At 36.2% G+C, this 72,089-nt stretch overlaps 2 protein-coding genes across 3 annotated transcripts; one reads left to right on the forward strand and one right to left on the reverse strand.

Annotated features, from left to right (window-relative positions):
* Window positions 1-32,673: 32,673 nt before the first annotated feature.
* On the reverse strand, window positions 32,674-36,173 carry LOC127128612 (microtubule-destabilizing protein 60). Its single transcript, XM_051057978.1, has 8 exons — window positions 35,289-36,173; window positions 34,252-34,288; window positions 34,063-34,161; window positions 33,851-33,970; window positions 33,575-33,673; window positions 33,292-33,351; window positions 33,108-33,202; window positions 32,674-33,022 (listed from the first exon to the last, which is right to left on the reverse strand). The coding sequence occupies exons 1-8, from the start codon at window positions 35,993-35,995 to the stop codon at window positions 32,911-32,913; spliced, it is 1,329 nt and encodes a 442-aa protein (XP_050913935.1). The 5' UTR covers window positions 35,996-36,173; the 3' UTR covers window positions 32,674-32,910.
* Window positions 36,174-60,786: 24,613 nt separating this feature from the next.
* LOC127128613 (UDP-glucose 6-dehydrogenase 1) lies at window positions 60,787-63,926 on the forward strand. 2 transcript variants are annotated; one of them, XM_051057980.1, is made up of 3 exons: window positions 60,874-60,951; window positions 61,397-61,528; window positions 62,219-63,926. In XM_051057980.1, exon 3 carries the CDS (start codon window positions 62,237-62,239, stop codon window positions 63,677-63,679), a length of 1,443 nt encoding a protein of 480 aa, XP_050913937.1. In that variant the 5' UTR covers window positions 60,874-60,951; window positions 61,397-61,528; window positions 62,219-62,236; the 3' UTR covers window positions 63,680-63,926. The 2 variants fall into 2 exon arrangements, with proteins under 2 accessions (XP_050913936.1, XP_050913937.1); XM_051057979.1 differs by lacking the exon at window positions 61,397-61,528 and having other exon boundaries at window positions 60,787-60,951.
* Window positions 63,927-72,089: the final 8,163 nt, after the last annotated feature.

Raw genomic sequence — 72,089 nt, forward strand, 5'->3', positions numbered from 1 at the left:
TGTATCGATTCAATCAACATGAAGACCAATACCCTTGGGAGTCACAAAACCCTAATTCACAGCTCAATCCTCAGATGGCCCATGATCAATCAGTACAACCCTAGGCTTGCATTTTCTGACTTCCTCATCTTCTGATCAAGACTTGGGAAGATAGCTTGCACTATGTAACCACATGTTATGCAATATGAAATGCCTAATGTCTTAAAATGAAATGCAAATATGTTAATGCTAGTCCCAAGAGAGGAGGGCAAATTTTGAGGTGTTACAGGCACAAAAATAAACAAACACAAGCATTGCCTCTTAAGGAGGGCTTCAGACAGGTGTCTGCCCACATAACAGGACAGGTCTTCCAGACTACATGAAGTCAGAGAGTTATACCTCAGTGGTTAAGCAACCAAGCAAAGCAAAGTTCAAAGTGAACTTAAAGCAACTAATGTACATGTGGAAACATCAGACAAATCAGTACAAAGTTCAGACAACCAAACAAACAGTCAATAAGCAACAAACAATCCCAATGTACACAATGTGTAAACCAAAAGTCAAACTCAAATGAGTTAACATCAACCTACAAAACACACAAAGGTTAGTAATCAAAGGCAAATATCAATGCTCAAATGATGGAGCATCAACAACTATGGAACTTGGAGGTTCAACCTGAAATCAAAGCTCAAATGTGAGAGGCAAACCACTAGGTCAAAGCCTAGGGTCAAAGATGGAGAAAAAATTCAAAACAGAAGCTGAAAATTAACATGAACCAACTTCAAACACATCTTGAAACAATCCAAAAGGTCTCACATCAATATCAATTACCAAATCCATTTCATGATCAATTGAAGTTCAAGGCAATTTTAAAGCTCAAGTGTGACCAACCAGAATGAAAAATCTCAATTAAATCAGAAATGATCCAAATAAATCCAACAAAATTCATGCTCATTCACAACATTCATAACATGCATCACACAAAAAATCAGGACAATTGGATATCATTTGGCATGTTAAACACATCATTCAAGTTGAACAAGCAAAGGTGTGACACAAATTGTCACACCAACTTAGCACAAGCATAAAACAGAGATGACAATTGATAAAAATACCAAAGCAACACCAAAATGTCAAGCAATGAGTCTAGTTTCATCATGCAAATTTTTAGAATCATTGGATCAAAGACCAGCATTTCACAAATGAATAAGCAAGGCAAGGTACAAAATGGATACATGCTCACATACCCTAGCACAAAATGAAGTCCAGCCAAGCACAATTTTGGAATTAATGATCAAAAAATAATAGACAGAAAAAGAAACACAATGCAAAAAACCTGGTAATTTTTGGAGCAATATTCAATTAGTTATGATTTTTTAAAGATTGAAATAAAATGAAATGAATATGTGACAATTAAAATGAATTAAGTGAAATATTAATTTGAAATTTTGAATTAAAGCGCCAGGCTGCTAAACGCGGCGTTTCATTTATTTGTTGGTAAGTCAATGCGCGGTCAAGGCAAGGTATGGACCAATCAGATGCGTGCATGGCTAAACGCATAAGCCAATCGCGTTTAAGCCCTAAAACACTTTCAGCAACGGATTTGCGTGGCAATTGAATCAAACAAAGCGTTGCCTAAAGCCTGCATTTCATCTTCTTCAACGCACAGCTCATGAACAGTTGAAGTTCATCAATCATCAAGAACATTTTTTTCCAGAATTCAAGATTAAGCATATCATCATGTTGCATATTCATCATAGATCACAAATCAACGCATGGCTAAGCTTAAATCATCATGTTAAGATCAAATCGAGCAAAACTAATTTCATGCATGGAACTTTAAATCAACCTAACTCAGTGAATATTGCATGGAATTTCATGGTTCAAAGCTCAGATTAACCAGCATAAAGAGATCTACAACATCATCATAACATAATTGAGAATTAAGAGAATCGATTTTGTAACCTCTTGAAGTGCAGATCTGGATTTGTGTTGATTCAAGCCTTGCAATGCTCCAATGTTCCTCTATGAAGCTTGTGAAGTTGATTGGATGAAAGCTTGAGGTTCAATTGCTCGTGATTCAACCAGAATTTGGATTCACCATTGTTGAGTTCAAGCTTGCATATGCTTCAAACAGGCACGAATTGCTATGGATCTATGTTCAATCTTGCTCAATGATGCTTCCAGATGATGATTCAACCAAAGGAAATGCAATTTGTTTGAAGAAATTGAAAGAAAATTTGAGAGAAAAAGTGTGAAAATTTTTGATCTAGATCTGAAATTCTGAATTCTCCCCCTGAAAAACAGTTAGGGTTTGGCTTTTATACCTCCCCCTAATCATGCTTAATTATGCTTAAACCAATTTGCAAATGGAATTAGTGAGTTATGGAGTGTTTTGGCAAATTTGGTTCTTCACCCTATGCATGAAATGCATGGTGAATAGTGCACGAAAATCTGATTCATTTCCACTTAAAATTTGATTTTAGAGCCAATGGTAATGAGAAAAAGATCAAACCATGCACCAATTTTGAATTTCAAAATTTCCCTCCAAAAATCAAGTGAAATGGCAAATGTTCATATGATGATAATGCATGTCATGTAATGCAAGATTTGGAAACTAGAGATCAAAATAAGAGCAATGCAAAAAGAGCCATCCAATTTGGAGTTTTTGTTGAGAAGTTATGACCATTTGAATCTTCAAGTACACTTTGCCATGTTTTGATCATATCTCCTTAACCCCACATGAGAAATCCATAATCTTGGACTTTTTGGAAATGGGAGAGAAAGATCCACAACTTTCATGTTCAACAAAATTTCATTTGAAGCTTTCTTGATGATGTGATTTGAAGTTGAAGCCAGGCTAAAACCTTTCCATTTTTGGCAAATTCAAATTATAGGTCACTTTCTATTTTTGGAAAGTTTTGACCTGACTTTAAATTCTTCAATGTTGATGTTTGAAATGTCAAATGAGACTTGTTTGAACATGAATGAAGTATTTCTAGCCACTTCCCACCTCCAAATCCACTATTGACTTGGCAGTTGACTTTTTATGGTTGACAGATGACTTGAACATTCACTGATGATTCTGAGCCTCAACCACTTGATGAAATGGCACCAAAATGAAACCCTAGCTTATACAATCTCAATAAAATCATATGAGGACCTCCATCTCAATAAAGACCTCATCTCCTTGAAAATCCCTGACTGGTATAATTCAACTGATTAGGGTTGACTAGAGGTCAAAACCCTAATCCCAAGGAACCTGATCAGAAATAATGAATCATGATGATGATGATGTACCATCTCAACCAAGATAATACCCAACCTCCTTGAGGAACCAAGAAACCCTAATTGAAGCACAAACCTCAGATGATTAGTGATCAATTCATGAGACCCTCAGGCTTGAATCTTTTATCCCCTCTATCTTCTGATAAAGACCTAGGAGGATGACTTGCTCATTGTTTCCACATGATATGCAATATGCAAATGGCTAATGTCCTAAAAATGAAATGCAATATGCTAAGCTAGTCCCAAGAGAGGAGGGAAAATTTTGAGGTGTTACAAGTGTGTCATTCTTTATGCCCGCACTACGTGTCGATGCTTCAGAACAAAAGCCCAAGATCTTTTGTCCGGTCAGTCAGTGGAGAGGGTTCCATCTTTCTGAACCCCCACGCTTCGTCATGAGCTCACCCTGTCCAGGGTTAAGAGCTATGAGGTCTTATCCTCATTACCCTTTTGATCTGCTCACCCTGACGTTCAATGTCAGTGGTTAAGAGCCTATTTGATTACCTTTCCATGGCTTGTTTGTCGAGGTTGATATGACCCCTCTTGACTAAAGCCCTACCCATGTATGTTTGAGCCCCCCTTGTTGGTGTGTTTACTTTATGCTATATGTTTTTGTGTGGTGCGATCGTCTCCCCATAGGACTACTAGGCTTCGTATAGTCTCTCGTTTGCATGTCAATTAAGGTAGCACGGTTCCTTCGTCTAGGACTTCCTTTTTGCATGAGCATTCCTAAAACACAAACAAACTCTTTGATTTTATTTTCTTAAGAACACGTTAACTCCTTCTACTACAGGTGAGTAAGTCTCCAAAGGTCGAGCATCCGGTAGATTGCGTAGTAACGTCGTTCATCTAAAAAACACAAAACAAACAAAAATAGGTTAGCCGAGCTACGGTGCTCTGATTCTCAATCCTTCTTGAGATACGTATGCAGCAGGGTAGGGCCTGTGCGAGCAATAACTCTTTCTTTTCCCTACTTTGATTTTCTCTCTTTCGCATCGCATATAGGACTTTTATACACACACTTTAGACATAAATAACAAGCGTGGATCCTGTGGAGTACCACGGACGTGAAGGGGTGCGATAACCTTCCCTTCACGTAACCGACCCCCTTACTCAGTTTTCTTTGGTTTGAGACTTTGTTTTATCCGTTCCCTCTTGGTTATGCAGTACTACCTTTCCCTCCTCTTGGGATAAAAGTACATAGCTGGCGACTCTACTCTTTTTTCGCGCCACCTCCTTTTCGCGTTTGTACTTGGATTCGGGAAATCCGGGGAGCGACACCATTTTAGATACCATTTTCCTAAGGTTCGATCTCTTCGATCCATAGGTAGAATTACTTTCCAAACGTAATCATCTACTGCGAAGGTTTTTGTTTTAACCTTTATGTTGTATACCTTGGCCACACGTTCTTTCTGCCATATCAATGCTTCCATCGCGGTTAATCTCTCTTCGTCTAAATCAGCCAATTCGTCAAACATCAGCTTCCAATATTGCTCTGACTGAATATCATTATGGCGTTGCATCCTGACTAACTGTAAAAAAAATCTACTGGTAACACGGCATCGTGCCCAAATATCAGTCGAAAAGGCGTCGAATTTGTTGCTTCTTTTGGGGACGTTCGACAAGCCCATAAGATTTGGTCCAAAGTCTTGTGCCAATATTTTGGCTTTTTGGCAACATGTTTTCTGATTAGAGTTATTATCACCTTGTTGGTTGCTTCGACTTGGCCATTTGCTTGTGCATAATAAGGTGTGGAAGTGACCAACCTGAAACCTGTTTCGACAGCGAATTCCTGCATCTTTTGCCCCATAAAAACCAAACCTTGATCTGTGGTAATGGTTTATGGGATGTCGAATCTATATATGATGTGCTTTTGAATGAATTCGATCACGACCTCCTAATCTACTTTTACCAAAGGGACAACCTCAATCCACTTTGTAAAGTAGTCTATCCCCACCAGGATAAACTTTTGTTGCTTCGACGAGGCCGTTCAAATCTCACCAATGACATCTAACACCCATCCCCTAAAGAGCAGTGACTTGATAACCGCAACAGCTCACTTGCTGGTACATGTTGAACACTCGCATGCATCTGGAATTCTTGGCATCCTTTGGCGAACTCGATACAATCCTTCAACATATTGGGCCAATAAACGCCTTGTCAAAACAATAGCCATTTCATCTTGTGGCCAACTTGGTGTGCACCAGAGGCTCCACTGTGCACTTCAGATATAGCCAAGTATGCTTTTGTACTTCCCAAACACTTAAGTAATACTCCTTCTGGAGTTTTCTTCAACAATTCATTTACCAACAGTACATAGCTCAGGGCCCTGTACTTGATTTTCCTATTAGTATTTCCGATTGGATTATATAAGTACTCCAAAATTGGTTTTCTCCAATCTGATGGTGATAAATTGCCAACAGTGAAAACTTCGTGTCTCTAGAAATTTTCAAACTCGAAATCTTCGAGGCGCTCGTCGTCGAAACCTTCATAGCAGCTGATATTGTTGTCGATGATGTCTTCCCACTTTGCCTCTTGGATGTTTGCCCTTAGTGGTGATACGTCCGACACCATCTTCTCTCGAACCTCAATAATTTCCTGGAGTCTTGACTTCGACATTTTATACCCAGAGGCGATCTGGGCTAGATCGTTAGCTTCTTGGTTCTCATTTCTTGGCACGTGCGTAATATCGGCGATCTCGAAGTACTCCAATAATTGTGTTGCCATCACTAAATACTTCAACAAATTTTCTTTAATGCACTGGTATTCTCGTGTGACTTGCTTAATTAACAACTATGAATCTCCTCTCACCTCTATTCTACTGACTCCTAATTCTTTCAGGATTTTAAGACCAGTTATTAGGGCCTCGTACTCAGCTTCATTGTTGGAACATTTTTCGTCGATTCTACACTTGAATCTTGTCAGAATATCTTATGGGGATAATATCAACACCCCAATTCTTGTTCTGTCTTTGTGGCTCGACCCATCGAAATATAACTGCCAAGGGTTTGTGTCAACCATGTTTAGTGAAGGTTCGATCATAGCATGATCCACTATAAAATCTGCTACGATTTGGCCCTTCATAGCCTTTAAAGGTTTATATGTCAAAGAAAACTTTGTTAAAGTTAATGCCCATTTTTCAATTCAACTATGCAGAATAGGTTTAGACAACATATGTTTAATAACATCATAGTAAGACGTAACATAAACATCAATTGGTTTTATATATTGCTTTAATTTCATACATGCGAAGTACAGGCATAGGCACCATTTTTCAATCATACTATACCTAGTTTCAGCATCTGTCAACATTCGACTAGGGTAATATATATGTCTTTCGACACCACTAATATCCTCTTGAGCTAACATACTCCCTATGGTCGTATCCGATGCAGCAATATATAAACTCATATTTTTACTCCTACTAGGGGGCAATAAAATTGGAGGCTTTATAAGGTATCCCTTGATGGCGTCGAAAGCCTCTTGCTGCTCCGGTCCTTAGTGAAAATCACTTTCCTTCTTGATTCTGAGTAGTGGCGAAAACACCTTCGTCCTGCCACTTAGATTAGATATGAACCTCCTCAAGAAGTTTATCTTACCCAACAAATATTGGAGTTATTTCTTTGTCGACAGAGGCTTGAGATCCAAGATCGCTTTTGTCTTGTTTTGATTGATCTCGATGCCTTGTTTGTGTACCATGAAACCTAAGAAGTCTCCTGCATGTACACCAAAAGCACATTTTAATGGATTCATTTTCAATCCATATTTTCTCATTCTATCAAACGAGTGTCGAAGGTGATAAAGATGATCTCCTTGTGATGTCGATTTTATCACAATGTCATCAATATATACCTGCATAAAATTTTCATTGAAGTCATGAAATATGGCATTCATAGCTCTTTGATAGGTTGCTCCTACGATTTTTAGGCCAAACGGCATCACAACCCATTTGTATGTCCCCAAAGCACCAGGGCATCGAAATGTTGTCTTGGGGACATCATCTTCGGCTATAAGAATTTGATTGTAGCCAGAATAGCCATCAAGCATGCTAAAATATTCAAAACCTGCGGCCAAATTGACCAACATTTCTACCACGGGCATCGAATATTCATCCTTTGGTGTGGCATTATTTAAATCTCTAAAATCTATACAGATCCTAAGATTTCCATTTTTCTTAATGACAGACACTATATTAGCTAACCATTCAACGTACCTCGCAGTCCTGATGAAACGACTTTTGAGGAGTCTTTCGATCTCCTGCTTAATCTTCAAGGTGATCTCTGATGCAATTCGTCGGGGGTGTTGCTTCACCGGCCTTTTCCCAGGTTAGATAGGCAGTTGATGCTCCACCACGCTTCGATTTAAACTGGGCATTTTGTTATAGTCCCGGGCAAAACAATATCTGTATTCTATTAATACTTCAATCAGCTTCGCTTTTATTTTTGACCCAACCTTGGTACTTATGTATGTTGGTCTTTTTGTGACCCCGTCTCCTAGATCGATTTCTTCGAGGGGCTCTTGTGCTTGCATCTTCTGCAACTCATTTGATGGGTTCTTCTCGAACCCCAAAGGCTCATTATCATAGATGCAATCAAGCCTTCAGCTTTCTGAAGCTGTTATTTGATCTTGTCGACCATCTTCCACTTCTTTAGCCTCACAGGCTAAGTCTTGAAGCCTTTCCTTTTCTAGAGTCGACTTTCTCTTGTTTTCAGCCAGATAGGCCGAAATTTGAGCCAAACTTTCTGACTCAGCAGTCATCTTCATCGACTGCAGGCCACCCCATAGTGGAATCACTGTCTCTGGCTCCGTCTCTTCCTCAACATCCCATATGAATCCATGATCGGGATCTAGGTTCAACACTCGAACAGTGTTGAATGAAGTATAGGAACCTGATTCGTCATCACAGGGCGCGATGTTCGCCAAATGTTGGTCGAAGGATATCTTCGAGCCCCTAACATCATTATTCGGTAATAACTTTGGTCGGCCTTAATGTTTTCCATGATGTCGTCTTTACGCCATATTATAAGTCTTTGGTGTACCGTTGAAGGTACCGCTCATATCCCATGGATCAATTCTCGAGCCAAGAGTAAATTGAAGTTAGCTTTGGAATCTATTACCATAAACAGTGTTGAGTGTGTTGTTGTGCCCATAGCTAGATCGACCTGAACAACACCCATCATCTTGCTGGTTTTACCTTCGTAGTTTGATAGAACCATGTTGTGTTGTTGGAGATCATCGTCGCATTCCCCATTTTCTTAAATAGAGTATAAGGCATTAGATTGACGGTTGCGCCCCTATCAATAAATACCTTGTTTACTGGCACTCTATCAACCTCCTTCCTTATGAATAAAGGCTTTAGATGATACATCATCCCTGAGTTGGGTCTTTCGAACGTGGCCTTTTGTTCCTCAACTACACCATTATTCATGATGTAGTAGCACAGTGGTTTCCCTCCAACCATTTCTTCTGGAATAAAGTCTTCCTCCATTTCGGAGACTTCAGATACCATGTCGTATTCCTCCAGAAATAATGATATAATGCTGCAGTTTACAACGAAGTCATCACCATAAATGTCATCATCGGCTTCGTCGTACATGTCTTCATCGAACTCCTCGTCGAACTGGGGGGAGTAGTCAAGCTCTCTTTCCTCTGGCTGAGGGGAGTACTCAGGTTCTTCCTCCTTTGATTTACCCATGTCCCCTGACTATTTTTCAACTTCAGATGAACACTTCATACTTTGGGAAGTTACTATTTCTTTCTTCCCTGTCGGATCGACAGTCATGTCCATTGTTTGATTAGCTACCATTTTTCCTTGTCCTACCCTCACTGCCTTTGGGATTTGCCTCTTTTGTCCAGAGGTTTCAAATGTGGAGTCGTGACATTCTTCCCAACTTTTTTGTTCCATTGGTAACGCCTCCATTATTATCTAGTCATTGGGTTCTTCCCTTTGTAGTTGGGAGAAACCACATAGCCCCTTGTCTCGACCTTCTTCTTCGGAGACGCTGTTTCTTTTTCCAACACTCTCCACTTTGGTTTCTTGCCCCCTTTCTGGCTTACTGACTTTACCCACTTCTCTTGTGGAACATCCGTCGGCAGAATGAAAGTCTTTAGTTGAGGATGTTGAAACTGCCTCTTGTATTCTTCATTCCGTCGTGGTGCTCCATGTTTTTCGAACATGAATCGTGGGATGACAGGTTTCTCCTCTTTCAATGCTTTGTTGCCAGACTCCAATTTTTCAGCGGGCTTCTCATCGAACACCGTGCTGCACTTTGGACATAGCAGTGCTTTTGATCCACTGACCCTGCACTTCCCTTGGAAGTCTGATAAGCTTTCGCCTAGTTGGGGATAGGCCGACTCCAATCCATTTTCGGCCTTGTTATCGAAACCATCAGTAGTTTCAATCATCATCACTTCAAAAGACTCAGATAGGACACCACATCGGAAGACTCTATGAGACCATCAATAGTCTCGACCATCATACATTCGAGAGGCTCCAAATACAAAGCTTCTTCCACCTTTAGAAGGTCGGAGTCCACCTACATCTTTGGCCTTTCGCCAAAATGACGCCTTTCTTCTTTCAAATCCTTTTGCACCAAATCCCTGAAAAGAACACACTAATGAGTTTTATGACCAAGAAAATTATGAAATTTACAGAATCCCCTTTTCTTCTTTTGTTCTAGAGGGGGGTCCTTTAAACCTTGAGGGACGATGATTTGACCATCTTTAACTAGTAGATCAAAGATTTCGTTGCACTTAGACACGTCGAATGTGTAAGTCTTAGCTACGTGTTTATCTGTTTTCTCAGCTTCGGTGGGGTTTTTCCCATTCGAGGGCTTTAAAACTTTACACATGTATGGAGGTCCGGGCTTAAGTTCCGCCATGTTGACCTCGCTTCTGTCGATCAACTCTTCATCGTCGGAAGAGCATCCTTTGACTGCGATATAGGATATTTTTTCTTTCTTATGATATCGACCAATTTTAGTCTTCTCAGCTTTCAGGCGTTCAATGCGTTGAACTCTGTTAGCCAATTGTGTCGTATCTTTGAGATACTGCGTATCCAATTTTTTCCTTATAGAATAATCTAAACCCTCGGCTGCTATCTCAACTAACTCGTGCTTAGGGACTTGAGTGAAGCATCGCGCTTTCAACAGTCTAAACCTATTTAAGTATTGATCAACCGACTCAACAATCTTTCATTTGATGCTGGCTAGTTCTTTTAGGCTAATCTTTGACTGCCCCATGTAAAACTGTTCATGGAACAATCTCTCCAATTGCGTTCACGTTTGGATCAATTGTGGAGGTAGCATTGTGAACCATGTGAACGCATTTTTTGTAAGAGAACTTGGGAAGTATTTTAACTTCAAATCCTCATTATTCACTATGTGATCAATGCATTTTGATGCATATTCTTCTATAATTGTACTTAGGCATTTACGTAGTTTATTTTACTATTTTATTATGTTTTTAGATTTAAGTTTATTTTTTACTTTATTTTATTTTCGTACTTTATTTTCAGCATAAACAATTATTTAATACTTTGTCACTATGCAGATCATAACTTGAGCTATAGAAGTCGGATTAACGCATTCTAATATGCGTTGTAAATCTAATAAGAAAAGCTAAAAGTTTCATGTTGAAGTCAAACGCATATTCAGAGTGATGAATTGCCAAATAATTCGTTGAAGTTCCAGACTTAATTAAAATAGTTAGTTTGGGCCGATTTTTGTAATTTTCGGGTCGGATCCCATAAGAGCCCGAATTTCCCTTTTATTATATTAGGTCTTTCACTGCTACATGAATCCTATTCTGAATTTTGATGATACAATATTTCTTAGAAGATTTCATGGAGAGCTAATTCTCAAAGAGTTGATCTGTTGTATTCGAATTCCACTTTGAGGTTTTTATTAATTTCAGTTTAATTTCAATTTCTTTTCGATTCTTCCTATAAACTTGTTTGCTTAATTCGATTATTTTCGTTTGCTTAATTTGATTGTTTCTTATAGGATAGAGTAGATTAAATTTGATTGTTTGTATGATCCTTAATTATAATCACGTTAGCGTAGCTTTTTCGTTATCGTGTTTGATTAAGTCGCATTTGCTTAATTCGCGTCTGCTTAAATCCGTTTGCTTAATTTGGAAATTAGGAACATACACCATATAATACCAATTTGCGCTTGTCAATGGGTATTGTAATCGAATGGGATTGAATCCGCTAGGGAATTGAAATTATAAGAATCAATGATAAGTCGAAAATCGATACAATAGATTAGTTTATTTATCAATTTTTCTTTTACCTTTAATCATCTTTGATTTAAGTTTTGAACCTTAAAAAAACCTCTTCTTTTCATTTGTTTTCATACTTGGTTAATTTGCCAATAGTCCTTGTGATACGATAATCGAGGTGTCGCTTTCCGTTTACTATATATTATTACTCGTTTTTGACCCATGTGCGACAACAGATCACTATGTCACCAGCCTTGGCTTGATACCTGGCAACGTGTTCGATGGTGGACTCCTTAGTATCCCCAACAAACTTGGTGAATTTTGGGACTTTCCACCCCCTACGCAGTTCTGTCTGTAAGGTAAAGTTTGGCAAAGCTGAAGAGTATGTCGGTCTCTGTAGGCCTGGGCTTATTCCATTTAGCCCTATGATACGTTCGACGATAGCCTCTAGGTTTTGTTCCAAAGTTTTTGCCTCATGTCGAATATGCCTGGCCACATGGTCGGGATCCTGGTTTTTGTTGACCAAAACCACGGGAGGCCTTCGAGCCACCCTAGGAATCTGTTCGAACTCCTAATATTCTTGTTCGACCGTGTCGCCCGTCATTTCCTCTTGTCGAACTGGGGTTTTCGATCGAGGAGGAGGTGTGGGATTCTGACGAACTGACGCCCTAGGAGCCCCTAAAAAGTCTATTTTTCTTGTCATTTGAGTTTCCAGTTGTTGGTAACTCTGTGTTGAATCTTGGATCAAAGGCCTCAGTATGGTTCCCATTTGTTGAGTTAGCATATGGACCATTTCATGATTACTTTCGTCCATCTGATGTCTCATAACGGCGACAGAACTCAACATGAAAGTTAGGACCGATTGAGACGACAGTCCAAAACCTGGGGGTCGACCAAATTGGGTTGCCAAAGGTCCTAACCCCTGGTAACATGGGAATGGCGATGATGATGCTTCGCCAAAATTCGAACTGAGATTATGCATACTTTCCATAAACTCATTCGGCATTCCGAACGTCATGTGCATAGGGACTGTAAAACCGGACATGCATTGTCCAGAAGTTCCCATTGTTGTTGGCGTCAGTGTTTGGAGTTGACGCGGTGTTAAAATTGGCCCCGCATACGCAGTCGAAACCACCGGTACAACGTTGGAACCAACATCAGTCGTCTATGACACAACTGTGTCTCCCGCCGAAGACGTATCTTCGTGTGGTCGAGGTGACACCATTTTTCCACTGTGTAGTTGCATACATTGAACACCTCGCGTCCCACCAGGTGTGCCAATTTATTTTTAGCCAACAATCTCTAGCCTTCCTATCCGAGGTTTACTTGCAGGACCGGCTACAAAGTCCTAGACTTCGTGTTGAGTATATGACTATTTCGTTGGTAAAGTGTTTGAAATATTTAAAGGTAGTAAATGTAACGTTTTGCAAGTTAGAAATGCAGTAAAGTAATGCAATAAAGGACAAAAGTCTGATGGAAATGAAAGAATAAACAAATACAATTTGGTAAGTTATATGACTTGTAAATATAAGTGGAAGCAAAAGTACATTTTTGTATGGAGATGACTCTTTTCTCGTAAACTCCTTGGTACTTCGAGTATACTCCTACTGCAATGCTAAAAATGCCACCTCTAAAATGATTATTACAATTTGTTTAAATACTACTAGAAAATAACCGTTTGCAGGTTACGACCCATTTACGAGATGACACGTGTTGGAGCACCTCCCACACGTCTTCAGGTAACTTCCCACGTTCAGATACCCATGATTTATTTCCATCATGGTGTGTTGGTCTCCGACTTCGCCAGGTTTCCTTCTATGTTGACCCCATGCTCTGGTTTTTTCCTCGTCGATCTAGTCCTCCGACAATCCTTGTGGTCGACCAAGCTTTCCACTCTTTTGGACGAAATTTGCCAACTAACAGATGGATTGCAAGTACAGAAAAAAAAATTCTCTTATACGGAACAGATAACTTTTCAGAAATTTGAAAAGATAGGTTGTTCTCCAAGAATCCATTGTCGAACTCTTGATTTGTCTATACAAATTATTTTAATATTCTGTATAAAAAATATAAATATATAAATAAAACAACTTTGTCCCCTCAGTTTTTAATAGAAACCGAGAGGTATGTGGCGTTTGGGTCGGAACATATTTTATTGTTTTTTTTATTTAAAAAGAAACACATTTTACCTAGATTTTGAATAATAACCGAGGTAAATTCTTTACCATCATTAAACAAATCTTTGTCGTCAATTTAATGAGTATCATTGCTCAAGACATTGTCATTGGTGATCCTCGTAAAAACTAAAACCATCATTATAAAAGCATCATGAATGTTTAAATTTGATAGTAGTGAATCCACAAGATACCTAAGCATTGTTGTGAAACCCTCTATGTTTAATCAAAGTGTCATGAGATCTTACAAAGTAAAAGTATCAATGTGATAGATTGAAAGAGCAGAAAAAATTTGGTTTATTTAATATGTGGTTGGTGAGAGTACTGTATATACTTTCTCAAAGATTTATGTGATGGATTGCATGTGCAGAAAAAAAAATTGGTTCAAGGTTTGTGTTCTTACATAATCTCTTAACTGAATATTCATTTTAATTATCTAACTTTTTTTTTGTTTTATATCAGAAGCAAATGAATGCAAGATCCATAGAGAATATATTATATTCAACATTTGATCTTCCTCAAGATCAATGAAACGATGATCCCCAATATTTACTCTTTTCTAAGATATCCAGCATTTGTTCTTCACTGATAGCGATGATGAAGAAGTTTGTAAACAAATTAATTTATTAATATTCCGTGTAAACAATGTAATGATTATATATATATATATATATATATATAATATATATATATATATATATATATATATATATATATACTATATATAATATATATATATATTAATATATATATATATATAATATATATATAGATTATATATATATATATATATATATATATATTATATCTATATATATATATAATTATATATATATATCTATATATATATATTAATATATATTATATATATATTAATATATATATATAATATATATATATATATATATAATATATATATCTATTATATATCATATATATATATCCCCTCGATTTTGTTATGAAACCGAGAGGTATATGGTTCTAGTTTGGAAAATGTAAAAAATATATTGATGGGATTCTAACCCATGAACATTTAAACTAACCCCTCAGTTATTTTTAAACCAAAGAGTAAAGTTCTCACTTTTCATGTCACCTTTCGTTACTTCGGCATTGTAGCCGAGGTGAGATTCATTTCGCGTCTGATATTACATGTGTTATTTATAGTAGTGATGATATGCATATGAGCATCTTCCTCTATATCCATTATCACAAAGTATGTGGTTAAGTAGAGGTGCTCGACCTTAATGGGCACATCCTCTAAAACCCCTAAGGCAGGTTTAACCATCATATCACCAAGTTATAAGGAAATATTGGTAGACTTCATGTCACCTAAGTCCAACTTTTTGCACACAATCAAGGGCATTAAGATGATGATAACCCCAAGGTTACCTAAGGTCGTATAAAATCTCAAAACACATATTTTACATGGAATCACAAAACTCCCTGGATCTTTTAACTTTGGTGGTAGTTTGCTTTGGATTAAGGCATTACCCTCAATAGTTAGTGCTACAGACTCATCTTCTTATATATTTCGTTTCTTTGAAAGGATTTATTTCGAGAGTTTGGCATAGGTGGTAATCTGGGATAAGACCTTAGAAAAAGGGAAGTCAACGTAGAGCTTTTTTAGCAACTCTATAAATTTCCTAAATTGTTCCTCTACCTTTGTTTTAGCAAGCCTTTCCAGAAATAGGATATGAGTTTTTTAAGGAAGAGTAGAAACATGTGGTGCTTCCTATTCCCACTCTTCAACAACCTCCTTTTCAGGTGGTGTTAGATTAGCTTCCTTTACTTTTACACTCTTCTCCATTATACTCTCTCTTAGCTTATCCTCCTCGCCAAAACCCTGCACTAACTTACCACTCATAGTCACAACTGCATTCATTTGTCCCATTGCATTCTGCTCAGGATGTCTCGGAAAGAATCTGGGAGGGACAGACAACAAGGCTTATGCTTATGCAACCTGGTAGACTTAAGTCTACAACATTTTATTATAGGTGATAATGGATTCTAATTTGGTGGATAGTTACATAAATAACTCATTAGTATGGAGATTTTGGTTCATAAACTCATCATTTTGGTGAGTTTGGCTTGCCACAAAATTCTCCATCATTGATTCTAGGTTGGATTTCTTAGGGGGGACAATTATTCCTTGTTAGAAACCGACAGACTTGTGGCATGTTATGGTTGGTTATTTTTGTTGGAAACTTTTGGGTGATCTCTCCATCCTTAGTTATATGTATTGGAATACGGGTTACCATAATTGATATTGTGTTGGATAAACCATCCGGCGAGGGTCATTTAACAATCACCATCGGTGTGCCTATTTATTTCGCAGGCCTTACAGTAGAGAATCGCTGGGGAAACAAATGTTACGGGTGTAAGTGGAGTAGGCGGAGGTTGGATGATGCTCAAATTATCAATTTTATAGTAAAGAGCATCTTCATTGGCATTCATGTGATCAAACAAACCCACTTTATAGATTACACCCGTTATAGGGGTTGTTTTTGCAACCATTTCCCAGACGTTTCCCTGTGAATGGTGGCTCTTCGCCATATCCTCTATGAGGTTCTAATCCATATTCCCAGGGTTGTTCATTAGGGTGTCATCGGCAGCCGCATCAAAGTTCATCCTTGTTGGGTAAAGGAGACCATTGTATAATGTTTGAACAATTAGCCACTTATCAAGCCCTTGGAACAGGAATAACCTCAACAAATATTCGATACCCTCCCAAGCATCAAATAAGGACTCCTCTTCCTCTTTTCTAAAATTATTAATTTCACTCCTTACTTGGGTTGTTTTGCTCAGCTAAAAATACCGGGCGAGAAACACTTATTTTAACTGAGCCCAAGTAGTTATGGAGTTAGCGGGAAAGGATTGTAGCCATGCTCGGGCTCTATCTCTCAAAGAGAAATAGAATAAACTAAGTCGAATGGAATTTTGATCAACACCGATGGATTTTAAAGTGCAACAAAATTCAATAAATATTAACATGCGAAGGTTGAGATTTTCTGTCGATAACCCCGAAAATTGGTGTTGTTGAACCATGCCCACAAGGTAGGGCTTAATCTCGAAGTTATTTGCCGCAATGGAAGAATGGAAAATACTACAGTGCAGTTCCTCATCGATGGGAACCGCGTAGTCTTTGAGAGGTTTGATATCGACTACCTCTTCGACCATTTCTCACTATCTTAGAATTCAGCGTCTCTCGTGTAAGAGACACTCGATTTTGTTTACAGGCACAATTAAATTGCTAGTAGAACGGGTTCTTCCCATACAATGGTAGCGAGAGAAATATAGCAAGAAAAACAAAAAATAATGCTCTAGTCTATATGGTGAGAAAATAGAACTTCAATATCAAACAAAGTTGGTCCCCGGCAACGACGGAAAACACTTGACACGCGGAAAGTGCACGACTATGTTGAAGTAATATAAGAAAAGTTTTCCAACCTTAGAGACCAATTATCTGAATTCCAAATTCTAATTTACTGATGCATAACTAAAACGATAAAAAATTGGGATGTGAATGATTTTTACTTTTGTAAATAAAATAATTAAAACAAGTGAATTTTAGGACTCTGATTCATGCCTCTAATCCCTCTACAAATCCTAACTTTTTGCGGGAATAAAGATAGTTTCGTAGAAAAGGGAAAAAAGTATACAACACCCACTTTCATCAGTGTGTTGCGGGAATAAAGTAACTTTTACAAATCCTAATTTTAAAACCCTTAACAACACAACCTCTGTGTCGTTATAAACTTTGATGCAACACATTCATGTCCTAAAAAACATAATGATCGATTATCCAATTCGAATGATCGAAATGTCATTGTTTTACCATACAAACGCCGGATTCTGAAGCAGAATGAACATTGACCATTCATATGAAAACACAATCATTCACACTAATTGAATCGATGAAATAAATGGCATATCAAATATATTGTCGTTGCATCCGAATTATTCATATCTTATATGAAATTGATTGATCACTTGTGTGTAACTTATGGACGACCGATCTATCGTTGTTTCACCATACAGAATTTGGATTCCAAAGCATAATCCACATCGATTCATCCAAATCATACACAACATGATGCTAAAATTTAATTTCTTATTATTATTTAATTTATTATGTGATTTAATCGAATTAATACACAAATTAGAAAATTAAACAACTATTTGATCATGGTTTTGTAAGTGGCCCTGATACCACTGAAGGAAAATCACGATACAAGGCGCAGCAGAAAATAGAATTTTCCCTTTAGTTGACCCTTATGAATGATGCATGATGAATAATCAAACAATTACCTCTTATGGTGATTAACAACTTTGTTGCAAATCCGAATGAATGATCACAATCGATGAACGATGATCAACGCCTCTACCCAGTTCGCACAAATAAAGTGTCTTCTATCTCAGTGCTAGCTTCTACGAATGAAGATTTTGAGAGAGAGAGAGAGAGGAGAGAGAGAGAGAGAGAGAGAGAGAGATTACGGCAAAGTTTCAAAAACCTAATTTCATCAACTATTTTAGCTTCTACACAATAACACTATTTACAGAACCACCTGTGTGGGCAATAAACTGAAAAATCTCAATTTAAATGCACCATATAATAATAATATTATTTTATTATAATAACTACTATTATAATAAACATATTATTATTATTATATTTAATAACTATTATAACAATTATTATTATTATTATTATTATTATTATATCGTACGGTGTTCCATATTTCACTTAAGTACACTGTATCTTACGGTGTTTCTTATTTATTTTATCTCTCATAGTGACATTGTAGGTTCTCGTGACGTTGACAATTATATTAAATCAGACATATTTGTGATTGATGATTGATATTGTTAAGTTATCCTTGTTGTTTTATACACCATAACATTTACGAATGTATTCTCACCACCGTTTATTCTCACCACCGTTTGAGAAATTTACCCTGATTACTTTATAAATTGCATGTTGGGGTTTAGGGTGTTATATAGTTGGTATCGGGAATATCGGTTCATTCGGCCTAGGTTGTGAACTTGTTTGTACTCTAGTGTGCGACATGCGTGTGAAATATTGTCGATGCTAGCCAGCAGGACTGAGTTTGAAACAAGTGGGGAATGATCCGTTGAGGTTAGCATGGCAAGGGGGTTAGAGAACCAGAGGAGAGAGTATTATCGAGAGTTACGTCCTTTAGGTAATTTTTAAGGGCGTAAATTCTTTAAGTGGGGAGAGTTGTAACACCCTAATTTTTTATTTTATTATTTTAATTGAGTTTAAAATGATTTAATTTATTTTATTTGAGTGTTAGAGTGTTTTATTTGATTTAATTAAGTATTTTTTGGAATTATTGGAGTGTTGGTAGAATTATTATAATTTTTAGTTATTTACAAATAATAAAAATAATAGATAAATGTGAGTAATTGGTTTTGAGGAGAAAAGTAGAAATAAAAATTAACGAGGGAGGGGGAATTGGCGAGAAATTAGGGGAATAAAGAGAATTAATCAAATAAATTAGATTTTTATTTAAATAGGGAAGTTGGGAGATATTTGAGTAAGTACGTGTTTTTGTGGAAAAGAGGCAGAATATAGAGAAACCTAAAAGAAACTTTTGGAAGGAATAGAGAGGAAACCCCATAGACAAAGCTTCATCGTTGTTGAAAATTCGAGGTAGGAAAAATTGTTCATGTATGGGTGCTTAAGCAGATGGATAGTGATGGTTCCTTACCCTTCTTCCTTCTTCCCTTTCTTTTTTCTTTTTGATGATGTTTGAGGTCGGTGAAGGTTTGAGCAAAACATTTCTAAGGCAATTAATATGATTTGATTCTCTTTTATATTATGTTGATTGTACTTTTGAATTTATGAGATAATGTGTTGATGTCTTGCGATAAGGCGAATGTTAACTTTGATTTGATAATCTGTGTTGATGCCTTTTGATAAGGCAATATTGATTGAATGAATGATGGTTACGTCTTATGATAAGATGGGAATTAAATTGATAAATTATATTGTTGCCTTGTGATAAAGCGAAGGTTTAATTGAGATTTTGTTGAGACTATATGATAAGGCGATAATTGAATTAATTTGGTTGTTACCTTGTGATAATGAAGATGAGAAACACAAGAAAGGGGGGTTTGAATTGTTTTTGGAAAATAAGCGCTTTTTCAGAAAAAGACCACACAAGGAATTTATACTGGTTCGCTTATAACACAAAGCTACTCCAGTCCACCCGGCCAAGGTGATTTCGCCTTCAACAAGGACTTAATCCACTAATCTTGAAAGATTATTACAACCAACGTCTAAGAGAAAGATCTCCTAGTCCTCTCAAGTATACAGACTGCGCAGAGTCACTTGAGGAATTAAAACAATTTGAAGTAAATACAGAATTTGTAATCTAGAGAGCTTCTGGGATAAAGCAAGTATTACAACAGTAAGAGCAATTAGAATGTTTCACGTTCTGAGCAAAAGCTCGTGAAAGATTGAGAGAGAGAGAGAGAGAGAGAGAATATTTTTGGAGTGTTCATGTGTGTCTCTCAATGCAGTTTGCTGTCCTTTATATAGAGGTGAAAGGACCGTTGACTTTGATGGCAGATATTTTTGTCTTGATTAGAAATTAATGCCATAACTTCTGTTGTTTCTTGCCAAAACAACTTTGTCTCCCTGAATAACTTCTTTCCAATAATAGTTTCTTTCCATTTGAAGTTGAAGTTGCCGTTACTCTTTCTGGATAAGGAAATCCATTATCAGAGTTTGCGTTACTCTGTTAGACTGAGATCTTGAGATGTGGCTTCAGAGTTTCTGATAGTCCTCATCTTTTAGATTTCCAGTGTTGACTTCAGATGATCTTAAGATTTCTGGAGTTCTGATGTACCGTTGCTTAGAGTCAGAACTTCTAGAGCGCGCTTCTTCTTCAGATGCTTCTGATATTCTGATATGCTGTCTTGTTCAGAGTCAGAATTTCTAGAGCGCGTTTCTACTTCAGATGCTTCTGATCTTCTGATAATTTGTATCTGATTTGATTCTGAATCTGATGACGCAATCAGATTCCTTTCTTCTTGTTTAGAGTCCTGCACACTTAGAAACTTTTCGTTAGAGTGCCATTTTTGGTTTCATCCTTTGTTATCATCAAAATCCTGGAATCTGTTGTAGAACAATTTTTGTTCTTACAATCTCCCCCTTTTTGATGATGACAAAACAAACTCAAATGACAGATGAAACATTGAAAAAAATAGAGTTTATCAGATCAGATAGAAATGAGCTCCCCCTGAGATAGGCTAGGGAGTTCAGAAGTTCTTACCAGAGCTTCCAAGCAATGAAGTTTCTCGATACCTTCTGCAATTTCTTAAGTCCAGTGTTAGATGAATTTATTTTTAGAGAATAGTATGTTTGCAGAGTGCTTAAGGTTTTAGGCAATTTTTCATCAGAGCTATTTGATTTCTCCCCCTTTTTGTCAGAATCAAAAAGACTTAAACAAAATAATAAGCAGGAAAAAAGATATATATATATATATAATATATAATATATATATATATATATATATATATTATATATATAATATATATATATATATAATAAGAAACAGAACATCAGAGATAATGACAAGAAACGAAACATCAGAAACAAGGATAAGCAAAGCAACAAGCAAAGAATCCTAAGTGCCTAAGGGTTGGGAGGAGGAGGCATTCTCTGAAGCAGTTTGTGCAACAGGTTCTGAATGTTGGCGTTGACAGTGTCCTGTTGATCCAATCTGGCCCGAACTTCCTTCTGCTCTTTCTGAAGCTCCTCAAGGGTTCTGAGAACCAGAGGGGTAAAAGTGGAGGACTCCCCCTGAGTCAGAGCAGTCTGTTCTTCAGCGGCTTTAGCTTCAGCTTCAGCAGCAGCCTTTGCTTCAGCTTCAGCAGCAGCAGCAGCATCAGCTAGAGCTTTGGCTTCAGCTTCCTGTACCCTTTGAAGTTCTTCTTGTCTTGCTCTTTCTTCTTCTTCCCTTCTGGCCTTTTCTTCAACCTCTCTAGTCAAGCGCTCCTGTAGTCTTGCCTCAGTGTCTCTGATGAAGTCGTTTCTGACTTGCTCAGAGATGTGCTTCAGTTTAAAGGCCTCAGAAGTCATCCAGCCAATGACTCTGTTCCAGTGTGTCCTAACAGAGTCAGGATCATCACTGATACCATAGTTGATGGTCAGAGACTTGACTTTTTCAACTGATGCTCCTGCAAATAGCATAATTGCTTCCTCTAGGGTTGGCAGGGAATGTTCTGGTTTAGATGGTTGAGGTGGAGAGTTTGGAGGGCTTAGGTTGAGAGTTTGAGGTTCAGCGGAAGTGTTTGGAGGGATAATGTCAGAGGTGTTGAGGTCAGAGGGTTGAACTTCAGATGGAGTGACGGTTGGTTGTTTTGTGGATGGTGAGGTTATTTCAGGCTCAGGTGGAGGTTGTTGTGGTTGTTGTGAATCACGGTTTAGAATCTGAAGTTGGGCTAGTGTGGGAGAAGCGGGGTCAGAGGGTTCGGTGTCAGAGGAAATGTCAAAGTAGGGAGGTGATTCTGGGGCTGAGGATGAGGAAGTGGTTTGATTTAATTGTTCAGCTTCGGATAGGGGTAAGGAGGTATTGGCAAGGTTGAATTTGGGTAAGGGTTGAGAGGTTCTGGTGGTGGAAGGAGGAGTTTCAGAGGTGGTGTAGATGGGTGTAGGTAGAGGAGTAGAAGAAGCAAATTGCTGTACAGAGGGAGCAGTAGAGGCAGACTTACCAGAAGACTCTTGCAGAGATGCTGGAGGTCTTGATTCAGAGGATTCCCCTAGCTTTGCTCTCTTCACCTTTGATGCCTTCTTAGATGGCCCTCTTTTAAACCTCACGAAGTCTGGAGCTGAATCTGGCAGATCGCTCAGTCTGAATTCTGATATGTCCAATCCTTCATCCTTCAGACGTTGGAGATAGTGGAGAATTGCCTCTTTGGGTTCATCCTTGTAGAACTTACATAGACCATTTGGCATATCCCTCTGATCTTTCAAGGCTTCCCAAGAAGTGTCCAGAGTGGGTTTAACGTGAATCTTCTCCAGAATCCCCATGCTCTTCAGATTCCTGGAATTCAGAGGCCTTCCAGTTTCTATAGCCAAGTCTTCCATGAGTTTGTGTTTAATCAGATGGTCCACAAGACCATTTTCAATCAGCACGTCTGAGAGGAGTCTTCCCAGAGGAATGTAGGTTCTGGGTTTCATGTTGTTCCTGGTTTCCCGTACAGAATCTCTGAGATATTTGAAGAGGAGTGCAGGGAGGCACAGCTTCAGACCCTTATGGATACAATACAGAATGCATTTCTGATCTGTATTGATGTAATCTGATGAGTTAGATGTTGGGCGATGATGAATAGTTCCCAGAATGATTTTGAGCCACACCCGGAGATTCTGATGAAGTTTCTTGTTCTTTGATGGGTTGCCTTCTGTGTTGAGTTTGAAGATAGTGGGGTTGATTTCATGAGCAATGTATTTTGCCCTAGGATTGACGTTGTAAATCCTTCTTCCTCCAGCTTTTTCCATGTTTAGCAAGACAGCTATAGACTTTTCAGTAATCACAATTTTTACCCCCAATACGTAGGAGACTATGAAGTGGTCGTCAGCGTCAGCAAACCTCCAGAATTCCTTAATGAGGTTTGGGTAAACAGGGCCATAGAGTCGTTGAAAGTAGTTTTCCCAACCTTGTTGACGGAGTTCTTCAGTTAGGTCTACTCCATTCCTCTTCATGTTGTTGAAATCAACCAGTGATTCACACAAAACATCCAGTTTCTTGAAAGGAGTTGCAAGATTGATATGAGCCTCACGGTCAAGAATATGAGGCTCCTTGTATACTGGTGTTATAGTTACGCCTGTAACTGTTGGAGTAGGAATGCTTGTGCTTTGAGCTGCGTTGCTAGAGTCCATTTGTTGAGAGTAGTTGAACACGGATTGTTGTTGAGAATCCATTGTTGATGAAGAACGAGATAAAGATGAACTGCTTGCAGAAATGCCTGAGAGAGCTGGTTTGAGAAAGTGAGTGAGAGTGAAGTGTGTGCACAATGTGAGAGAAGTGTTTAAATACTTAAACGAAACGCATGCAAAACGACACAAAAAACAGAGTTTAGCACAAAAACCAAGTTAGCACGTTTAGAGGGAGAAATGATTATGGCTCATTAATGAATGTCTAATCCCAACAGTATGCACACTGCTCGAGGAGATCTCAAACGTCTGCCCTTTGAATTTTTCTGGACAGCTGTCTAGAAGTTCCAAGGTTAGACGCAATTCACTCCACGTGTTGATGTATCTGGTCTTCAGGAATACCAAAGGATTGGTTCCTGGAGATTTCTAACTCAGATGGCTTCTAACTGGGTAGAAGTATCAGAGTCAGAGACAGAATCTCATTTGTTTATGTCAGAGTCTCATTTTACATCTTCAGAGGCACAATTTATTCAGGGCAATTTTGAATGTTCAGATTTTCTAAGATAAAAAGAAATCTATCTTCAACTAAAGGCTTAGTAAAGATATCTGCCCATTGATGATCTGTATCAATGAACTTCAATGTTACTATCCCTTTCTGAATATAGTCTCTGATAAAATGATGTTTTATTTCGATGTGCTTGGCTCTGGAGTGTAGAATGGGATTCTTACTTAAACAAATGGCATCAGTATTATCACAAAAGATAGGAATGTTACTCTCGAAAATTTGCAGATCTTCTAACTGATTCTTCATCTAGAGCATCTGAGTTGTGCACAGTGATGCTGAGATGTATTCAGCTTCTGCAGTTGATAGAGCGATAGTTGACTGTCTTTTGCTGGCCCAGGATATCAGATTGTTTCCTAGGAGTTGACAATTTCCAGATGTGCTTTTTCGTTCCAATCTATCTCCTGCGTAATCTGCATCATAGTAACCCGAAAGTCTATACTCTGATGTTTTCTCATACATCAGGCCCAGGTTAGGAGTTCCTTTCAGATATTTGAAAATTCTCTTAACTGCTGTTAAGTGAGTTTCTCTAGGATCTGATTGGAATCTGGCACAAAGACAGACACTAAAGAGAATATCAGGTCGAGTAGCAGTCAGATAGAGAAGGGAGCCTACCATACCACGATAGAGCTTCTGACAAACCTTTTTGCTGACTTCTTCCTTTTCAAGAATGCATGTTGGATGCATGGGAGTCTTTGCAGAGTTGCATTCAGCCATGTCAAATTTCTTCAGAACATCTTTTATGTATTTGCTTTGATGAATGTACGTGACTTCTGAAGTTTGGTTAATTTGAATTCCTAGAAAGAACTTGCGACTGGAGCAAAGGTTTCATTGTAGTCAATACCTTCTTGTTGACTGTAACCTTTAGCTACCAGTCGAGCTTTGTTTCTGACGACTTCTCCTTTCTCGTTCAGCTTGTTTCTGAATACCCATCTGGTTCCGATAACGTGAGTGCCTCTGGGCTTGGGAACAAGATCCCAGACATCATTCTTTGTGAATTGATCTAACTCTTCTTGCATGGCTGAAACCCAGTCGTTATCTTGAAGTGCTTCATCACAGGACGTAGGCTCGATCAGAGATACTAGTCCCAGAGGAGTTTCTTCAGAGGTCTTGAAGGTAGATCTGGTTCTGACAGGTTCGTCTTTGTTGCCCAGAATCAATTCTTCAGATATGTTGAGGCGACTTTTAGCTTTCTTTAGGATTAATGGAGGATTAATTTCCTCAGAGTTCTGAGTGGTAGTTGCTTCTGGAGCTTTGTCAGATCCTACAAGAGTGATTTCTAAATCTGCAAAATTTTCAACTAGCTTTGACTTTTCAGGGTCAAGCTTATCGTCAAATCTGACATGAATTGATTCTTCCACAATTTTTGGTTTCTATATTGTATACTTTGTACCCTTTAGAGCGTTCTGAGTATCCTAACATAATACCTTTCTGTGCTTTGGAATCAAACTTGTTCAGATGTTCTTTAGTGTTTAAAATAAAGCAAGAACATCCAAATGGATGAAAATATGAAATGTTTGGTTTACTTCCTTTACACAGTTCATAGGGAGTCTTTTCCAGAATAGGTCTTATGGAGATTCTATTCTGAATGTAACACGCTGTATTTACAACTTCGGCCCAAAAGTGCTTAGCCACATTAGTTTCGTTGATCATAGTTCTGGCCATCTCTTGGAGTGTCCTATTCTTCCTCTCTACAACTCCATTTTGTTGTGGAGTTCTAGGGCAGGAGAAATCATGGGATATTCCATTAGAGTCAAATAATTCCTCAAAGGATTTATTTTTGAATTCCCCACCATGATCACTTCTGACTCTGATAATTTTAGAGTCAAATTCTTTTTGCACTTTGGAGCAGAAACTAGTGAATACAGAGTGAGACTCACTCTTGTGTTTAAGGAATTTCACCCATGTCCAGCGACTGAAATCATCAACAATGACTAGTCCGTACTTCTTTCCATTGACTGATGCTGTTTTCACAGGACCAAATAAATCTATGTGAAGAAGTTCCAGAGGCTTAGAGGTAGTAACAATAGTTTTCTTTTTGAAAGAGGTTTTTGAAAATTTTCCTTTCTGACATGCTTCACATAGAGCATCTGAAGAGAACTTCAGTTTAGGTAGGCCTCTGACTAACTCGAGTTTATTTAGCTGAGATAGTTTCCTCATGCTAATGTGGCCCAAGCGTCTATGCCATACCCATTGCTCTTCATGAACAGACATCAGACATTTCACATTTTGTTCTTTTAAATCAGAAAGATTAATTTTATAAATATTGTTTTTCCTCTTGCCTGTGAATAGGACAGAACCATTGTTTTGATTTATGGATTTACATGTTTTTTGATTAAAGATCACATCATAACCGTTATCACTTAATTGACTTATGGATAACAAATTATGCATTAATCCTTCTACGTAAAGGACATCAGATATAGAGGGAAGAGTACCATTACCAATAGTTCCGGAGCCTATGATCCTTCCTTTCTGATCTCCTCCGAAGCCTACGAATCCAGCGTCTTTAAGTTCCAGGCTTTGGAACATAGACTTTCTTCCCGTCATGTGTCGCGAGCATCCAGAGTCCAGGTACCATGACTGGTGTTTGAACTTTGCTGCATAGGATATCTGCAACATAAACAATCTTATCTTTTGGTACCCAGAGTCTCTTGGGTCCTTTCTGATTAGTTTTCCCAAAGTTTTTTTTATCACTTTGGGTTTTCTAGCATTTTCAAATTTTTGTTCTTGTGTGTGTGTATAGTGATATGAAAATGGAGATTTAAGTTGGTCACTAGTAGAAGTTTTATCTTCCTTAGGATCATACCCAATTCCTTTTCTATTGTTCTGACTGACTCCATAAATCATGGATGCCATTACACTCCTTCCTATCCCATTTTTCAGAAACTTTTGAAAGGCTTTTTTGTATTTATAAATTATTGTATTTGAAGTTTGTGGAGCTTGAGATAACGCTTCTTCCAGTTTTAAACAATTTTTCTTTGCTGCATCTCTTTGTAATGTTAAAGATCTGTTTTCATCTGTTAGTTCTAGAATTGTCATCTCAAGTTTGCCACATTCTTCAAATTTTTCTTCAAGACAGCCTTTTATTGCTTTAAACTTTTGTTTTAGTTTCTGATATGAGCTAAGAGTTTCAGACAAGCATGATTCTAGATCAGATCGAGAGAGTTCAGAAAATACCTCTTCAGATTCTTCATCTGAACTGTCATTGGATGTGGTAGCCATGAATGCTACATTGGCCTGTTCATCAGAGTCAGATTCTGATGAGTCAGACTCGCTATCATCTTAGGTAGCCATTAATCCCTTTTTGGTTCTGAGGGAATTTTTCTTGAAGCTCTCTTTTCTGGAACTGACTTTCTTTAACTTTGGGCATTCGTTCCTGTAGTGACATGTTTCTTTACATTCATAACAAGTGACATCTTTGTTAGTTTTACCTTTAGACGTTGATTCTGATCGATCCCCTCTGGGTCTTGGTCTCCTGAAGTTATTGTTCCTCTTTTTCCAGAGTTGTTTAACTCTTCTGGTTAGGAGGGACAATTCTTCTTCATCATCAGAATCTTCCTGTTCAGAGTCATCAGCATCTTCTGTTTCGGCCTGGAATGCTTTGGTTCTGTCAGATTTGCGTCTTTCAGATCTGGACTTTAATGCTACAAACTTGTTCTTCTTCTGAGGCTCATCTTCCTCTAGTTCTATCTCATGGCTTCTGAGGGAACTGACAAGCTCTTCCAGACTGATGTTGTTCAGATCCTTAGACAGCTTCAGAGCAGTGACCATGGGTCTCCACTTCTTTGGCAAGCTTCTAACTATCTTTTTGACGTGGTCTGCAGTTGTGTACCCTTTGTCTAGAACTTTGAGACCTGCAATAAGAGTTTGGAATCTAGAGAACATTACCTCTATGGCTTCGTCATCCTCCATTTTGAAGGCTTCATATTTCTGGATAAGCGCCAGAGCCTTTGTCTCTTTGACCTGAGAGTTTCCTTCATGAGTCATCCTCAGAGAGTCAAGTATGTCTTTGGCTGTTTCTCTGTTGGTGATCTTTTCATACTCGTTGTAAGATATAGCATTGAGAAGTATGGTTTTGGCCTTGTGATGATTTTTGAAAACTCGCTTCTGATCATCTGACATCTTACTTCTGGGAACTTCAACTCCATCCTCTGTGACAGGAGGTTTGTATCCATCTGTGACAATGTCCCAGATATCAGCATCATAGCCTAGAAAGAAGCTCTCAATCCTATCTTTCCAGTAGTCGAATTTTTCTCCATCAAAGACAGGAGGCTTAGCATTGTAACTGTCTCTTTCATTTGTGTGGGCCATGGTTTTTCTCGTTCTGGATCTCTCTACACTGTTAAGTGTTTGATTAGAAAATCAATAACATAGCCGAAGCTCTGATACCAATTGAAGGTGAGAAAAACAAGAAAGGGGGGTTTGAATTGTTTTTGGAAAATAAGCGCTTTTTCAGAAAAAGACCACACAAGGAATTTATACTGGTTCGCTTATAACACAAAGTTACTCCAGTCCACCCGGCCAAGGTGATTTCGCCTTCAACAAGGACTTAATCCACTAATCTTGAAAGATTATTACAACCAACGTCTAAGAGAAAGATCTCTTAGTCCTCTCAAGTATACAGACTACGCAGAGTCACTTGAGGAATTAAAACAATTTAAAGTAAATACAGAATTTGTAATCTAGAGAGCTTCTGGGATAAAGCAAGTATTACAACAGTAAGAGCAATTAGAATGTTTCACGTTCTGAGCAAAAGCTCATGAAAGATTGAGAGAGAGAGAGAGAATATTTTTGGAGTGTTCAGGTGTGTCTCTCAATGTAGTTTGCTGTCCTTTATATAGAGGTGAAAGGACCGTTGACTTTGATGGCAGATATTTTTGTCTTGATTAGAAATTAATGCCATAACTTCTGTTGTTTCTTGCCAAAACAACTTTGTCTCCCTGAATAACTTCTTTCCAATAATAGTTTCTTTCCATTTGAAGTTGAAGTTGCCGTTACTCTTTTTGGATAAGGAAATCCATTATCAGAGTCTGCGTTACTCTGTTAGACTGAGATCTTGAGATGTGGCTTCAGAGTTTCTGATAGTCCTAACCTTTTAGATTTCCAGTGTTAACTTCAGATGATCTTAAGATTTCTGGAGTTCTGGTGTACCGTTGCTTAGAGTCAGAACTTCTAGAGCGCGCTTCTTCTTCAGATGCTTCTGATATTCTGATATGCTGTCTTGTTCAGAGTCAGAATTTCTAGAGCGCGTTTCTACTTCAGATGCTTCTGATCTTCTGATAATTTGTATCTGATTTGATTCTGAATCTGATGATGCAATCAGATTCCTTTCTTCTTGTTTAGAGTCCTGCACACTTAGAAACTTTTCGTTAGAGTGCCATTTTTGGTTTCATCCTTTGTTATCATCAAAATCCTGGAATCTGTTGTAGAACAATTTTTGTTCTTACAGATAAGACGATAGTTAAAATTTTAAACTGTGTTGAAGTCTTATGTTAATGCGAGATCTAGTTGATAAAATATATTGTTGTTAATCCTAATGTTTGTTCCCTTTCAATGGATATATTTATTTGTATATTTTTAGGGTGGTGAGAACTCAAATAGGTGAAATAGACGAGTTTTGGATATGTTCAATAGAGATAAAAACGCATAAAATCATAGGTAGACATATAATGTGATTGATCGTCTTGTTTTATGCGTAATTTGAGTTTCATATGTCCTTTTGAGGAGCCGTCAGTTGCATTAGAAAGAGAACGATATAATATTTATTTTGAAGTGGAGAATTTGGATCTAGAAGCGCTACAACAGTAGAAGTTCTCAGGTTTTTTACCAAAGGCATAGTCAAATTTTAGTATCGTGTTAGTCATCTTGTTTAACATGTAACTTGAGTTTCGTAAGTCTGTTTAATATGCGGTCAGTTGATTTAGAAAAAAGGTTTAACGATCTTTTAAACTGCAGAGTTTCATGATTTTATCATAAGTTTATTATATTTGGTATTACTTTGAAATCTGACATTTTGTTTTAGAGTTTATGGTTGATTTGTGAGTAATCTGACGGATTAGAGTTGAGTTGATTTTTTTTAAGAGTTGTTATGAATTAAATGAGACAAGATTAGAGTATGGTTTGTGAGTCTTTATTTTTGAATAAAAAATGGAAGAGTTCTTGTGAGCACGGTTGAGTTATGAGTTGACTATTTTAAATGTTTAGAATGTGTAGTATATATATATAATATTATATATATATATATATATATATATATATAATATATATATATATATATATTATATATATATATATATATATATATATATATATATATATATATATATATATATATTATATATAGCTATATATATATATATATATATATATATAATATATATATATATTATATATATAATATATATATATATTATATTCTATATATATAGATATATATATAATATATATATATATATATATATATCTATATGATTATCTATATATATCTATATATATATATATATATATATATATATATATATATATATATAATATTATATATCTATATATATATATATATAGATATAGAGAGAGAGAGAGAGAGAGAGAGAGAGAGAGAGAGAGAGAGAGAGAGAGAGAGAGAGAGAGAGAGAGAGAGAGAGAGAAGGAGAGAGAGAGAGAGAGAGAGAGAGAGCGAGAGAGAGAGAGAGAGAGAGGAGAGAGAGAGAGAAGAGAGAAGAGAGAGAGATGTGATTATATATATTATTGAGTTATGTTGAGGGGGTAGTTCAACGAGTAACTATTGTGGTGGCTTTATATAGGCGACGTACGAGCTTTATTCAATATCAAGTTACTAGTTGAGAGAGGGGATCAATGACGAGTTTGGGACTTTGGTCCGATGACAAGTCTTATGTTTAGAGAGGAACCTGAGACCAGTGATGGAGTTGGAGGTTGATACGAGTATTATATTTGTATTGTTTGTTCCATTCATGCATCATGTATATCGGAGATAGGTGTACGGGCTTCAGTCCAGTGATAGTGTGTAGTTCAGAAGTGGAGACTAGTGATGAGTCTGGGACTTCGGTCCAATGACGAGTTCTAGGTTCAGAAGTGGGGACCTGGGATGAGTTTTGGTTCAAAGATAAATCAGGTTCAGAGAGGAACCGTCAATGGATGAATAAATTAGTAACATAATTCTGATGTCTAAAATTTGGTACCACATCCATTGGAGTATAGGAGATGAATACATTGCATACATGATAACATTTGCGATTGATTACTGTTGTGAATGATCTATGTGATTGATGATTGATATTGTTGAGATATTCTTGTTGTTTTATACACCATAACATGTATGAATGTATTCTCACCCCATTTATTTCTTGTTTTACCTTTACACTTATTATGCAGATACTCAAGTAAAGACTGATGAGTCTTAGATGTTACTTGTGTGGAAGATGGTTAATGGGCTTCTTTGTTTATTATTTTCCGTGACATTTAATTACCCTGTGTCGCTCTGATAGTTTAACATTTGGGTTGAGATCTTTTACTTATTTTATTTTGTGAGTTGTTATGTTTACCTAACTAATATTTCATTGAGTTAAATGATCTCCATTTTGATGAGACAGAGAAGATGTTTAATTGGAGAAAAATGTGACACTCTTTTGAGAAAATTACTCTGATTACTTTATACATTGCATGTTGGAGTTTAGAGACTACACGGAGGAAGAAGAAGATGTTTGCTAAGGTTTGACTTGAAAAAGAGAATGGTGAAATGGATCAAGTCTTTTGGATTTAATATATTTAACTAACATTATCGGAAGATCATTCATGCTGACAAATTAAACAACTTTACTATCTCATAATGACAAATTAAACAGCTTCCACATAAGTCTCCGTCAGTGAAAACTAACGGTTAGTGGACACTATAAGAAAGATGACATCTAATTAAGTTGAAATAAATTTCCGACAGTAGAAACTAAGTAGAAACTAACAGAACAGGTAGTGGACACTAACAGAAAGATGACATCTAATTAAAGATGACCTCTAATTAAGTTGAAAGAGATTTCTTATTATCTCATGCAAGTGCTCTTGGGTCTTAATCTCTCAATTATGAGAATAGTATAAACTATTGTGTAGTATTAAATTACTTAATGACATTGTATATCATAAAATTTAAAACGTGTATCATTATTATTTTTTAATTCTAACTACGAGACTGTCTAAAACTAAATTATTTAAAAATGAATGATCAATTTCATAAGATAAAAGTAAAAGACAATTGATAAAAACTACATCAATTTATTTTAAATATGAATTATGACAACAAAATGAAAAGGCATAGAAGACTTATTTTTATCTTTCGCACAAAGAAACTTTCGCATAAAAAGTATTTTTTTTAAGTACTCAGCACTGCTATTACTATAAACAGCTAGCACTGGGCTCTTCGCCACAGGACCTCTCTCATTGTGTTATCCTGTTACCACCTTCAATTAGTGAATCAAAAGAAATAAGACTAGTTGTTTACACTAAAAAAGTTTGCAATCATTTTTGTAAAACAAATATTAGAAGAAATATGTTCTTTTAAATGGATACATACATATAGACAAAATTTGGTTCTTCAATTAATTTGATCAAATAAATCAGATGATTGGCAGAGAACATGGTATCATTTTTGCTCAAGCTTTTTAAGTACTGTACAAAAGCCAAAGCCTCTGCAACTAAATTGGTTGCTAAGTAGATAGACTCTTATTCGAAGAAGGTAACGAAAGGAACATTCTTCCCTACTCAAAAGAAGAAGCTTAGTTGAGGCCAGAGGAGGAGTTTATGTCACTCCATGATGATGATGAGGTGCTGCACTTCACCTTCTTATGAAACTTGGGTGTTTTAGGTTGAGTAGGACACTTCGCTGACCTTATATTCAGAAGATAAATCTAATTAGGCTCCCAAACAAAATGCAACTTTAAATCATTAATCATGTTAGAAGATCAATTCTCACCTCCTTGGGATAAAGGGTCTGTCGAAATATGGCATAGGTTGGGCTTTTGGAACAAGTTCTTTCCGCAACCTTTTGATTTCTTCTTCTTCTTCCAACTTTTGAAGTGAATATAGTATAGCACACAAAAACATCAGCATTTAACGAAAGGAGACATAGGAACATGAATGTATGAATAGTAGTGTACCTTCTGCTGTCTCTCCCTTTCCAATTTATATTGTTCTATGAAGAGCAATTTTTCTGCCACCTGCATAATTTCAACATTTGTCAAATTTTGTTTCTATCTCCAACAATTCACATCTTCCATACATCAAGAAAAAATCGACTTTACATAAGTCTATGAATTCAGTAGCTAAAATTATCCATGGGGCCTTGATAGGCAAATAGGAGTGAGAAATCAAGAAAAAACAAAGGCACAACAAAGTCTTGAAAAAGTACAACAGAGGAGAAAAAGAAGAGAAAATGCACACTTGTTCATCAAACTCGGCGCGACCCAATGCCCGCATATCAGTATGAAGCTTCAGGTCAACTGGTATCGTAATTTCTTTGACGGGAGGTTTTGCCAAACACTGTTACAATAGCACCAAAAAGAATGCTAAATACCTCATATCATTACAGCAACATAAAACCATACATTATAACTATAATGTATACCACTAGAGCCACCTAGGACCATATTAATTATTATGCATAGTCACAGAGCACATAAACGAAGTTCTTTTCATTAAATAGCAAAATAGTCTTACCTCGGGTTCATCGGTTGTCCAAGGAAGACCTTGTGCAACAGGAATCCTTTGCTTTTCTTCTTCTGTCTTCATCTGTTGTACTTTTTGTACAAATTCCTCTTCTTTAATCTTCCCCCTTTGCTGCATGAAAATACCATAAAAATATGTCATAATCTCAGGTCTTTGGGCAACCAACAATGTAGAATAATATCAATCAATTATGATGAAATTACATCAGTTCTAAGCTTAAATGGTTCTGGACGGGTGACTTTTGGAAGCTTCTTTCTCAACCTTCTCCTTCCCCCAAGAGTGGTGGTTGATGATTCTAAGCTCTGCGATTCATTCAATTAATACTTCAAAACTCTTGATTCATTATAGTATATCATTAATTATTCTGCATTGTTGGTGATAAAATTACTCACATTTCTTCTGCTACCTCTTCCCCCTTTAGAAGTCAAACTGCAACTTGTAAAAAGTTTATAACAAAGTTAATAACAAAATAGCACTCACTCACTAACATATACACATAACTTCTAATATAAATTAAAAAGTTAGCTTAGTAATAATTGCAATTAAAGCTAAATTTATATTCAATTGCAGTAAAAACTAAATTTGTATTCAATTACAACCAAATAGCCCTTGAAAAAATAAGATGTTTCTGCCGTAACTAATCAAAACTTAATTGATTTCCAATTGGAATCAAAATAGTTCTTGAAAAAACTGAATTCTGTCGAAAACTCAGTCAAAACTCAAAACTGATCAAAACTGAATTCTGTCGAAAACTCAGTCAAAACTGAATTAGTATTCAAATGCAATCAAATAGCACTTGAAACTTTCAGCCAAAACTAAACAAAACCTAATCGGTAAATAGCACTTGAAATTTTCAGCCAAAACTAAACAAAACCTAATTGGTAGTCAATTGCAATCAAAATAGCCCTTAATAAAAATGTCTTTCTTACAAAACTACTCAAAACTAAACACTTAACCAATACTTCCATTCTTCCACGGTTGTTTTCTCCCTACCAGAAAATACTTAGGCAAGATGATCCTGCCACTCACATTTTATGACATTTAATAGACATAATTTATAACCTATGTAGCATCTATGTAGCACCGACACCTCTGGACAAAAAAAGTGTGTCTATGTGAGGCCCTTTATAACAATTGGTAGACATTTTATGACAATCGATAGACATACTTTTATGACAAGGGCTCTCTATAAGCAAACATGACACCAACACTTGTGATTAGTTTAATTTATTCAAATTATTACAGGTGTCATGTTTCAGTGTCTGTGCTTCATAGTTTATAACACTCAAATTCAATTAGAAGCTAGCTTGTTTGTATTGAATTTGCAATCAAATAAGAATAACCCTTGATAAAAAGTTAAAACTAATCAATGACAAAACTGGTATTCAATCAAAATTAAACACTTGGATTATGCAGAATCAAACCTAACCTTCCACGGGAGCCATCCAAAGAAGAACAAACAGAAGCATCTGGATCCAGTCCAAGATTTCGAGATGTCAAAATCAAATCTGCAGCACAAAATGAAGAACCAGAAACCCTAGCATTCTCTCCATCTTCATTCACCTGTTTTTGATCCTCATCTTTGGAATCAGAACTAGGTTCAAACAGAAGCTTCTCAAAAGCGTGAACTAAACTCATAACCTTCCCCGATCCGATTTGAGCAACACTCTCCCTCACCTCTTCCCTCAATCTCTCCCTACTTCTCTTCACAATCAAGTTCAAATTCAAACCCACATCACCTTCTCCTCCTTGTTTCTCAACAAAATCGCTCTCAATTTCATCATCTACTTTCTCCTCTTCTTCATTCTCTTCATCCTGATTCAGATTCTTGAAAAAATCCTCCTGAGACTTTCTCAGATTCCGGTAAGCAACACATACACACTTCTTCTCTTTACAGTTACAATGCGGCACCGTCGAACTCGAACCCGAACCACCGTCGTCCTTGCGTTTCTTCTTCGCCACTACGAATTTCCTCTGCCGGATTTTGGTTTGAGGGGAATTAGGGTTTCTAGGTTTCTGAGACTTTTTGGGAGAAGGTGAAACATTAGGGTTTAGATTTTCAGTGTGTTTGGGTGTTTGTTGAGGTTTGGATCTACATGAACGTGGAGTGGTTGTTCCGGCGATGATGGAAGACATGGTCGCCGGTGAAAATGGTGGTGCGGTGAGAAAGAATTTGAGGAAGAAAAAGGAAAATTCAGTGTTATAGTTGAGAAAGAGGCTCGTTTCTGTAACGGCTAGTTTAACTAGGACATGATTTGCATCTTTTGACCGTTGGATTATGAATTTAGTTCTCTGTATTTTTTCTTTCTTTTTGTAATGAAATATTTATTTGTTATCAACTTGGTGAATGAATCAAGGATACAAGGCCCGATTTAAGGGGCCTTTGGTAAAATTAACAAAATAAATTTTAATTTAGTTAATTAAATCTATCAAATTAATATGGGTTCAGAGGTTTAAGTGCTTTTTTTTAAATCACATAAACGTGGTTTTGATTATTTTAATAAAAATTTAAATAAAAAATTAAAAGAAATCTAATAATAGTTAGTTATTTTTTTTTCTTCTTTCATCGCAGGTATTTTTTTCCATCTTAGAAACTCAAATTCGATCGTATCACCACCATCGTATGTGTTTCTTTCACCACGCTCATCCTTTCTAAATGTCACATCTTCACTCGCTACCTCTCAGTCTCATATTTTGTTTTCTTTTCCTTTTTATCTCTCATGATTTTTGTTTATGATTTTCTCAAGTTTTGAGTTCTGATCTTACTGTGTTTCTTTTCAGTTGTTTAATTTGTTTTTATGTATGTTGTATGCGAGCAAAATAAATCAAGGATGCCAGACCCGATTTAAGGGGCCTTTGGTAAAGTTAACAAAATAAATTTCAATTTAGTTAAGAGGATTTTTTTAATACACTCTTAATATTTCTTAGCCACCACACAAACTTATTTAAATGTCTTTAGTTTTCAGAGATGCATCTCCAGACGCACCAATTTCTTAATAAACATTGAAATATTTCAGAGATGCATCTCTGGAGCAATTTAAAACATTTAATGCATCCCACTCAGAAGTCATTCACATTTGAACTGTACCGGAGATGCATCTCCGTGCATATTTCGGAGATACATCTCCGTAACGTCTCAAAACTTAGTTTTTCTTGTTACATTTTATTTATTTGTATTTAAATGAAGATTTAAACCATACCATACGATAGAAAAACAGAAAACTACGTACATAGTTTTAGATGGTCAAAAAATGTCATAGACAAATAAAATACCATCCAATCGAGACCAATAAAGTAGAAAGACCGTCAAAATAAAATACAGATTATAGTACTGTTGGTCAAAATAAAAGAGAGATAAAGAGAGTATGAAGGAGAAACAAGAAAAATAATAGTAAAAAGAAACAATAATGGTTATGAGAACTTTGAGGAGATGTTAAATAATAATCATTCATCTTTCTTGTTTTATTGGCTATAAAAGCCTTGTATCTTTCATTTTGTAATTATTAGAACATAATTTCAATAAATTCTTTTAGTGTAATTGAGTTGTGAAATTTTCATGTGAGGAGAGGTTAATGAATTTATATATTTTATTTTCATTAAGTTTGTGTGCTTCCGCGTTAATTTGTTCTTCCACAAATCTGATAATATGGGGAAATTTTGCGTAGTTTCCTAACAACTGGTATCAAAGCCAGTTGGTTGATTTTTCTAATTTTTTCTAGTAAAGAAATTTTTAGAGACGATCCTGAGAAAATCATATTTAAGTGGGAGTGATGGCTGCAGACGAAGGAAAAATGAAAATTGAAAAGTTCGATGGTATGGACTTTAGCTTTTGGAAGATGCAAATTGAAGATTATCTATATCAGAAAAAGCTACATCAACCTCTCATGGAAACAAAACTAGATTCGATGAAGGAAGATGAGTGGAACCTTCTCGATAGGCAAGCACTTGGCGTTATCCGATTGTCGTTATCTCGAAATGTTGCTTTTAACATTGTGAAGGAGAAGACAATCGCTGGTCTTTTGAAGGCTCTTTCAAGCATGTATGAAAAGCCTTCAGCATCGAATAAAGTTCATTTGATGAGACGGTTATTTACACTTCGGATGACAGAAGACACATCAATTGCACAACATATTAATGAACTCAATATTGTAACAACCCAATTGAGTTCAGTTAGAATTGAGTTTCAATAATTCGAAGACTATCGAATGTTGGAATTGTGGAAAGAAAGGGCATTACAAAAATCAATGTAGACTCCCACCAAAGAATCAAGAGGTAAAGGATGAAGCAAATGTTGCTTCCACTTCAAGAGGAGAAGACGTGTTGATATGCTCTTTGGAGAATAAGGAAGAGTCTTGGGTGTTAGACTCTGGAGCATCCTTCCATGCCACTTTCCAGAAAGAATTCTTTAATAATTATGTCTCTGGAAACCTCGGTAAAGTTTACCTCGGTAATGAGCAATCATGTGAGATTGCAGGTAAAGGTGTAGTGAAGATTAAGTTAGGTGGGTTTGAATGGGAATTGAAAAATGTAAGACATATTCCTGACCTGACAAAGAACTTAATCTCAGTAGGCCAGTTGGCTAGTGAAGGCTACACAACAGTGTTTCATGGTGATCAATGGAAGATTTCAAAGGGTGCAATGATAGTTGCTCGCGGTAAAAAGAGTGGTACTCTTTACAAGACAGCGGGAACTTGTCACTTGATTGTCGTTGCGAAAAATGAAAGTCCCAATCTATGGCACCAAAGATTAGGCCATATGAGTGAGAAAGGGATGAAGATAATGCACTCAAACGGAAAACTACAAGGTCTTAGGTCAATAGAAATTGACATGTGTGAAGACTGTATACTTGGAAAACAAAAGCGAGTCAGCTTTCAGACAAATGGGAGAACCCCAAAGAAGGAAAGGCTTGAGCTTATTCACTCTGATGTTTGGGGTCCAACTACCGTCTCATCTATTGGCGGGAAGAAATACTTTGTGACTTTTATTGATGACCATTCCAGAAAGGTATGGGTATACTTTCTGAAATATAAGTCTGACGTATTTGAGGCTTTCAAGGTGTGGAAAGCGATGGTAGAAAACGAGACCGGATTGAAGATCAAAAAGCTCCAAACTGACAATGGTGGTGAATATATAGACACCAAGTTCAAGAATCTATGTTATGAGCACGAAATCAGAATGGAGAGGACTGTGCCAGGTACGCCTCAACAGAATGGTGTAGCTGAGCGTATGAATCGAACTTTGACTGAAAGAGCCAGAAGCTTACGTGTGCAGTCAGGCTTACCGAAGCAGTTCTGGGCAGAGGCAGTCAACACATCGGCTTATTTAATCAACCGAGGTCCATCGGTACCATTGGAGCATAGAATACCAGAAGAGGTATGAAGCGAAAAAGAGGTAAAACTCTCACATCTTAGAGTTTTCGGATGTGTAGCATATGTGCATATTAGCGATCATGGCAGGAATAAGCTTCCTCGGTTATGGTGAGGATGAGTTTGGCTATCGACCATGGGATGATGAAAACAAGAAAGTGATCCGCAGTAGAGATGTGGGCTTTAATGAAAGAGTTATGTACAAAGATAGGCATAACACAAGCACCAATGAATCAAAATTAAATGACCCAATTTATGCAGAGGTTGATGATATCCCAGAAAGTCCTATAATTGAAAATCCTCAATTAGAGGAATCAACTGAACAAAGCAGTGAGCAACAGTATGACGCATCAGAGACTTGTACTCCAACTTCTATATTGAGAAGGTCTTCTCGACCTCATGTTCCCAATAGGAGATACATGGACTACATGTTGCTAACTGATGGAGGTGAGCCTGAAGACTATGCAGAAGCATGTTAGACCACAGATGCTAGTAAGTGGGAGCTTGCAATGAAAGATGAGATGAAGTCTTTAATCTTCAACCAGACATGGGAACTAGTTGAGTTACCTAGTGGAAAGAAGGCACTTCACAACAAATGGGTGTATCGAGTAAAAGAGGATCATGATGGTTCTAAGCGATACAAAGCTCGACTAGTTGTCAAAGGATTTCAGCAAAAAGAAGGAGTTGATTACACTGAAATCTTTGCTCCAGTTGTGAAACTCAATACTATCAGGTCAGTTTTAAGTATTGTGGCCAACAAAGAGCTTTACCTTGAGCAATTGGACGTGAAGACTGCATTTCTTCACTAAGACTTAGATGAGGAGATCTACATGCACCAACCTGAAGGTTTCTTAGAGGAAGGGAAACAGAATATGGTGTGCAGATTAAAGAAGAGCTTGTATGGCCTGAAACAAGCTCCAAGACAGTGGTATATGAAGTTTGAAAGCTTTATGCACAAGGAAGGTTTCCAGAAGTGCAATGCCGATCACTATTGTTTCTTCAAGAGATATAAGTCCAATTACGTCATTTTGCTACTCTATGTCGATGATATGTTAGTAGCAGGTCCAGATATGGATGAAATCAGAAACTTGAAGATGCAGTTATCAAAGGAGTTTGACATGAAGGATTTGGGTCCAACAAAGAAGATTCTTGGAATGCAAATCATGAGAGATAAGCAAAGAGGAATTTTGCAGTTATCTCAGGCAGAGTACATCAATCGTATTTTGCAAAGGTTCAACATGGGCAATGTCAAACCGGTTAACACACCTTTGGCAAGTCATTTTCGCCTATCCAAGGACCAGTCTCCTCAGACGGAGGAAGAAATAGAATTCATGGATAAGATTCCATATGCTTCAGCCATAGGAAGTTTGATGTACACAATGGTATGTACTAGGCCAAACATTGGCCATGTAGTGGGAGTTGTAAGCAGGTTTATGGCAAATCCAGGAAAAGCTCATTGGGAAGCAGTCAAGTGGATTTTGCGATATCTACGAGGCACTAAAAAGAAATGTCTATACTTTGGCAAAGGAGAAATAAAAGTACAAGCATACGTTGATGCAGACTTTACCGGTGAAGTTGATCACTGAAGAAGTACGACTAGCTATATATTTACTGTTGGTACTGGAGCAATTAGTTGGATATCGCGAATACAAAAGATTGTTGCTTTATCCACTACTGAAGCTGAGTATGTAGCAGTTACAAAAGCTAGTAAGGAATTAATATGGCTTTAAGGATTGTTAACAGAGTTGGGTTTCATGCAGGAGAAGAGTGTTTTGTATAGTGACAGTCAAAGTGCAATACATCTAGCAAAGAACTCTGCATTTCATTCAAGAACAAAACACATTGGTCTTCGTTATCACTTTATTAGATCTCTTCTTGAGGATGAGGTACTAACATTGAGCAAGATACAAGGAAGTGAGAATCCAGCTGACATGTTAACAAAGGTGGTGACAATTGATAAACTGAAGTTGTGCTCTTCTTCAGTTGGCCTGCTAGAATAATAAATTGATAAACGTTGTTGTTTGACCAAGGTGTGAAGACTGGTTAAAAACACTCTTCAAGTGGGAGATTGTTGGTCAAAATAAAAGAGAGATAAAGAGAGTATGAAGGAGAAACAAGAAAAATAATAGTAAAAAGAAACAATAATGGTTATGAGAACTTTAAGGAGATGTTAAATAATAATCATTCATCTTTCTTGTTTTATTGGCTATAAAAGCCTTGTATCTTTCATTTTGTAATTATTAGAACATAATTTCAATAAATTCTTTTAGTGTAATTGAGTTGTGAAATTTTCATGTGAGGAGAGGTTAATGAATTTATATATTTTATTTTCATTAAGTTTGTGTGCTTCCGCGTTAATTTGTTCTTCCACAAATCTGATAATATGGGGAAATTTTGCGTAGTTTCCTAAAGTACTACTACTATATACTAAGACACTATTGTGTATGTCTGACTACATCTCATCTACCTCATTTTCCTCCTCTGTCAACTCTGTCTCCTCGACCATTAATCTCACTTGTCCCCTGACGCTGTCTCCGATTCATCAATGCTCATTTGTGCCTCCGTCATGATGGCATCTATGACCTGTCTCACATCAGACCCATCAGGGAAGATACCTCTGTCAATGACTGCCTGCACAATCTCCAATGTGCGATGACACCTAGGAAAGACATCCTTAGCATTATCTAGTTGTGTCTTCTCCTCCTCTAGTATCTCTTGATGAGCGGGTCTCGGAGGGTCTCCTAGAGTAGCTTGCACCATGTACGGATGTGACATCCTGAAAAACCATCTGATGTACCATTCGACGTAGCTCCAGTCACTCTCAGTTATGGTAGCGCATGCCTCCTCTGATACCAGATGACTCTCATAATCATCAAACATGTCCTCTATCTGTATATGTGTCAAGGTAGGATGAGCGGAGACAACAAGGTGTCTGGGAATGGTCTAAGTGTAGTCGAACTGCCGCATGATGCGCTCGGGTAGATGAAGAATAATGAGACGTGATCCGTATGCCAAACATCCAGAGTATATCATTATCTCATCAAATGTCTTGATCTAACGGTGATCAACATAGTTGTTAAAGTGCGTGTCCTCATCAACCAAATGGTCAAGATAGACTTTGTAAGGCTCGGTCGCTTGGTTCCCTCTAAGAAGGATAAAAGCAGTAGCACACGAAATATCCTCATTGTAATCAGGTACACTCGCCCAACCAGAGATCCACGAGAAGTGCTGGAGGATCCAACCCTAAAATGAAAAGTTTGGAACACATGAATCATCAGTAATGGCTTTGCAAAGATGAAATGAAAATGACAAAGAAACATTCAAAGACTAAAAATTATTACCTTCAGTAGTGTGACGCTGCATGTGACCTGCTTCGTCTTCCGCATACAATGCTCTCTCAACTTCAAATACAGGTAAGCCAAACAAGTCGCCCCCCAATTATACTTATGGATCCGCTTGAAATCCACGAAGTAACGTAGGTAGACGACGTCTGTATAGGCGATACTCTTGTCCATAAAAATCGTAGTGCCAACCAAATAAAGCAGGTATGCTCTCAATACATACGACATGTGGAGCGCCACCTGCTCATCATCACTATCAGTTTGCTATGCACTCGGAAACCAAGAAAACCACTCTAACTAAAACCAAAAAAGTATATTTATTTGGACAAAACTAATGTACAATCTAGGAACCTTATGTTGGACAAAAATTGTTTATATCCCTTTGGGTTTTGATGATAACAAAGTACTTAAGGAACAATTGGGTATACTACCATATATCCAAGTATGCAAGATCATAAGTTTAAAATTCAACTTAGAACTGAACTTGATAAAAGGAAATGAAGAAAAGCTAAAGGACTCTGATTCTGAAGGATTAGAATCTGAACATGGTATCCCAGCTTCTAGTGACAACTCAGACTCTGAAGACCTCAGCTAAAGGTACTCAGCTTCTGATTCGTACTTTGTCTCCAAAGCAGACCGATCTTGTCAATGTCAGCTTATGGAAAAATTCAACTAGAGTTTCTTAGTGCAAGACTTAAGGAAAAGTTAACATGACCTCTTAACTCTGGCCCAACATCTTGGTAAATGCCTAGTATGAAAGATACGCAGTGGACGAAGTAATTACACAATGGATAAAGATCTTAATAGGATTGACTCCAACGTCTCTCTTGGAAATGCTTCTCAACAAAGATCACTTGTGCAAGTCACCTTCCAACGACTCTTTTTCTGCCTCTATAAAAATGAGTTGAAGATTTGAAGGAAGGTCACCAAACTAACGAACAATCTAAAAAGAACAACACTGAGCATAAATTTGAGGTAAAGTTTTTATAATTGTTTATTGCACAAGTTCTTAAGATTTCTTATCTTTGTATATCTTAGAAATCTTTGTGTTGAAGTATCTTTGTGGTTGTTATCACTTCTATAGCCTCTGATTTTACATCAAGTATAGTTGTTATCTATTCTCCTAAACTATTTGTTTAGAGTATAAGAAGTCTCTTGCTGGTTTGCTTGAGTAGTGGAAGTCTCTTTCTATTTTGCTTGAGCAGTGGAAGCCTCTTGCCTATGTGCTTGAGCATAAGTCTCTTGCTAGTTTGATTGAGCAGAAGTCTCTTTCTAGTGTGATTGAGCAATTGAAGTCTCTTGCTAGTTTGATTGAGCAAAATGTAATATGTTTGATTATAGTGAAACACTCTTGTTGGATAAGGAGATTAGACTACTCTCTATTTGTGAGAGGAATTAGGATAAACTTTGTGTGGTGTTTTACTTCTTGCTTCTGAATATTATTCATTCCACTACTAACAACTCTAAGATCAGATTTTGAACTTGTTCAGATTATGAAGTTGGTTTTTTGGAAGAATAAAAAGAATTAACATACACAATTCAATCCCCCTTCTTGTGTATTTTTCTCACATTCACCTTATTTGAATTACTCTCAAGATGGAAGCACAAAATTACTTAGGGACTACTCATGGAAGAGAAAACTATGTTCAACAGTATTGAGCCATGTGTGAGTTAACAAAGCACTTTGTGCACAGGGAATATCCAAATAAAATTCCTCTTCATATCACTCAAACCTAAATATCACCACACATTGAGATTCAAGAAAATATTTTTTTTATACCCAAATCCAAATATCGACTAATGTTAGGATCCAAACAAATCCTCTAAGTATTACTTAAATCCTCCTCTCATGGTTCAAACTTGAATGACTTATCCATTCGGAAGTTGTCTCCTCGAGCCAACCCTACAACACCAAAATTTATTCTCCATTCTTCACCTCCTTAGACATACAACTCGAGGAAAAGTTGTTTTAAATTATCCTAAGCCCAATCCATCATATAATGATTGACAAATCAACCACCACCTTCAACACTCAACATAAACTAATGGCATGGACAACAAACTCGACATTGGAAAACAATCCTGAAAGGAATCAATTCTCATAATTTTCCACATGACTCCGACCTCCTTGAAACATATATATAAATGCTTTGATATCTGAGTGTCGTGTACATAACCTCTTAACCCAGTACCACTCACTTATTCTTTGCAAAAGTAACTTGAGCATCTCAGTGTTTATAAGTACCCCGTCGGTAACTAATCTAATGTACTTTTTGGTACATTCACTATATTTATGAGCCATTCGTTTGGATCTAACTAGATAAGTCATATTGGACAAGATCCGATGAAATTAATTTTCAATGATTTTTAATATTATTCTTGTTAAATCAAAGGTTATAAACCTTGCTAGTAATATGTTATGAACAATATCTTACTAGTGTATATGTGGGTAATAAGGAGTTATACCAATTACGTGTTATGATCAAAATTTGTGATAATTTAGAGTTATGATTAGATTATTAGGGTTTGTGTTAAGCATTCTATTTTTAGCTGTTTGGGTGTCTTCTTCAACTTGGTTAACACCGCTAATATGGATGATGGACACGTATACTAACTAGTAACACCCCCTCTCGTAATGGGCATCAACATGGAGGTGGCGGCTGAGAGCTCATCCTTATGATAGGGTGACAATGTTAGGGTTTACGGACATATTTTTTTTATCAAGGTTATGAGTTAAGGAGCCATAGCTCATACACCTGCACTCGTCTTCAGCTCAAAGTTGTTGAACTCAATCTTCCCTTCGTTGTTAGTCGACGGTGAATGGTACTCAAGCTTCACAATTTTCTGATAGTCTCAGCAAGGTAAGAGATTTTGGAGTATGTATTTTAGAACTGCAAGAGGGGTGTACTCATTGAATTTTAGTTCAATTGAGGCCTTCATGTCATTGAAGTAGACATATGTGGTATGCCAATTGATGTTCATTCTGGTGTAATGTGTTTTGGTATGAAACATGAGACAATAGCCCATACTTATAGTAGTTATAGACAAATATGGACCTTTGAAATTCTATTTTGTACCAGGGGATATTCTTGAGATGCATATGTAGTACCACACTGTTATCTTAATTCGGAGATGTATTTTCGGAACCTCTTAGAACATAATGAAATTTTATTCCAGACAGAAGCAAAACATGTATTAAATGTATATATGAAACGCACACACACACACACACACACACATATATATATATATATATATATATATATATATATATATATATATATATATATATATATATATATATATATATATATATATATATATATATATATATATATATATATATATATATTAGACATCATTAATATTAATACAAGATTACATATAACACATTGTTGAATAAAATCTAAAATGAACCGAAACATTTGTCGCCAACTAAATTTATATCTATGGGTGGTACATTCTTTGACTTTTGTTTATTTGATTCTCTTTCAATCTCGCTCAATTTGGTGAACTCTTGCATCCTTTCCACAAAATGGTCTGACCAAGTTTCAACTTTTGTTGTTGAATGAGATGGTCACTCCGGTGATGTAAGTGGTATAGGGCATCCCGAATTCAAATAAGCTTGAATAAAGTGTCGCATTTTTGAAAGTCACCCAATACACATAATAAAATCATTTGGATTTTGAGGCAGCGTGGTGCGCAATGGAAAAAATATTTCTGAGAAACTGTACCTTGTAAGATCAATACACACTCTATCATACGCACTTGCTATGGGATGACCCATTTCAGGGAAATGCATCCATGTATCCTCCTGTGTCGATCAACTAATGCAATGAACAAAAGATTCATAAATTGCATCAATTTTTTCTTTTTTTCCCGTATAGTCGTGTGTATGATTCTTTATGGCCCCTCAACTCTTTGATAAGTTGATGGTAGACAAATGTGTGATCCTCTTCTTCTTGACTAAGCAGAGCATAAACAACTCTAAAATCACAGTTACCGTCACCCCTAATATTTATAACTTGTTCAATGTATTTGTCCATAAAAATTGACATTTCGTCAATGAATGAAATTTTTGGTGGAGGCGGTGAAGGAGGTGGTTTGGTAATTCAAGATCTTTTGAAAACACTTTTTTAAGATTTTGGAGTTGGTGAATCCGAAAAAAAATTGCCAACATGCTATGAAGGAGACCACGTCGTTGAATTATCACTCAGTGTAGATTTGACATTCTTTGAAGCACCTTTTATTTTTACCAGTTGAGAGGGTGATTTCAAGTCATTAGTTTTAGGATAAGCAATCTTCCTCAATTGCTTTTCTATTTAGAGTTTCATATTGTCTTCGTTATCTTCCTTTAATTTGAGCTACTTTTGATCACATCTTACTTTGTACTTTATATATATACTTTGGGGAGACATGAATATATAGGTTTTTAAATATACACATAAAAAACCATGTAGGGTGTGGAAAAAGTTTATTCCGCCTTTAATTTTGCACAGCTCCTTTGATTTATAAGACCTAAAATACCCCCTTTCTATTTTAGCAAAATACCTATCATTTCAATAAATCTACTATAGTATTCGGTAAACGTGCTCAAATAATTTACAAGTATCCCAATTTCATCTAAGTATTAATACTTGTATAATAAAGAGTTTTTCTTATTGATATATGAATTGAAAGATAGATAGTCAATTATTTTAGTTTTAATTTTTTAAAGTGATTTTTATAAACATGTTTTTTAAATTATTAAAATAAATAAATCATTTTTAATCAATTAAAATATTATTGACATGCGTGACATACATATACATTAATTTTAAATATACATGTGAAAATAAAAATGATATATTTTTATTTAATTTTAATTTTAATTACTCTTGAAATGGTTGGACATAATAAAATGCAAAAGATATGTAACTATTATATAGCAGTTAATGAAAGAGAAAAGTTAAATTTAAAAATAAAAATTGATAAGGATATATATGAAACAGAAATAAACTAAAATAATATTTAGAAAAACTATTAAATTAATTTCTTTTTTACAATTTTTTACAATATTTTTTTAAATTGCTTTAAACAAAAACGTATAATACTAAAAAATTATTTTAAGAGAAAACTAAAATAAATGGAACAAGAATCATATCCCTTCCAAATTTACATATTTAAAAGAAAAATCCTAAGTAATATATTGAAATGACTTTTAGGAATGATTCTATGTCTTTTGTATATAAACACTTTATTTTTTTTCACCAACAAAATATAACCACATTTTTGTCATGTCATACTCATGGATAAAGAAAAAAAAAAATAGAAATATAATATTTTTATTTAAATATATTTTTTCTTGTTGGACTTGGACTTGCACATGTGAGATTTATCGTGACTTCATCATGGATTGATGACCATTGATTACTCAAGGATTTTTCTTTTCAACTTATAGTTATTGAAATTGTTAAATGTTTCTTTTTTAGCTTAAAATGCACTCAATATATATGTATTCAATTTCTAACATCTGAAGCAAAGTTAATTCGTAGTTTTGAAGTTTGCAAATCTGCTTTCATTTGAAAGGCAGTTTAATCATGGTGCTTTGGTCAACACCTAAAGGCACATGAAAACGACCTTCTCCAATAAATTCCTACTTATGATGATATTCCAAATATTTGTAATTATGATGATATATTTTTTCATTTGATTTCTGAATTGTGTCTGGAATAAATGTTCAATATATTCAAAATTAATCCGATGAAAATCTCAATTCGATTCGTGGTTAATATGTTTAACTCCGCTTTAGTTCGATATTAGTCCGTGAAAAATCTTTTAGATAAGTTTTGTTCGTTATTTGATTAGAAATTAGCTGAAAACTTCATTTGTTTGTATAAGGAGATTCGTGGACAAATCCTTCTAAAATTCTCAAGTTTATTGGATACTCAAGAATAATTCTCGGGGACATGGGTCAATGTCGAATTTGTATTATTCTATAGTGTTTTTCCTTCCTTTGATTTTTCGCTGCCTATTTATTCATTTGTTTTACAAAATGTTTTAAAACTCTGATTTTGCAAAGATTTTGTTTTCAACCAAAGTTTTTCAAACCTCCACATTTCACCCTCTTTGTGTATGAAGTCACATGTCCAATAAGCCATGAGAAAGTTGTAGAAGTAGTGGGGAACAAGCGCATTAAATGCATTTCACGTCATTGAGACATTTTGTCGACTATTCACGCATGTGGTCTTAGGATCATAGGTTAGGGCGTGATACTTATCTCTAGAGCATTCAGGTGCATTTTAGTTAGAGGTGAAGTTTGGTTGTTGATTTTTAACTTTATGTCTTCCTTTAATTTAATGTACTGCTTGCTCATTTTATATAAGGATTTTCTGGCCTTTTGGTTGATCAGCTGGAGGCACTTCATCGAAGTGTTCAGGTTCTCCACTTGCAGCTTGACCAACATAAGATGGTCTAGGATGGAGCTTTCGGGAGGGAAAGGGTGTTAGGAGGTAATGCATGATTTTTGTTTCTTTGTAACATGTATGAACAACAATATTTATTTATTGACCTTTCTTTGTCGGGTATTTTAATGTTCACCGTATTTTGTTTAATATTATTCATGTTTTTTTTGTTATACTAGCTGAATCATTCTCGACTCAGTCTATTAGCTTTGAGTAAGTTTGTCACTTATGCCCTTGTTAGGATTGTATTTGATTACCCTTTTAAATAAAGACTTGCAACATTTGTATTATCTTGTCTGGGTTTTTTCTTGGGCAGGAACCAACAAGGCATTTGAAACGCGTTGTCACCGCCCCTTTGGTGGGAACTAGCGTAACTGTCAAACTTTGTCATCACCTGTCCTGGTCGATGAGAGCTGACATAACTACTAAGCTTCATCGTTACCCGTCCTAGTAAAAGAGAACTGGTGTAACTACTAAGCTTGTCATTAGTCGTCCCAATCAAAGGGAGTTGGTGTAAATCTTCAGCATCACTAGGAACCATCTTTGACCAAGGGTGGGGTTCCCGTCCTTGTTCCCAGATTTTTTCCCTGGTTCAGGGTGGACGTCTCCTAGGCTTCCCCGTCTATGCTATTTGAGTGGCTAGTTCCTAAGTTTGGGTGCACCAACTGCACTTAAACACGTTTTTCCTACTAGGGTCATGTTTCACCAAGACAATCTATGTCATATTTCTGAGGATTATAATATTATTTGTGCGTACATCATTTTGTTAGGAAGAATATTTACTTATTTAATTTTTTAGGAGCCTTGAGAAATACTTATCTTGCGCATTGAAAGGGATTGCATGCGTCGTTTTGGCAGTCAGCATCAGGGGCCCCGCATATGATCATCCGACAATAGGTTTTACCTTTTATGGCATATGTGTCAGCAAACTTTATTTCCTGACAGGTCTATTCTCTTTATATTGTGTTGTGGGGTTCGACTCTTATAGGTTTTTGTGCTCGGTACTTTGCTTGGGATCACGACCCAAAATTTCTTAAGATTACTCCCTCCTTCAAGTACTGAGGTGGGTCGTGTAGGTTATTTTTTATTTGGCAACAGGTGTACCTCGACTTCATTATAGAACTGTTGTATGTGTTGATAGTTCGACTTGCCTAGTGGCTACTCCACAGTTCCTTTTCAGTAGTTCTTTTACCGATTGTAGGAGGTTGACAAATTTGTTGGATTCATGGAATTGTTTTCCCCTTCCACCTACCTTTGTGCTTATCTCAGGTTATGTATGGATCAATGAAGGTCCCATTATAGATTGAGCTTTCTAAAGTGATATGACATGTTGCGATGATAAGGACGAATTTCTAATTTGCGTTAGAGGTTCGTTTCCTCAACCATGATAACACTAACTCATGGATTATTTTGGTTTAGCTTCTGATAAGATGAGATCTGGTGATAAGAGATCGTTATTATCACAACATTTTCTTCTCGATCTCCTTAATTGTAGTAAACAGAATCAATCGTTGGATCGAGAGATTCAGAGGAGTTCTCTGTCATGAGGTTGAGAGTGAATTCCTCTTACGATTTTATTGCGATCTTGCTTGGGATCGAATGAGATTTGATCGTGGAATTTCACGGGACCAAAAGTTGTTCCCATACACAACGGAAGTGTTATGTACTAGAATCATAATTATGATTGATTGGTGATGATGAATGTAACACCCTAAACCCCACATACAATTTTAATGCATAATTTAATAAAATTGCAACCACAAAGGGTGTCAATCACATTAAACATACCTTGCTCCGTAACACAGGTTATAAATTTCACATAAACATATGTCATCGAATGCTCACCTTCACTTAGGACATCATCGCAACAAAATCATAATTAAAGCAATTAAAAACCATATTGCATTCGTACCATTTAGTCTCAACTTCAACTTCCATAACAAATAAATAGTTTAAATAAATCAGCTCAACAACCACATCAGTTATAATACTTTAACATAAATATGACATAAGAAGTGAAAGCAAGCGTTCTTAGCCCGATGTTACGTGGTCAGAGCAAGACCCTACTAAAGAAAATGATAAACTATTAGAAGCCACTCCATGAGCTACCTTCCACTTATTTTATCCCTGAAACAAAGTTATAGCCCTTTATTTCAAATATCCAACACTTCAAATGACACTCGATTTGGACTTACGGGTCAAAGGTTATGACCAAAATGATTTTGAACGAAAAACACAAACAGAGGCTCCCGCACTGAGCGCGGTCGTGACGGACAGAATGCAGAATTTTCTGCGTTTTTCATTGTTGGAGGCCTTCCGGACCTCCGATTTCGATTTCCTAGAAAGACAAACACTCAAAAAATTACAACCCATGCAATGCTCTAATTATCTTAAGTTAATTTACAGTTTTAACACAATTAAATCATCTAATCATAGTTTTAAGATTATGCCTAAAACCTTCGAAATTGTAGCATTGGTGGATATATGTTCAATCATCAATACAGAAAAAATACACGCACATAAGGGACACAAAATTCATCATATAATTACCATATAACAACCATCATAGCATCCCAATTCAAAATTATGAATCAAAACACCCAACCCTAAGGAGGTTAAGAGTTCCTCCATTCTACCCTTATATCATACCCTTTACTATTGGAACAAGCTCCCACCTTTATCTGATCTCCAGCAAAAGCCCTCGATCGTCTTTTTTAACCTCTAAGTTTTTGCTCTTCCTCTTTGCCTCTTTTGCTCCAATCTCACGTACTGACAAAATCTCCCAAAAATCTAACTTATCTCCCAACTTTTGAAATATATAGTAATCTCCTTACTTTTGCTTTATTATTATTTTTGCCTAATTTAACTCTAGTTTCTCTCTTCTTACCACAAACTCTCCTCGAATTCCACAATTGGCACAGACTCCTATTCTCTCCAATTTCTTATTTTATCAATAATAATAAAGTAAATTCTAATTATTATAATCATTTTCTAACTTACTCTATCGTCTCATCGCACCTTAATATTTCTACCACACCTCAATAACACATATCCAAATAATTTATTTTAAATCGCACCAACATCTAATAATTAAATAAAACACCGAAAATCATCATGAATCACCAATAATTCAAAACAAAATAATTAAAAAAATTGGGGTATTACAATGAACTCTTAATGCGAATGATGATCTCTTATACAATGGCGCGGGAATAGACCTGCAAAATTAGTGCATTGTCAATTACAAAGTCCAAGATGAGTGAAGTGCAATTATTTGATCAGAAAAGTGTACCTTAAGTCTCACATGTATCTGTTATATACGATGAATAATTTTACATGTACCTTTGCATAGTTGGGCTTGATATCTAGATCTTATCCGTATGAGGTCTTTGGTCGGTCTAGAACAATCTTAATTACAAAATCCAACAATAGCTAGAGATATGGGTGGTAAAACAGGTCGGATCCTTCAATTTAGCCCTTCATTTTTAGCGGGTCGAATCAAAGTTTATGATTCACCCCTCTACTTTGTCCATCTCGTTTTGTCCTATTTTTTTATTGGACTCTAACAGGGGTATGCTTAAAGGGACGAACCTGATTGTTTGCCACTTTAAAATTTCAGGTGTTGTATGGTCCATCGAACTCCTTGTTTAGCCCATCAAATTTTATGAGTCGAGTCAAAATTTTCTATCAACCTTATATTTTTTTTTCTATGTATCATCCTTTTTTTTTCGGACGAGTTTTGATGAATTGAATCTAAATAGTGCGCATATGCACATTTGAGAGCACTAATTAGATACACTTAAATTTAAACACCAAATAAAAAGATTTTTAAAAAAAGAGTACAATATGAGGTAGATCATGAAGCATAATGGGAAGTGAAAAGTACTACATGACTATGATTTTTAATTTCCATTCTCCCAAGTCCAGTCGATGTCTTGTACCTAAAGTTTTTATGGCCCATAATCATAATCCAAAATCTTTACTTGAATCACACATTTATACATCTTAATGCATTCCCATTTCATAAGGTACAAATAATATAGAATGTGGCCAGCACGAGAAATTTCTTAACTTACAGCTCATAGTTAATCATATTCTTATTCTCTTCCAATAGAACTTTTTTTTTTTGACAATTATATTTATATATTTATCATATTTATAACCATGAATAATTAATATTGAATATAATAATTTTATGATACTACTATAAAATATGAATATCTAGGAAGGTGGTAGTGATGAGAATGTGCTGCTTGAAGTTGAAGTTGAAGTTGACAGTTTAAAAACACAGGCAAAACGCGTGGGACGCGTGAGGGTGGAACGCGTGAGGAAGCTGTAAACTTCAATTTTGCCGGTTGAATATATATCAAAGAAAACCAAAATAAAATTAGCAATAAGTTTCCAATTTTACCCATGTCACACTTTACGTACAAAATAAAATTGAAAAAGACTTTTTTATTAATATGAATTCAACTTGAGTCTAGATGAAGATGGTAGATTAATTTAATTGTTAATAATTTATTATTAATAAGTTTTAATAAATAGTTGTTAAATATTAATTATTGAATGTTTGATTGTTTTTTTTGTTTTTAAATAGAAATGATAATTTGGTTTAATCAATTAAATTCGACAATGTTTCTACTTTAAATTTCTATCTCATTATTTGATAAATGGAAGAAAAATATATATGAAAGTAAAGTGTGTATAATTTTTTTTCATTTTTAAAACAATTTTCAAAAACAAAATTGGCTTATGTTTTTAGTATAATAAAAAACAACAACAAATTCTTTTTTAAATAATATATTTTAAATTTGAATATTACTCCCTCCATCTCATAAAAAATTTAATTTAAATCGTTAACGACTCTAAAAATTATTTGGCTAATTTATATTTTTGTCCTTTTATTTTACTTTATTCATATTAATTTTTTATTTATTCAATTTCAAATTTTTGTAATTAAAAATGATGATATATTTCTCATATAATTTTCTTTTTTGAAAATTTAAAAGCAAAACATATAAATTACACGTAATTAAAAATGGACGATGATCAATTTTAAGTTTAAAAAGTAAAATGATCAAGAAAATATTGTGGACCTTTTAAGATAAAAAATATAAATTATAAGCTATTAAAAATATATATATTTTTATTGTTGGAAATCCACCACAAATTATGGAGAATTTCAATCAATCTTGATGAACAAGATTGTTATCACCCACGCAATGACAATAACAGAAAAGAACAATGGAGAAAGAAAGAAAGTAAAGAACGATGAAGGAGAAGAATAATTAAAAATTATGCAGAGTTTCTCTCTGCCCACAAACTGTGGAAAACTTCTTATTCACTTTGCAACTGCAAAATACTATGATACAATATTATGAATGCTCTATTCACTTCATTACAAGAATAAGAGTTACTCACCCTATTTATAGATTTAGGTTAACTTGGACCTCAAGCCAAAACCCAAAACTATAAAAGTCCAAAATAGCTAACACTACTAAAATAGACATAAGTCGAAATCCTGTGTGAGGCAGCATGCTTCAACACTTCGACACACTAACACAAATTAACATACTAGGTGGTTCGACACTTCCTTGTTCTGTCGAGCAACCTGCTTCGACACAAGGAATTACAATTCAACACACCACCTAATTCATTGTGTCTACGCTATCTACATTCATCATAACGCTTAGTCTTCTGAACACTTCGACCTGCACTCCCTTCGTCATGATGTTTGCAATCTAATTATCAGTTTTGCAGTGTTTCACATTCATATTCACTTATGGTAATTGCTCCATGACTCTTCACTATTATCTCTTCGACCAGAATCACCATACACGTTGCTTAACATGCACAAAGAGAAGCAACTACGTATTCTATTTCGTACGACGATAATGCCACTACTGACTCTTTTCTCGAACTCCAAGCAACTGGTGCACCACCTAGCATAAACACATAGCCACCTGTGGATTTTCGATCCTCAGCATCACTACACCAACTTGAGTCAGTTTATCCCACTAATTTGCATTTCTTTCCTTCATCAGCTGCAGGAAACAAAATGCATATTCGAAAGTTCCTTTCAGATACCTTAGTATCCTTTTCGTCGCTGCTAGATATGATACCTTTGGCTTCTATATGAACCTACTCACCATACCTACATTGTATGCTAAGTCAGGCCTTGTATGACAAAGGTATCGAAGTGACCTAATAAGTTTTCTATATAAGGTTGGGTCGACATCATCTTCATTTGAATCTTTCGACAATTGTAATATGGGCTCAGTTGGAGTCGAAGTTGGGTTGCAATCTTGCATCTCAAATCTCTTGAGTATTTCGCCTGCATACTTTCTTTGGTGAATCATCAAACCTCTACCACTTTTGTAGAATTCAATGCCAAGGAAATGTGTAATGTCACCCAGATCTGACATTTCGAATTCCTTATTGAGATCACCTTTAAAGTCTTCGATCTTCTTTTTGCAACTATCTAGTATCAACAAGTCATCGACATAGAGGCATAATATAAGTAATTTACTCTTGCTTATTTTTACATATACTCCATGTTCAGATTTGCACTTCACAAATTTCTTCTCCCTTAAAAAGTCATCTATCTTCTTATTCCAAGCTCTTAGAGCTTGTTTAAGTTCGTACAGGACTTTATGCAGCCTGTACACTTTTCTTTCTTCGATATGTTTCACAAACTCAACTAGTTGTGCAACATAAAATTCTTCTTCTAATGGACCATTAAGGAATGCACATTTCACATCCATCTGACACATCTGCCAGTTGTTCATGTTTGCTAGACCAACAACCAATCTGATTGTTTCGATCCTAGCAACAGGTGCAAAAACCTCATCGAAGTCGATTCATTCTTTCTGAAGAAATCCTTTTGTCGCAAGTCTCGCCTTGTGTTGAGTCACTTCTCCTATGGGATTCAACTTCACCTTGTATACCCACTTCACATCGATTGCCTTCTTGTCTTGGGGCAATTCGACAAGTGACCAGGTGTTGTTGACTTCGATTTACTTTAGCTCATCGTCCATTGCTTTCATCCACTTCGAATCTTTCAATGCCTCAACTGCATTGACAGGTTCGACATCTGTGTAGAAAACATAATGTACCAGCTCACCTTCTTCATTGACCACATCATCTGATGTAATCACACATTCCTGCAGCCTTGCAGGCATGTGTCTTGTTCTTTGAGATCTTCTTGTGCTTGCTTCACCTCTGACTTCTTCCTGTCGAACTTCTCTTTCGACTTCACTAGTTGGTTCGTCACAAAAGATTCTCACTGAATCCTTCTTGACATTCTTAGTCTAATCCCACTCCTTAAGCTCATCTATGATCACGTCCATGCTGATCACCACTTGCTTATTCACTGGGTCGAACAACTTGTATCCTTCAGTCGAATGATATCCTATCAGGATCATCTGATTCGACTTGTCATCAAGTTTTCTTATCAACTGATCTGACACATGTCTATATGCTATAGATCCAAACACCCTCAGATGACTCAAGCTAGGCTTGACACCAGACCAACATTCTTCTAACGTGATTCCTTGTAACTTCTTCATCGGACATCTGTTTAGGATATATGTCGCAGTCGACACAGCTTCTCCCCATAATTCTTTGGGTAGATGCTTGCCTTTTAACATAATTCTAACCATATTCATAATGGTTATATTCTTCCTTTCCGCGACTCCATTCTACTGTGGAGTGTAGGGTGGCACCACCTCATGCACAATCCCTTCTTTCACACATAATGCATTGAAGTCTTTCGACACAAATTCTCCACCACCATCAGTCCTCAAAATCTTGATCTTTCGAATGTTCTGTCTTTCAACCATAGATTTAAACTTGACAAATACTTCGATCACTTCACGTTTCTTCTTGATCAAGTAAGACCACAGTTTTTGACTAAAATCATCTATGAATGTAACAAAGTATTTGTTACCTCTAATCGAATCCACCTGGAGAGGACCACATACATCAGAGTATATGATTTCAAGAATTGCCTTCGACATGCTTCCTGCATCCTTACTGAAGTTGTTCTTATGCTACTTTGCTTGCACACATTTTTCACACACTTCGTTTGGAATGTCGATTTCTGGTAATCCTGAAGTCATATTTCTTCTCTTCAAATATCTAATGTCTTTGAAACTGAGGTGACCAAGTCTATAATGCCATATCCATTCATCTCTGCTGCCTGCTGTTGCAAGGCACTTATGCTCCATCACATTTTGTTCAATCTTGAAGGTTCTATTCTGCGACATTGGAGCCTTCAAGACTAACCTTCCATTTGAGTCGAGAACTATCACCATCTTGTCTTCGATCAACATCTTGTAGTTCTTTTTGACTAACTTCCCTATGTTGAGCAAATTGCTCTTCATGCCTGGTATGTACAACGCATTTGAAACTACTGACATCTTGTTATCTTTCCTCATAATCAAAACATCATCAACACCTTCAGTTGTTAGAGTGTTATCATTTGAAAATTTCACCATGTTCTTCATTGAGGGTTTTATGTTGACAAACCAATCTTTTCTTCCAGACATGTGTGATGAGCATCCTGAGTCCAAGTACCACTGGTCCTTGAATCTCTCTTCATCTCTTGTTGTAACCATCAACAACGTCTCTTCTTCTTCATGTTTCGCCAGTTTTGCGTAAGTTTCTTGATTCTTATACTTTTCTTGACAATCACTAGAATAGTGACCATACTTCTGACAATTGTAACACTGAACGGGACTCTTGTCTGGCTTTTGACCACCACATTTTCCTCTACCTGCAACACCACCTCTTTGGTTGCCTTGGTTCCAGGGTTTTCTCTTATTCGACCAGTTTCCTTCCTGTTGATTTCGACCAGTCGAATTGTTGTAACTTCCTCTGCCTTTGTTACCATTCCAACTTCCTTTGCCTTTTCTTTCTTTTGCTGATTGAGCCTGCAAAGCCATATCACTCTTCGACTTTCCTGCAGCTCTTTCAGACATTCTTTGTTCATGAGATTCAAGCGTCCCTTGAAGCTCTTCCTTTGTCAGTTTTGACAAATCTTTTGACTCTTTTATGACTACTACCACGTGGTCGAACTTTGGAGCCAACGACCTCAAGATCTTTCCAACAACAGATATTGATGTCAACATTTCTCCACATACCTTCATTTGATTCACCAGTTTCGTAACCTTGGTGAACAAATCAGTCATGCTTTCATTGTCCTCAATCTGAAGCAATTCATACATTCTTTTGTGAGTTTGTAACCTCACCTCTTTCACCTTCTCCGCGCCTCCAAACGATTTTTCTAGAATTTCTCATGCTTCTTTCGTTGACTCTGCATCACTAACCTTTTCAAAGTTATTTGCATTAATATATTGATGAATTATAAAGAGAGCTTTATAATTTTTCTTCTTTAATTCTTTATGTGCATCCTTTTCTTGACCTGTCGTATCTTCTGCAAGCGTTGCTACTCCTTCCTTCATAAGAACCCAAAGATCTTGATAACAGAACACAACATTTAACTGCTTGTACCAACTCTCATTATTGTTGTTCTTGAGAATCAGAAGATTTGCTGGAAAATGCCCGTTTAGATGATTTGTTGCCATGGTGATTTTCTTCCCACGAATCGATAAAACCGGAGTTCTTGATACCAGATGTTGGAAATCCACCACAAACTATGGAGTATTTCAATCAATCTTGATGAGCAAGATTGTTATCACCTACACAATGACAATAATAGAAAAGAACAATGGAGAAAGAAAGAAAGTAAAGAACAATGAAGGAGAAGAAGAATTAAAAATTCTGCAGAGTTCTCTCTGTCCACAAACTGTGAAAAACTTCTTATTTACTTTGCAACTGCAAAATACCGTGAATACAATGTTATGAATGATATATTCACTTCATTACAAGAATAAAGGTTACTCCCTCTATTTATTGATTTATGTTAACTTGGACCTCAAGCCAAAACCCAAAATTATAAAAGGCCAAAATAGCTAACACTACTAAAATAGGTATAAGTCGAAATCCTGTATGAGGCAACATGCTTCGACACTTCGACACACTAATACAACTTAACATACTAGGTGATTCGACACTTCCTTGTTCTGTCGAACAACATGTTTCGACACAATAAATTATCAATTTTGAATGCAAAAATATGAGAGAATTTAAAAATATTTTAATTTAAATAAAAATACTATTTATGTGATGAGGTAAAATGTAATTTAACGATTCTAATAATGAAATCAATATAATCTTTTTAAAATTGTCTTTATTAAATTGTAGTTAGTGGAAAACAAGATCTTAGTAGAATTAAAAAATATTACATTAATATTATAAAAATAAATTATTTTGAAATAAAGAGAAAGTTTAAATAATTTTTTTTAGGCAAAATTATATATGATGTCTTTAAGTTATTTTTGTTTAACAGTCATTTAAGTTTTTTTTTTTTAATTATTTAATTATTTAAGTTACAAAACATGTGTATAGTTAATTTTTTTTAACAAAGTAAATGTGCTAATTATAAATGTAATTATTTTAATTGATATAAAAATGATAAAGTGTAATCAGAAATATAACACTCACATATTTTTAAATATTTAAAATATGAGAAAAATGATATAGAAATCACTCTAAATGATCAAATCCTTATAAAAAAATTTAAGAGATAAACATATTAAAAAAATAACTTAAATGATCTCTAATATGATTTTACATTATTTTTATGAGAATAAAAACATATAAAATTATTTAAGTTATATTTTTATTTATTTATATTAAATACGTTGAATGAAAAAGTGTGTCGACTAAAATTCAAATACAGATCAAATGTAAACTATTCCGAAAAGCAAAATAGATTATAACACCTCGTTATTATAATGGTATTCTTTTCGATCTCATATATAATCAATACACTTTAAATTTTTTATAGTTTTTTCAATTTTACCACTATTTTCTATTTTGAAAATTGTTAAAAATATATAAAAGTGAAAAAAGTAAAGGTATGTTTGTAATTGAAGATAATAAATATATGTGATTTTTACTATATTTTAAACTATTTAATTTTTTATTTAGAGGAAATATCTTAAATGAATTTACATAGTATTTAATTTATATAATAAGTACCAATCTGATCTCAAATCTATATAACACATTCTTAAAAGTTGTTTAAACAATGATACGAAAAATAACGGTGAAAATTAAATGATAAGTTTTTAAAATATAATTAAATAATTTTATGATACTTTAAACTATATAAAAAGACAGTATATTTTATATATTTTTAATCATATAACATTTTTCTTCTGTATAATTCAAATTATTGCCATTATAAATATATTTTAAAATACGCGTCGTTTTATATACTAATTGATTAAAAGTAAAATTACAAATTGATAGAAATATGTAAAAATTATGCCAATAAATATGATATCATAATTAATATTTATTTATTTATTATATATATTATTTTCAAAATTTTCATAAAATATAAAAATTAACAATTACATTAAAAAATATAAATCCGAAGTCTATATTTTTCTTGAAAAGAAGAAAAGAAAATTCTCTGTTACAAATACAATTATTTTCCATTCTCTTACATTTTTATTAAAACAATAAAAGTTAGCATAATTTAAAGCAAAATTATTCAATGCATTATATTTTTTAACATAAAGTATAATTAATTATCTTCATAGTTAAAAGTATAATTCTATTTTTTTGAAAATCATCATATACTTACATACATTGCACGGAATGCCACGTTAGTACTTTATTAAAATTTTTTTTTTGACATTACACCAAAAAAGTCCATTTTGGTAATAACAAGTTTCGAAGCTAGATTTTCGTTTCGTATATATAACCTTTCTCACACTTTCTCTTCTTCCACATAACAACACCACAAAACTTCATTTCTTTCTCTCTTTTCCCTCTTAGTCAAAAGGGTTCATCATTCATCTCTCAAGGTAAATTTCTCACACTACAAATCCATGTTAATGCTGGTTTTGTTCTTGTGTTAATTCTAGTTAAATCACGCATTTTTTATTGTAAATTCGATTTGATTTCAGTGTTTATTACGTGTGCTTTTGCTTGATGTGTTTGTTTTGATTTGTGTTGAATTGAGATGGATCTGTTGCAATTTTCAGTTTGAGTGCTCAGTTTCGAGCTTGATTTGATGTTTTTGATTGGATTTTGTTCTTCCGTGTTTGTTGTGAACTTGTTCTGAATTGAAGTTGTAATGGATCTGATGTAATTAGTTGCTTTTTTTTTTTGAAGATTGAAGTTATGTAGCTCATTGTTCTTCATTGAGATGATAGATCTGATTTCAATTGAGCTTATGTAGTTCATTGTTTGAATGGTCAACTTATAGTCAAACTGAATTTTTTCCATTGAATCATTTTTTGTCAATAGCCTACTGGCTGGAATTTCACAATTTATGAATAAGTTGGATGTTGCGGGTTCGAACCTGCGCCCCCTGCATAATGAGTCTGATGTGCCTGCACAGCTACCGACTGAGCTTGCTTAACGGGACCTGTTAGATCTGTATGTGTTTGTTAGATCTGTATTTTTGGAATCTGTTTTGTGGTTTCATGTGGCGTACACGTCATTTTCGTGTTATAGGTCTTTCACTTATTCATGATCTGATTTCATATTCCTTTTTTTATTCAAAAAAATTCATATGGTGTTGCAATTAAATCTGATTGAGAAAAAAAAGGATATGCACCATTAGTAACGTCCAATAGAATCAATCATTTTGTGGTTATTTCAAATTGTAGTTGCAAAGCTAGTTTGCCTGGCAATATCATGTGGCAAGATCATGAGTTTTCAATGGATGTAAGTGTAGAACTATTTTTTATACCAAGAGGCTTATTCATTAATCTCATTTCGGATACGTGTTTTTTTATTTGAAAAATAAGCACTTTAGTTGGCCAAGAATGGTCAATTCTTAAGATTGATTTGATGTCTTGATGAATTGAGTCTCTACAATTTGAACTCATTGAGATTAAATTGAACCTTTGTTTTTCAGAATTATTGACCTATTCTTAATATGTTCTTTCTACATGATAGTAGATTGATAGTTTCGAAATGGTGATTATGGCTGTATTATGTAGTGTTTGTGCTAATTGATAGAATACATAATGATTTTCATTTCAAATATCAATGCGAAAGTGGCTTCCTTTTATGCTGTTGTTTTTAGTTTTTACTGATCCGTTTGAATCTTGATTTGGATAGGTTATTTAGAAAAGCAAAATGGTGAAGATTTGCTGCATTGGTGCTGGATATGTTGGTGGTCCAACTATGGCAGTCATTGCACTTAAATGTCCATCCATTGAAGTGGCTGTTGTCGACATATCTGTATCCCGCATCACAGCTTGGAACAGCGACCAGCTTCCAATCTATGAACCCGGTCTTGACGATGTTGTAAAGCAATGTCGTGGCAGGAATCTCTTCTTCAGCACTGATGTTGAAAAGCATGTCTTTGAGGCTGACATAGTGTTTGTCTCTGTTAACACCCCGACTAAAACTCAGGGTCTCGGTGCCGGCAAAGCAGCAGATTTGACATATTGGGAGAGCGCGGCTCGCATGATTGCTGATGTCTCAAAGTCTGACAAAATTGTTGTGGAGAAATCAACTGTTCCTGTCAAAACTGCTGAGGCTATAGAGAAAATCTTGACTCACAATAGCAAGGGAATCAAATTCCAGATCCTATCAAACCCGGAATTCCTTGCTGAGGGAACCGCAATCAAAGATCTTTTTAATCCCGACCGTGTTCTTATTGGAGGCAGGGAAACCCCTGAAGGCTTTACAGCTGTTCAAACATTGAAGAGTGTGTACGCCCATTGGGTTCCCGAGGAGAGAATACTAACCACAAATCTCTGGTCTGCCGAGCTATCTAAGCTCGCAGCTAATGCATTTTTGGCTCAGAGGATTTCATCCGTTAATGCAATGTCAGCACTCTGCGAAGCCACCGGTGCAAACATTCAACAGGTGGCCTATTCTGTCGGCACTGACTCAAGGATTGGACCCAAGTTCCTTAACGCTAGTGTCGGTTTCGGTGGATCCTGCTTCCAGAAGGATATCTTGAACCTTGTTTACATCTGCGAGTGCAACGGCCTTCCAGAGGTTGCAGAGTACTGGAAACAAGTTATCAAGATTAACGATTATCAGAAGAGTCGTTTTGTGAACCGCGTAGTCGCGTCTATGTTCAACACTGTTTCAAACAAAAAGATTGCTATTCTCGGATTCGCATTCAAGAAAGATACCGGTGACACAAGGGAAACTCCCGCCATCGATGTCTGCCAAGGACTACTCGGCGATAAAGCCAACCTCAGCATATTCGACCCACAAGTCACCGAAGACCAAATCCAGAGGGATCTATCAATGAACAAATTTGATTGGGACCATCCAATCCACTTGCAGCCAACAAGTCCAACAACTGTGAAGAAAGTGAGCGTGGTCTGGGACGCGTACGAAGCGACAAAAGACGCACATGGTATCTGCATTCTAACTGAATGGGATGAGTTCAAGACACTTGATTATCAGAAGATATATGATAACATGCAAAAACCAGCATTTGTTTTTGATGGAAGGAACATTGTGGATGCTGACAAGTTACGTGAGATTGGTTTCATTGTTTACTCAATTGGGAAACAATTGGATGCATGGCTCAAGGATATGCCAGCTGTGGCATAAAATATATTGGTCATTTGATTCCACCATGAAAAGTCAAGAAGTATTGAGTTGAGGCACTCTCAGTTTTATTCTTTAATATTTTTTGTTAAGAGTTTATTTTTTGTTTTGACTTGTTCACTTTCCCATAGTAGTTGATATAAATGGAGTATACATCATGGGAATGATGGAAACTTTATGTTTAAATTACTCTGTTTTTGTACTCATCCATTACTGTATGGCTGTTTTGAATGAACTTTTGTTTGATTAATCTGCTCTTGTTACCAATGTTGATTATTGTTTTCGAAGTTTGTGGAAAATATTTTGGCCTAGCATTAGCATGTAAGGAAATTTGAGATATTGAATGTCATTTTTCACTCAGAAAATGCTTTGACCATTCATGATAGATAGATGCCCTAATCATTCATAAAGTAAAGTCGGTGGATGTGCAGCAGTTGATCATCTTTGAAGGCGTGCGAAGAAGATGGACAATTACACGTAGCCTAAATTTGTCACGTTAAACTTTGAATAAATATTATCCGAGGTAAATGTAAATCGTAGTTGTTAAACTTTGGATAAGAAGGACTTTATAAAATATTATCGAATTAAATCGTAGATAAATAGAATATCTATTTATTTTATCATGTTTAAATAGTTTCATATAAGTTTTTTTAAAAATAATTAATATTTTAAATTAAAATATTAAAATAATCAAAATTTTAAAAAATATATTAAAATAATTTTTTTTTATTGATGCGTCAGATGAATTGGTGCACCAAACTAAGACACATAGGAGGCGCTAGGAGTGCAGGCGCATGCATGTAAAGCAATGTATGAAGGTGTCACATGTATTTGCGCATGCATGCCTTGGTGCCACATGTATTGACGCATGCATATACTACATAGTGTATGTGGCGCATGCACCTTTCATTTTTTTATTTAAATTTTAAATGTTAAATTTATAATTAATTAAAAAAAATGAAAAATTAAAATTATATTTATATTATAATGAAAAATTACATAGAATTGATAAGAAATTTAATGACCTGCCTGATTGAAACGCCTTCCTGTTCCACATCCAGGTGCGTTAGTCTGTCTTCGAGGTCTCCCACGACTTTCCTAAGGTGTTTGTGGTCTTTGAGTGTTGACATAATCCAATAGTGGCTGATGTGGAGGTTCGGTGGAAGGTTCAGCGGTATTTGATAAATATGTTATCATTTCGTCCCCAATAGCTGGGGGTTGTCGCCAACGGTGCTTCCGTAATTGAGTTTGGTGCCCATGTTGTCGTAGTTGGATCGTTGTGGTTGGGTGAATTGTGGACGGTATGATTGCCCGAATTGGGACATTGAATCGGTTTGAAAACGAATCAATGATTCTTGGGGTGTACTATAGTCAAATAGTGGTTGAGTGTTGTGGCGATGGATGTTTGAGTGGTCATTGGTGGGGGGCTACGATGGCATGACACTGAATCGTATAAATCATATGGGTTATAGATTATTGTGGCGGTTGCGTATGATTGTTGGTGGTTAGAGTTTGATTATTGGTTTTGAGTTTGAGTGTGTGGCATGAATGGATTGCGAGGTTTAGTGTTTGGTTGTTGGGTGTGTATGGTAGGGTGATGGTGTGAGGTTGGTCGTTGAGTTTGGGTGGGTTGATATTATTCTTGGACGGGGATTTGTTATTGGGCGTATGATGACAAAGCTAGTTGGCATGGATCAATCAAATACCTTGGCTCAAACACAAATTGTGGCGTTGTAACCGACCTAAACCATGTCATATAATGTTGAGTTGGTCTAGCACCCTGTATGACTGGTTCGTTTAAGATATGTTATCGTCGATTCCTCCAATGACGACGCATCTCTTTTGTGAAGTCTCTCCAGTCGGAATAATCCCATTGGGCATCGATTCTTTGTTGATGCCAATCTCCCAAACACGTCGGAGGTTCTGGAATTTGTTGCTGCATGCCGAACTGCAGTTTTTATACGGTCACTCTAGTGTATCTCCACGGTAGTGAACTGGATAATTGGTGTTTTTGCTGTCCAAACTGAAGGAGAATTGCGATCCAAAACGCAGCGGAAATTAAATTTTTTCTCCTTTTGAGATCCTTACGAATGGTCATGATCAGTGATAGAATATTTACCTCTTGTGACGATTGAAACCTTTGGTGCAGATCTCTTGTGACGATCAAAACCTTTGATGCAGATCCACGGAACGATCACGAACGTTGAATGATGACAACGTCTCTACTCAGTCCACACGAACGAATTCCTTCAATCACAGTGCTAGCTGGTACGAATGAAGGCTTTGCGTGAGAGAGAGAGAGAGAGAGAGAGAGAGAGAGAGAGAGAGAGAGAGAGAGAGAGAGAGAGAGAGAGAGAGAGAGAGAGAGAGAGAGAGAGAGAGAGAGAAAACGAAAATAATGCAACCACAATGAATGCTTCTGCACAAGGGTTCTATTTATAGAACCACTTGTGTGGGCTTCAAGCTAAAAGGCCCACTTAAGTGTATTTTGGCCCATATCTTATAATATGCCCAAAATCACTTAAGCTCATGGTACCTTACCATATTTCGTATTCTACTGAAGTACACCGTACCTTTACGATGTTCTACAATTCACTTAAGGGCACCGTACCTTACGGTGTTCCTTAGTTACTCTATCTCTCATCAATCCGTCCTTTGTGTGTGACCCTGTAGGTTTTCGCGGCATTGACAATTATATTAAATCATGTATTTAACATAATAAACAGTGAGCGGTATCTAGCAACACATCACTGCTATCCAAGACACGAAAATGTCAAGTGATCTGACAATTCCTTCTGTGATAATACTTATGTGTATAATTACCCTTTTGCCCTTATGTCTATATTGAACACAAGGCATAGACCGTGTCATCCTTGTCCAGTTCAATATTGGGCCCATAGACATTTATCCTATTATGCAGGATGGGCAAATTCCATCTAGGTCACTCATGTCCCTCAGCATGCTTCGTGGAGTACCCATCAACTGTCTTTATGGTTATCCAGTTACGGACAACGTTGGATCAGCAATAAAGCACTCGACTCCACATCTAGGATCCATAGTGGTTTCAGGTCGGAGAGTGGTATACACTATTATCACCATGAGAATAAATTATGACACTTTGCATAACTTTCTATATAGTATTCTCATAGCGGGTCAATCCGGTATAAATATTACTCCTAATATTCATACCTATGTTTAAGACTTGATAACTCTTTATCCATGATCCATGAGATGTGATCATCAGTCTACAAACATAATAGTCTTAATGCTTTAATGTTATCCCACTTCACACTAAAGCTCGACTACGGATACTTTAAGAATAGTGTCCTTATGTTTAATGTGTTCTCATGATTAAGTCACACTTAATACATTAAACGGACTATCTATTCTAGGGACTTTATTAATCAACCATAATAAAGAAAAGCCTTTTATTATTCGATACAAGTACCAAAAGTATTGGCCTCTAGGGCTTACATCAACAATCTCCCACTAGCACTAGAGCCAATCAGGCATACCCTTAATACCCATAGATCTAATATGGCCATCATGCTTCTGCTGCGCAAGAGGCTTTGTCAGTGGGTCAGTAATATTGTCAAGTGTAGGTACTCTGCATATTTTCACATCTCCTCTATATATTATATCTCGAATGAGATGATAACGCCTAAGTATGTGTTTGGATCGTCGGTGAGATCTATGCTCCTTAGCTTGTGCGATAGCACCATTGTTATCATAATAGAGACCAATGGGATCCACAATGCTAGGAACCACGCCAAGTTCACTAATGAACTTTTGATCCAAACAGCTTCCTTTGCTGCACTTGAGGCAACAATATACTCGGCCTCGGTTGTAGAATCAACAACTGTATCTTGCTTTGAACTTTTCTAGCTCACAGCACCACCATTTAAGCAAAACACATAACCAGATTGCGATCTAAAGTCATCCTTATCTGTCTGGAAGCTAGCATCGGTGTATCCAATTACAGCCAACTCTTCCTGACCTCCATATATCAAGAATGAGTCCTTAGTCCTTCTTAAATACTTAAGGATATTCTTGACAGCTACCCAGTGAGCATCACCAGGATCAGATTGGTACCTACTCGTTGCACTTAAAGCATACGAGACATCTGGTCGAGTACATAACATGGCATACATGATAGATCCTATTGCAGATGCATATGGAATCTTATTCATGCGATCCCTTTCTTCCTTAGTTAAAGGGGATTGTGTTTTTGATATACACAGGCCATGTTGCATAGGTATGAATCCTTTCTTGGAATCATGCATATTAAAGCGTCTCAACACTTTGTCTATGTATGTACTCTGACTTAGGCCAAGCAGTTTTTGTGATCTATCTATATAGATTCTGATTCCTAATATATAGGCTGCTTCACCTAGGTCCTTCATAGAAAAGCATTTCCCCAACCAAGACTTTACTTGTTGTAGGGTAGGGATGTCGTTTCCAATGAGTAATATGTCATCTACATATAATACCAGGAAAACGATCATGCTCCCACTAACCTTCTTGTAGACACAAGGCTCATCTTCGTTCTTGATGAATCCATATTGTTTTACTGTTTCATCAAAACGAAGATTCTAGCTTCTGGAAGCTTGCTTCAATCCATAGATTGATCTTTGTAACTTACATATCTTTTGGGCTTCCTCTGGTATGTCAAATCCTTCAGGCTGTGTCATGTACACATCCTCAAGAAGATTTCCATTAAGGAAAGCAGTTTTGACATCCATCTGCCATATTTCATAATCATGATATGCAGCGATAGCAAGTAAAATCCGAACAGATTTAAGCATTGCAACTGGTGAAAAGGTTTCATCATAGTCTATCCCATGAATTTGTTTATATCCTTTTGCAACCAGTCTTGCCTTATAGGTATGTACCTTACCATCCATGTCAGTCTTCTTTTTGAAGACCCACTTGCATCCTATAGGGTTAACTCCTACAGGAGGCTCTACCAAGGTCCAAACTTGGTTTGTGTACATGGAATCCATTTCAGATTTCATGGCTTCTAGCCACTTCTCAGACTCGGGTCCAGTTATGGCCTCTTGGTAGGTCACAGGCTCATCTTGATCCATGAGTAATACATCACCTTGATCAGTTTTGAGATATCCATATCTCTCAGGTAGTTGACGTATCTTGCTTGACCTACGCTGGTCTTGTTCTACTTGAGCAGGTTGCTCTTCCACAACTTCTTGTGTTTCCTGCTCTAATTCCTCCATAGGTGTATCTATGCTTTGTGATTCTTGAATTTCTTCAAGCTCTACTTTCCTCCCACTGGTTCCTTTGGAAATAAAATCCTTTTCTAGGAAAACTCCAGTTCGAGCAACAAACACTTTGCCCTCAGAAGGATTGTAGAAGTAATACCCTCTTGTTTCTTTAGGATACCCCACAAATAAGCATTTGTCAGATTTGGGCTCAAGCTTAGTTGAAATTTGTCGTTTCACATAAACCTCGCAACCCCAAATCTTTATGTAAGACATATGTGGTTTCTTACCACTCCATATCTCATATGGTGTCTTCTCAACCTTTTTGGATGGAACACGGTTAAGTGTGTAAGCTGCTGTCAATAGTGCATGTCCCCAAAAGGAGTTTGGAAGATCGGCGTGACTCATCATGGATCGGACCATGTCTAACAGGGTTCGATTTCTTCTCTCAGATACACCATTCCATTGGGGTGTTCCAGGAGGAGTAAGTTGGGATAGGATCCCACACTCTTTCAGATGGTCATCAAACTCTAGGCTTAAATACTCACCACCTCGATCTGATCGAAGAGTTTTAATATTCTTACCTAGTTGGTTTTGTACTTCATTCTTGAATTCCTTTAACTTTTCAAAGGACTCCTGTCATACCCCAATTTTGGTCCTGAATTTTTTATTTTTATTTGGCACTTGGCCTAAAATTCATTTGCATACATTCATTCCTAAATCCATTTTTTTATTAGACATTGGTCATCATCTAGCTTCTTGATCATGGTGTATTTTGATTATAAAATGGATTTTAATCATTTGATTTTTTTAATTTTTCAATTTGATTGTAATTTCAAATTAAGCTTAATTCCAAATTTCAATTTAATTTTAATTGTTATTTTTACTCTAATTGATTTTAATTTTCCAATAAATGTTAGAATTGATATCAAAGTAATTTTAGCAAATTATGAATTAATTTGATTTTAATTTGGTTTTTACTGATTTGTTATTATTATTTAAATTGATATTTAAATTAGTTTTGGACTATTTCTAAAAAATCCATTTTATAACCAAACATGACCCAGTTTCCATCCATAGTTCATCCCAAATCAAATAATACATACACACATTTCATAACATTTAGTTTTCAAACATTTCCAAACTCATTTTCATACATACATTGCATATCCATTTCCATTTCCAAACTCATTTCTAAAATCCATACCCATTTCCATAAACTAAAAAGTCATGCTCCAAATTACACTTCACAACATTTTCTCACAAGTTCATCATATTATATGAATCCTACAAGCACAATCCTAATGAACAATCAAAGCCATTAACAAGCCATGCGCTCAAAGCTTCATCAAGAATCCAAATCTAAACGTTCATTACATAATCCCAAGTCACAATTACATGTGGGATCCTATTACATAAACCATTTCAACTATAATATTCAATCACACCATTCAAATTTTCATTTAACCCGATTGCATCCATACACAAGGTTTCCAATCAAAAAATACATAAAACCCACAAGTTACAATTCCTAGTCAACTCCAAAGAAAATTACAGTACATCATTGGAGCCTTTCAATCTTCTTTGATAGAAAACCAACACCTTCTTCCATCCAACACTACAATGGAGGCGTCATCACTTTCAACTGTATGGTGGGACAAGTGGGACTAACAACTCTTGATTCTCTCAAAGTACTTCGATCTCTTAGACCCATTTCTCTACGGAGCAAGAAGGTTACGGCAGGTCATGATGCGTTCGAGGTGTTTGATGAAATGCAGCATGGGGTGTACGCCCAGGTTTTCAGCAGCAACAAGGAATGCCAGGTACTCGGCCAGTGGCACCAGCAGCTGGTTTGAGGCCACCTGTGCAAGGAACGCCTGCTCGGGCTGATGGCACTGTGCTGGATGATTCCTTTTTGAATGACACAGATAATAGTAAGCAAAATATCGAGACTGCAGAGAAAAAGCCTGAAGAAATGCAGAATGTGATATTGGATTCAAAAGAGAGGATTGAGTTGTACCGCAACAAAATGCAGAAATTGGTCCTGTACAAAAGCAGATGTGATAACCGCCTAAATGAGATTACAGAAAGGGCATCTGCAGATAAGCGTGGAGCAGAATCATTGGGCAAGAAATATGAAGAGAAATACACACATGTTGCCAACTCAGTGTTAGCATGCCAGCCTAACCAAGTCCAACTTGACCTGCTATAATACAAAGCTGCAACAAACACCACAAACCTTGGCCTAAGTCAATGCAACAACCAACATCATGTACACACATACCTCAATGGACAACGTTGCTGAATTAAAAGCCTCATTATGTGACAGGTTCTTTCCAAATGGAGTACTCCACAACCACCTCCAAACCCTGGATATTTCCAACTTAACCTGACATTACCTGTATCACGTGAGAAAAATCAAATCACAGTTGGAACTAGTTGTGCACAACATATATTGATGTAACATGACCATCATAAGAACCAGCAGTTGACAAATCCCTTGACCCTGCAGCAATACCAGATTAATACCATGGTTTAACCTTGCCAACAAAACCAATGCAAGGTATAACATAAACCAAGGCAATGCCTTCTGCAGCATCACTAGCAACCATGTCCTACAACATACAAAAACATCCCAAGCAACAATACAGTCCAGACCTACCGCTCATGTGCATCCTAAGCCATCCAATATTTCAAAACCTGCAAGAAAAAAAAAACCGAAACAGCAAGTTAAACCTGATTATAACTCTCAATTTTACTTATCAACTTCTGAAAGAGTAGCCTTGCCATATCAGAATCTTTTTTTGCCTGCTGCGGCTGTGGAGAGTAATAAAAGCCTATGCTCTTCTCGGTTATCAGCAGGTATTTCAGAGCGTCCTGTTGATATTCCTTTGCAGCTTCCTGTGATGATAAATGAAGCAAGTGGTCAGCATAATTACCAAGAACTTGAGGAGTTCCAACCCTCTGTGAGAGAAGCTATTCAAAATGTTATGTGCAATCACATGAAGAAAAGTGGAGGGCACCAACCTCAGAGTAGCAACCTGCCCCTTAACTTTTGCAGAGGAGCACACTGTTGAATTGAACCTTGGTGCTGGCAAGGTTTCCCTTCACTTGGGGACGAAAAACTCTTGTAGCCAAATCTGACTCTACAAGCAGTAGATCTGCCGTTGTCGAAAATCAAGTAACTCAGCTGGAAT

Source organism: Lathyrus oleraceus, chromosome 3 (genome assembly GCF_024323335.1).
Source record: "Lathyrus oleraceus cultivar Zhongwan6 chromosome 3, CAAS_Psat_ZW6_1.0, whole genome shotgun sequence".
Classification (NCBI taxonomy): Eukaryota; Viridiplantae; Streptophyta; class Magnoliopsida; order Fabales; family Fabaceae; genus Lathyrus; species Lathyrus oleraceus.

Excerpts from the sequence above, each read along its gene's own strand:
- LOC127128612 (XM_051057978.1), bottom strand. The coding sequence starts at position 35,995 with ATGTCTTCCATCATCGCCGGAACAACCACTCCACGTTCATGTAGATCC. Across the intron at positions 33,674-33,850 it reads GGACAACCGATGAACCCGAG|TGTTTGGCAAAACCTCCCGT; the intron begins GTAAGACTATTT and ends CTATTGTAACAG. Across the intron at positions 33,203-33,291 it reads AAAGGGAGAGACAGCAGAAG|TTGGAAGAAGAAGAAGAAAT; the intron begins GTACACTACTAT and ends TCACTTCAAAAG.
- LOC127128613 (XM_051057979.1), top strand. The coding sequence starts at position 62,237 with ATGGTGAAGATTTGCTGCATTGGTGCTGGATATGTTGGTGGTCCAACT.